We start from the raw sequence: 72,089 nt of genomic DNA on the forward strand, positions 1-72,089 counted from the left end.
TAGTACCTTTGTAGATTTTCTCTTTCTGCAAATGGCCTGGTTAAGAGAAGGAGCAAGGATTACAATATAATGTGCAGTTGGCACTCACTGCTAATGTACACAGCGATGGAGGCTGTGCCTCTTTATTTCCATGGGTGATGCTTAAAAAGGCCTCTGTTTTCATGTCTGGTAGCATTCGCCAAAGCTAGGCCAAGAGAAGTCAAAGTAATTTAGATTCAATCTTCTCTCAAAAATGAACTGAAAAGAAGTTTTATTAAAAGGAAATGAAGAGGAAATTGAACTTTCATATTTCATTGTATAATTGCAACAACAAAAAACAATATTCGTGAATAGAATTTTGAAAGATTGTTATTTATATGTCTTTTCTACCCCCCTTTGTGTTCACCTACACTCTACTTGCTCTTGTTAAAATAGGGGGCAAGGGATTTTTTTTTCCCTTAAGAGCTGAATCATGATAGTAGCATGGCAAACCTAAGCTAATGTGTTCTGTATTGTTTTAAAATTTTTTTACATTTTCTATATAGAAAAAATTTACTTAAAGTATTTAATAGTGGAAGATGGAATAAAACCATAATTTATTTTTTATATCATTATTAACTACAACACAGATAAAATATATTTTTGGTTTTTTCTATCTTTTTGGGGGAAGGGTATATTAGAATATGGCTGTAGTAAGTAAAATCATAAGGGAATTAGAAATCGCTTTAGCAAATTTTCCTACTGAGAAATCAGAACATGTATTTTAGGATTCCATTTCTACTTGTGTCAGTCTATTGAAAGATAAAATGCCTGCAATAAGGCTTCCTGTGACTGAATTATTTAAGAGAGGGGGGGTGTTGCTTCCCTCATTTGAGCCAACCTAGGTAGTAAAGTGTTGACTTTAATGGTCAGGAGGGGCCTTTAAGGTGAGGAATCTTTAATACAATCTTGAGGATTCCTTAATATAGGACTTTATGAATGTGTAATGTGTCTGTTGAGAATAGATGAAGGCACATTTTAGAAATGAGCACTGGAAACTACTTTTTCCCTATACCTAAAAATCAGTCCCCCATAGCAGCAAAGAAGGAGAGATACTGCAGATTTGTGCATGAGGTGTTGCCACCCTGGTTCCCAAATGGCATGCATCAGTTTTAATCACATGGATGGGCCAGAATTAGTCATTGCAACTAATAAACTACAAGAAACTTAGAAACCTTGGGACTATTTACTGAGTAGTGACATGGGTCCAAGTTTCCTTATTGTACATCAGGGCCCACCTCACACTGCCCTCCATCTCTATAACCTGAGCTTTATGAACTATGGTGCTGCTGGTGGGTGACTTTTTCTTAGTGCTTGACAATGCTGGGAGGGGTAAATGGAAGCTCAGTAAAGCTGGACCACCACATGGGTGAGGTCAGAGGTTGAGGAAGAAAAAATGAAGAAGAACCTATAGTCTGAAACAGTTACGATTTGGGAAGGTTATTTAGTACTCAGATCATTTCTTTGATTTCTAAAAATCACAAATTTATTACATGTTCAACTCTCAGTCCTTTTATTATAATATTCAAATCCATAGGCTCTTTATCTATAACAAGACAATTAGTATACCATGGTGGGACAATCAAAGAACTAATATTTAGAGAACTCTGACAAGTGACATTAGTGGTCTTCTAACTAATTAAAGGGTTATTTCCGGTAAGGGTGCTGCCTCAGGAGTGGCTCAGAAAGAGGAGCTAGAAAAGAGGAATGGCTTTGCATTAAAGCAGAAGGGATCGAGGTCTTAAGCAGAGGAGCTTCTGCCCTTGGATGATAAACTGGTTAGCAGTGGAAGGGGGTGGAGGAACATACATTTGCAGAGAGTGGAGGTCCTGAAATTTTGAGCTGGGTGTGTCCTTACATGCCATCCAGTCCATCTCCTTAATTTTATTGCTGGAATGCAAGCACCAGAATACATTTTATAGAATTAATAGGTTTTCCTGGAAAATAGTGTTCAGTGGATAGTTAAGTTTAGGAAATGCCTCTTAAAGTTAAGGAGACAGGTGTGACAACGAGCTTCTTTCAGTATTTAATGTGATAATGCACATAGCTACTCTCCAAGAGAGGGACAATATTAAGGAATAGTTCCTCAAGATTTGACCATGGTACATGATTTTTGTCAAAATAATCCCTGTGGAAAAACTTGTGTGTGGAAATATTGAAAAAGAAAAAGCAGTCATTTCTTCCTGAGGATTTAAACACTAAAATACTAACACTTTTGTTAGAAAGACGATGCAACGCATAATCTTTTCTCTCCCTGGACTTCATCAGTGTCAGCAGTTCAAATATCAGGCCCAGAAACAGTTTTCTTAGAGGCAATCGTACCTTTATTACTTATCAGCTGTCTGCTTTCTTAGTCTTGGGGCTCACAGTGGGAATTTAAACTTTGCTGTGAATGAAACGTTAGACCTAGCCTTTCAGGATTCTCTGCCTTGAGATCCATCCAGTCTGCGCATGTGCTTGGGAGGCGGTCTGAATATTCTCACCGGCACCTGCATCATTCACTTGCTGGCAGATTCCATTTATACAAGGATGGCCTGGTATTTCGGCAAAACTAAGCAGAGGATAAGCATGCAAACACCCCTCAGAAAGTCCTCTGCTGTATCACTTACCCTGGAAGCCTTTTTTTCCTTCTGGAGCAGTGGTGGAGTAGAAACCCAGGAAAAAAAAAAAATGGTGCATTTGCCCTGGATGGAGCCTCCAGCTTTTATACATTTATATGATGTTTGAAAACAACCATGATTACAAAATGTAAATAAATAAATAAACAAATACACAGGGCTTTGTATATGTAAGATAATATCCTTCTCAGAAAAAAAAAACCACTTTTCAGCATCACAATACCTCATTGGCACATGCTGACCACTCAGGGCCCTGACAGAAGACACTAAATGGACAGAAAGGGATCTGACATTTTCAAGTTAGAATACACAGATTCAGAATGAGCATTATATAGCTCCCAGATGGTGGCTTATTTTCTTTGATGGATTTGAAAAGTAGAAAACTGCAATAAAAACTGCTGTTCTGACTTGCTCACTTACTGAATTCGTTTCTTGAGCCATGAAAAGCATTAAAAGTTTTAGCTAAAATTAAAATTCAATAAAGGTCAGTTCTCTAGGCCATGAAAGAGAAAGCAGAGCATAAGAATAGCTGAGTGGATCCCGCCAAGCTGACCTATAGCAGTTAATAATAATGATTTCCAAGGCAGGGCGAGAGGAAACGAACAACTTTTGTGAACAAAATGGTGACGCTGTCTAAAAAAAGGGGGAACAGGAAAAATGAATACCCTTTGTTAATATAATTAAATATCTTTCTTGCTAGGATTATTGCTAGAGTAACTGTCCATAGTACTTACATTTTTATTAAAGGAGCCTAGCTCTTATTTGTGGTACATTAGATTATATTAATGGCATTAGGAAGTTTCAAATATATTTCAATAACACTTTTTACAGGAATAATTTTTTAATCCATCTGGAGAATTGAAATAGACCATAGAAACTTTTGCATTTATTGAAAAGTTGTAAATCTGGCTGGAATGTGAATCTCAACACATCTTACTGGAGTCTACTTGGATCTGTTAACAAAAATCACTAAATCACTTTACATATCATTGAAGTAACGGGCTGCAGAAGGTGGATTTTTGGTCTTCGGTTTTGGTTTTGAATCAGGGATGTGACACAAAAGATATGTAAGGATAAGTACATGGGAGACACACTTGTGGTATGATAGAAAATGAGTTTAAGTCTTCTGTATAGTTCCTTGTGAAAGTCATTCTGACCTAAATTATACACACTATATTGAGATATAGTGAAGAGTTAACATGGTAGTTATATTTTAAGGGCATATATATTTTTAAGAAATTGGAATATCCTTAGGGATATTGAAAATTATGATAATACTAATAAAACCTACATTTTCTCATTCTAATCCTTATCATGTTTCTATGAAGTGAGCATTATTATATCCATTTCCAAATTTAAAAAAATGAGGCATTATTTAAACTTTCTTTGCAAATTCATAAGAATCTATTAAGTTTTAAATCTGCATTAGGGATACAATTTTTCATTGCATGGGTAGTAAAGGAATAAATACCACATATAGTGAAGCTTACTACAGCTTCCTGTTTGGGTGCAAAATGGATGCTCTAATATATGTGGCATTTTGTGATGATGTGGGTTAGTTCCTACACCCAGCAGAGTAGTGCTTGTTTAATGTTTTCTTGTATGTAATGTGCACATATTCATTTTAATATTGGGCTAAATTTCAGTTTATTTTGCTACACGGAGCAGGAGCCCACACACCAGAGCTACGTGTGTCTTCCCCTGGCTGGCAGAGTGCTTAATTCCATCATTCAGCTGCTGGCAACTTTGTCTAATTGTGGTGGGTCTTAAGGAATCAGAGAAACAGAAATTATTGCTGCACCAGAGCTTTTTGTTTTACTCAGTATTCCTAGTATTTATGGGGAGCTAGGCCACCGCATTCCAGAGCCAAATTTAGGGTCAGAGTCACCAGGAAGGTGCATGTCCTAGAGCATCATCTACCTCTTGCTTTGTGGCACCCCAAAATCCCATTGCACTGCATGTGGAGTCCTCCACTTGCTCCCATGGACATTCCCCTAATCCCACTGGAAGCTAAATTCCATGACACAGGGCTTCCTTTGCCTGCTTGTTTGCTTTTTGCTCCTAAACCGATAATACTTAGAAGGTTGCTTCACACAGAATGGAGAGTCAATGAATTACAACCAAATGAAGAAATCATCTCCTCAGTAGATATAACTCTAGCCATACCCAAACTCACTCCATGTGAAACAGCTCAGAATTTACTGAGGCCTTCTGACCTGTTCCATCATTCCCCTCATCTGGATTTTAGCTGCTTCCTACATAACGTCAGAAACCGCAGAAACAGAGTCCTTTTACCTTTCCTAAATCTGAATTTTAATAGTACTCCCACCAAGGTATATAGTTTAACGTTTTCTTTATTCTCACACCGTATCTTCCTTTTCTAATTTGTACCAGTAAGAAAAACCTGAACAAATTAAATGTCTTCTTTCAAAAACACTGTTGCAATATTAGCTTGAAATAGTGAGCAAAAACAAAAGACAGAAATATTCCTGTATTTTTCATGTTTATTTTTTCTCTTCATAAAAGTGATATATGTATCATAGAAATTATAGAGAGTAGAAAGATATGCATGCCACACAATTATATCTTCTAGGGACTTTTGTATGATTGTGTTTTATATCCTCTCCTGCCTTGCCAAAACACACACACACACACACACACACACACACACACACACACACACACACACGCCACTGCATATGCCTTTTTGTAAATTGCCTTTTTTCACCCCCACAAAATATTTTGTTGCACAAATTTTCTTCTGGAAGTTCCATATCATGTTATAATAAGAGGATGTAATATGAATTTGCCTATTCCAAACACAATACATTGGATACGATTTTACAAAACTAGATCAATGCCAACCAGAGTGGTAAATATGTAAGCAGACAGGTACAAGAGGTTGAGGGAGGAGAAAGGTCCAGATTAAAGCCATGGAAACTAGAGTCTGGAAATTCAGTGTCCTCTGCAGGGACAGGAGAGTAGCCTTGGGCTTTCATGAGTTAGGGCCATGGAGGGAAGACCCCTGAAGAGGAGGTACATGTGAAAAGGACACAGCCTCTATGAAGAGAGGACTACAAATGTCACGCACTGGTCAAGATAAGTGATAAGAAAACTGTTTCTGCCGAAGTCTGTTGGAAGATATATATGTTAAAAAAAATTCCCCATAAGGATTTGAAAGTCCTAAGCTTACACCATATACTGGTATGAGGCCTAATCTTTCCAAACTCATGAGGTGTCAATACTCCCTGACAATATATTTACATAAGGAATGGTGCCAGAGCTTAGCAAACACAAGCTGTAATCTTAGGAGACATACCTCTAACACAGGGCACCAGTGGCTTCTGCAGAAGACACCACACTGTCTTTGAGGAAGCTTAAAGTCCCCAATTACAGACCCAAAGAGGAAACAATACTTCTTGAAACAGAGCCAGCATACACAACCAACAGGAACACGAGTACCAGTGTTGCATCTAGCACATTTGACACACAGTGAATCTTTCTTCCTTCCTTCCTTCTTTCCTTCCTTGTTTCCTTTCTTTCTTTCTTTCTCTTCCTTCCTTCCTTCCTTGTTTTCTCCCTTCCTTCCTTCCTTTCCTTCCTTCCTTCCTTTCTTCCTTTCTTTCTTTCTTTCTTTCTTTTCTTTCTCAACAGACTCCTCTTCTATATTACAAATATTCCCAATGATAGTCATGAAATGTCATGATAATGATACTGGCTAAGGAAGAAATGAAAGTTTATTTCACTGAACTTTCTATATGAAATCAACCCCATAAAAATAAACAATAATGCATAAAATAAAAAAGTAATGGATTCATAATATTTAAATCCTTTAAAGTCTTATTTGAATAAGAGGGGAAAGCACTCAAAGAAATACTTCCCAGAGAAAGCTCTACAAGGCTCCCAGAGAGAGCTCTACATAGAATGTAGAATTGAATTAAGTTCTGTTTCTGAATCTGTATAACCACTATACTATCCTCATTTAAACATAGTTTACACTCAGACATATAAAGTTCCACAAGGCTAGAGAACCAATTATACTGAAAGAGAGAAGAAAATTATTCCAAACCTTTGACCTCACTTTCTAAACAAATGCATGTAGCCGAGGTCATGTAAGTGGAGGTCCACTATATAATTTGGAGTTCTCCAAATTAACTTCCATGTGGAATATACTGTTCAGTAATAAAAATATCTTAAATTAAGCATAGATGTGTGTGTGTGTGTGTGTGCGTGTGTGTGTGTAATAATGAAAACTCAACGTTAACTGCAACAGGTATTTAGAACTTATACCACCATATGATTTTTTTCATGGAGGAATATTTTTATTAGTAGTATTGATTAGAATTTCAAGTTCAATGATACTTGCAAATGATAACTCGTGGTGAAAAAAGTAGACTGATTTACCTTTGTTTTTATATTATTTCAAATTCTCTATAGACAACACCCCTTCACTGATTGGACCCAATCTATCATTCTTGGTACACCACAGACTTGCACCCTAAAATCTTGAATTAATAGAACAAACTGAAAGAAAACACAATAATCATAGTAATAAAATAATAATAACCCTTAGTTACTATTATTGTAGCTATTAAATGTAGTTATTGTAATTTTTTCTTATTTTTAAACTAGAAGTAACTAAAATATTGGAAATAATTAATTAGAAATTATAAGGAGATAGTAAGGGTTAAAATATTTTAAGGACCTTGAGGTTTTGAAAGGAAAGTTGAGATACTGATTAATTACAGGCTTTATGTCAAGCATACAGGTTAATATCAAGAATACCCATTTAACACATGAAAATACAATAAAAGGAGAGATGAGAATTAAAGATTATTGAAAAAATCTAAAGGATTGTAGCAAAGAGAACAAAAAGAGTAAAATAGAGATTTTAATAGAAAAGACAAGAGGATGGCAGAATTAAGTCCAAATAAGTCAGTAAATTATCAAAAGAAAACCTAGCGCAGCAAATGCCAAATATTAATAAGTAGTTTAATTACAGTACTTGATACTTATAAATATTTATAGAAATAATTATTTTAAGGATGTGGTTTGTCATAAAGGGAAGAATTTGCAAAAAACAAAAATCACTTAGAGTCAACTTATACGTTCTTATATCATTGGATCAAAATAAATAAAAAATAAATTCCAGAATTACAAAGAGAACTTGACAATTTTCACAGCAGACAAATTCATTATCAAATAGACATGAGCTAAATGACCAATAGAGAATCTCAATTTAGTAGAATGTTGAAATAAATAAGGTACGAATATATATTTTTAATGCACACAAAAATTGTATTTTATTATTATTTTTAACACCTTTATTGGAGTATAATTGCTTTACAATGGTGTGTTCGTTTCTGCTTTATAACAAAGTGAATCAGCTATACATATACCTATAACCCCATATCTCCTCCCTCTTGTGTCTCCCTCCCACCCTCCCTATCCCACCCTTCTAGGTGGTCACAAGGCACCGAGCTGATCTCCCTGTGCTATTCAGCTGCTTCCCACTAGCTATTTTACATTTAGTAGTGTATATATGTCCATGCCACTCTCTCACTTCGTCCCAGCTTACCCTTCCCCCTCCCCATGTCCTCAAGTCCATGCTCTATGTCTGTGTTTTTATTCCTGTCCTGCCCCTAGGTTCTTCAGAACTTTTTTTTTTTAGATTTCATATATATGTGTTAGCATATGGTATTTGTTTTTCTCTTTCTGACTTACTTCACTCTGTATGACAGACTCTAGGTCCATCCACCTCACTACAAATAATTCAATTTCGTTTCTTTATGTGGCTGAGTAATATACCATTGTATATATATATATGCCACATCTTCTTTATCCATTCATCTGTCCATAGACACAGGTTGCTTCCATGTCCTGGATATTGTAAATAGACTGCAGTGAACATTGTGGTACATGACTCTTTTTGAATTATGGTTTTCTCTGGGTATATGCCCAGTAGTGGGATTGCTGGGTCATATGGTAGTTCTATTTTTAGTTTTTTAAAGAACCTCCATACTGTTCTCCATAGTGGCTGTATCAATTTACATTCCCACCAACAGTGCAAGAGGGTTCCCTTTTCTTCACACCCTCTCCAGCATTTATTGTTTGTAGAGTTTTGGATGATGGCCATTCTAACTGGTGTGAGGTGATACCTCATTGTAGTTTTGATTTGCATTTCTCTAATGATTAGTGATGTTCAGCATTCTTTCATGTGTTTGTTGGCAATCTGTATATCTTCTTTGGAGAAATGTCTGTTTAGGTCTTCTGCCCATTTTTGGATTGGGTTCTTTGTTTTTTTTTTTTTTTTGCGGTACGCGGGCCTCTCACTGTTGTGGCCTCTCCCGTTGTGGGGCACAGGCTCCAGACACACAAGCCCAGCGGCCATGGCTCACGGACCCAGCCGCTCCGCGGCATGTGGGATCCTCCCGGACTGGGGCACGAACCCGTGTCCCCTGCATCGGCAGGCGGACTCTCAACCACTGCGCCACCAGGGAAGCCCAAGGATTCTGATTCTTATTGTTTGATTAATATCCATTAAAACCTTCTAATTTGTGCTCCTGTCAGCAATGTATGACTTATCCATCTCACTGCAGCCACATGAGCTTGAGAACTCAAATATTCTTTTTCTTATCTAATTGGATAAGTAAATATAGTATCTAATTATTGTTTTCAAATTATTTGGCTACTAATACGATTTTCCTTTTTAATGACATGCATTTTCATCTTTTTATATTTCTTTGTGAATTTACTTTCTACCCATCTCATTTGCCCACTTATTTAGTAAGGGCTTAACATTTTATTACATTGATGGAAGCAATTATTTGTATATTGAAGGTTTTAATCTGTTGTCTTATTTGTTACTAATATTACAATTCAGTGCTTTGCAGTTTATTTTTTTTTATATTTTAATGTTTACACTTGTTTTATTCATTTTGTGATAATTTTCATTACTTTCGTGCTTTACCAAAACTTTTCTATCTTGAGATCAGTTAAGTACTGACCTTTATTTCCATTTCCTTTTTTTTATATTTTGGCTGTGTATGTTTAATTATTTAATCAATAAAATTCACATTTAAGTACAAGTGAAGTGATAGAAATGGATTAATTTTTAACAATGGGCTTTATTTTTATTGCATTCAAAATGATAATCACTGCATCTATTATATATACGATGCATCTATCAAATGATTCTTATGCATAATTTATCTTGACGGCCTTTTTTCATTTCCTCAAGAAGTCATGTAGGGGTTTCCCTGGTGGCGCAGTGCTTAAGAATCTGCCTGCCAATGCAGGGGACGTGGGTTCGAGCCCTGGTATGGGAAGATCCCACATACTGTGGAGCAACTAAACCTGTATGCCATGACTACTGAGCCTGCGCTCTAGAGTCCGTGAGCCACAACTACTGAACCCATGTCCCACAACTACTGAAGCCTGCGTGCCTAGAGCCCGTGCTCCGCAACAAGAGAAGCCACTGCAATAAGAAGGCTGTGCACCTCAACAAAGAGTAGCCCCTGCTCGCCGCAATTAGAGAAAGCCCGTATGCAGCAACGAAGACCCAACGCAGCCAAAAATAAATAATTTTTTAAAAAGTCATGTAATTTTAAAATTTCATCTAATTACATGAAGAATTCTTAAATCTGGCATGGTTGTAGCCATTCTGCATTACTTGGTGGCCACAAATCTCTTAGACAGAACTCTATGTGCCACAGAAATATATTATAAATTCAAAATGTATTTTCTTGTATGGAAAGGTGAACTCACAGCTATTATGAATTGGTTGGTGCAGATGGAATGTTCTTGATTACTTTAAATATCTTTCAGGGTCATTCTACATAATTTCATCTAAATAACATCCACTTTCAGTCCATTTTACATTGATAAATCTTTCATGATAAACAGACATTTTCCTCTTCAGTCTACCTGAGAACAACTTATATTCTGAGGGCTTTGATTTGTTTAGGTAAGCTCATATGTGCAAGACCATAATGGATGGTAATGATTATGGAATTAAGGGCAAACTTTACTGGTGGAACACTGGTTGGAAAAGAAAAGTTACTAGCAATTTAAAGCCTTAGTTAACACATGAAAACAGCATTCAGGTGCTGCTACTGGAGACAACTTGAGAATGTGGGGATCAGACTTTCCTTAAGAATCTGTTTCTTTTAGGGAAGCAGAGGCAATATTATAAGGTCATTATTAGCAAGGCACTGGGACCCTCAAAACTGTCTAGATCTTGCCTCTGTCACCTAATAGCTGTATAAGTGCTTAGAACAGAGATTGCACATATCAAGGACACAGTAGGCATTAGGAAATAATAAGAATTTCTATCTGCCACATCAGTATTTTCTCATCTCATAGTATCTTCTGTGGTCAGGGCCTTCAACTGATTGGAAAACCCACATTAGGAAGGGTAATCTGCATTACATTAGATCAACTGATTATAAATATTAATGCATCTAAAAAATACCTTCACTACAACATCTAGACAAGTGTTTGACCAAAAAGCTGGGTGCTGTACCCTAGCCAAGTGGACACATAAAATTAACTATCACAGACATCAAAAGAGCATCACAGTCTGTGGTCCTGAAAGAGGTCCAGGGTCACTGGAGAAGAAAGAGTCAGGCCAGCTATGACTATAGAGACTCAGAATACAGACAGCCTCCTGAAATAGTTAAGACTTTACCTGCAATCTTAGCTGTTTGGGTTTTAATATTCACTCTACACAAGGGAAAGTGGCTGATAGTTTCAAGGAAGAGAGTTTTATTTTAGAGTGTACAGCAAAGGCCCTCTGGCTCCATTTTATTCCTTGCATCAGCCATACTCTCTATATGTTCTCCCTTAAAGGACATAATCTGAGTGTTCTCACATACAATGACATTGTACTTAAATGCAGCTAGATTTCAGTGGTACTAACATAAATAAATTCAGTATTTTTATATGTCTATATTTTCAAAGGTGTAAGATTACTTTTAACTCTGAAGTCATGGTGGGGGCAGAACGAATTCTGCCCCCTACCCCCGGCCTCTGCTCCACTTAGGTTAGTTGCCAGACTGTGTTGATCTTTCCTTCCGTTACAGTACCAAGTTTCTAATTGATTTTAGCTCTCTGGACCCAATGTGATTCTGACCACCTGATACCTTCCTTGTGCATTATTTAAGCTCAGCTGCTTCATTGGCTGTTTCATGTCCATCTGCTAAATGATGATTCCAGAGGATATAACAGAGAATCTAAATTTTTCTATAAAGGCCAAGTTCCAACATCTTGATATACTGTAAAATTCCTCCTTTATCCTAACATGCTTTTGCCACCTTTTTTTCTCAGTTCTCTTTGGTGTGAGAATTTGTTCTAAACCAATAATCTGTGGATATGGGATTCTAACTTATTGAGAGAAAATATTTCAGTAGCATCCCTATCAAACCAGAATTGCAGGAGATTTGCCTGCTTTAGTACTGTCTAATCGGACTTTCTGCAGTATGGTAGCCATTGGCCACTTGCAGCTATTGAGCACTTGAAATATGGCTAGTGATACTGAGGAACTGAATTTTAAATTTTATTTAGTTTTTTTTTTTTTTTTTCTTGCGATACGCGGGCCTCTCACTGTTGTGGTCTCTCCCGTTGCGGAGCACAGGCTCCGGACGCGCAGGCTCAGCGGCCATGGCTCACGGGCCCAGCCACTCTGCGGCATGTGGGATCTTCCCGGACCGGGGCACGAACCCATGTCCCCTGCATCGGCAGGCGGACTCTCAACCACTGCGCCACCAGGGAAGCCCAATTTTATTTAGTTTTAAACAATTTGAATTTAGATTTAAATTTAAATAGCTATGTGTTGCTAGTGGCTCCTATATTTGACTGCACAATCTTAGATCCCGCACAGGGCTCTGGCATCAGAGAATCTCATTATGTCAGTGCTTCTCCTTATAAGGGCAAGAGTTTGAAGGCTCAGGGGACATCTCCACCTGGAAACCATCCTCTTCCCCTTGTAGACCACTCCCCAGGACGACCCCAGAATCCCATGCCCAGATGGGCCCAAGTGTACTTCTGGGACCTGTGCTGTGTATTCCCTCAAGTCTGCCCTCTGAAGGGAAATTCTTGCACTATGAGTAGGGGGTTGTGACTGGCACTTCTGAGTATGGTCTTGGTTGTACATAGATGTGAAGGAGACCAGTAGAGAGGTAGGGTGCAGCTAGAGATGGAAAGAGAAGGGGGTGAGCCAAGGATCTGCTCTCCTTGTGCCACTAATGAGAATTTAAAATCTGAACCTGTTTCATGCATCAGGTTCCTAAAAGGCATGCAGGAGTAAGGCCCTTATGGTCAGATATATCTTGGCTTAGACTTGGTCAAGGAGATGAAACCCAGCAAGAATAGGGGAGATGGCATTGTTAGGTGTCCAGTAGCTAACCTTGAACAGGGTTCAATGAGCCTCCCCTCCCCCTCCACAGGAAAAAGAGGAAAAGTGGAATTTTGTCCTATGAATTTCCCGACTGATTAGAAGAGAAGATTGAAAGAGCAAAAAATGAGCAAGTCGGCAAGTATTTATTCTATTTTTGTTATGATTATATACTTGTCAAGTTTCAATATCTTATTAAATGGTTGTTAGCCAGATTTACTAAAAATATAAACATTTAGATTTAGATCTTAAATATTTAAATAATAAGGTATATGGGCCTCCACGTGTACTCTTGCTTCAGGCCCCACAAACTTTAGGGGTGAACCTGGTGCCTACACTGGAACTTCCTCATTACAGTGCCCATTAGGATGTCTCATTATTAATTTATGATTTTTAAAATTTCTTTCTCTTACTAGATTGTGAAATAATTTATTCTCCAATGACTAGTCAATACCTGGCGTATACTAGATCCTTAACTGATGAAAGTTGAAGGAAAGAATGAATAAAATGCCACATAAAAAGGACTCTTTCTTGGACTACCCTGGTGGTGCAGTGGTTAAGAATCTGCCTGCCAATGCAGGGGACACGGGTTCGAGCCCTGGTCTGGAAAGATCCCACATGCCGCGGAGCAACTAAGTCCGTGGGCCACAACTACTGAGCCTACGCTCTAGAGCCCATGAGCCACAACTATTGAGTCCACGTGCCTAGAGCTTGTGCTCCACACAAGGAGAAGCCACCGCAATGAGAAGCCCGCACACCACAACAAAGAGTAGCCCCCACTCGCCGCAACTAGAGAAAGCCCCTGCACAGCAATGAAGATCCAATGCAGCCAATAAATAAATTAATTAATTAAAAAAAAAGGACTCTTTCTTCCCTCAGCATCTGCAGATATGAAGTACCTAGGATGATTATATAACCAAAGATATATTTTTTAATCTTAAAGCCCAGATATTCTCACAGTGATATTCTCACATCCTCCTCTATTGACCTAATTAGTATATGGAAGCACATCTTTGCATTTTCTGCAAATACCTTTATGTGAAAGAAATAAGAAACAAGGGAAGAAAGGAAGGGAAGATGCCAATTGCCAGAAGCCCATATTCTCCAAGAATCCATCTATGTCTTTTCTGTGACACAAATTTTAAGATCAGATTGTGCTTTGACACTTTTTGAGAAATATTTTTCCTAATTTGATAAGACAGTTTGTCAGTATAGAAATATGTTGCTACCTGTTTGATAAATCCTATTCTATTTTATAAAGTTGTTGGCTTGGTCTTGATCTAGAAGATACGTACATTAAAATAAACACATGCCATTTATTAAAAACTCAGGATTCGGAACAACATTTGCTTCATTTGACACCACAGATTTCTCAATCACACATTCTGCCATTCGGTATTGCCTATTGACTGAACCTGGAGTGAGACTGAGGGATAGATTAGTAGGACAAATAAAACACTGTTGGAATAAATATGAAATATGGCATCAATTGATTCAGGCTTCTATACACAACTCCAATATAACTGATGAAAAATAAATTGGCTCTATCTCTTTCAGTGTATAAAATAAGTCCCTTAAAATAGTCTGAAGATTAGTCAAGAAAAAAAGGTATTTGTCATTTTTAATTCTCATTCTCTTTTAAGAAACGCAGATTTTGGAAGCTAAAGACTCTTTGCTTTGCAAAGTCATTATCTTCTGGGTAATGGTTTATGTCACACTTGAAGACTTTTAAAATTGTGGCTGGAAGCAGGCAAGTTTGGCAATAGAAATGGGGACAGTGTTAACTCCTGCATGAGAGAAGGATGGGAGGAGGTGGGGAATTTCCCAACGAGGAACAGAAGCAAGGAATACTAAGTCCTGGAAGACAATATACAGGGGGAGGGACATAGTGGCTTGGAAGAAGGGACATACAGAGAAGATAGATGTGGCTAAGAGGGATTTTTGCTGTTGTTGTTGTTTCGGTTTTTTTTAAGTGAAATGCTATACATTGTGGAATATGAACTCTGCCTTCATCTTCTTTTTTTGTAATCCTATTTTGTAATGATGTCTTCCTCCTAAGTATTCTTGGGCAAAGGACATCTGGGGAGAGGTGACTGAAGAAGAAGGTGACTGAATTACAAGCATACTGAAAGAGGTAAAGTTCTATAAATAGAAAATAAGTATTTATGTGTGTATGTGCTTATGTGTATGTGTGTTTTCCAACTCAGCTATGAAATTATTAACCTGTCAGGGCACTTACTTGTCTTGTTCTGGCCCTAGGTGAGCCTAAGACTGAGTTTGGTGGGAGAATAAATTTAACAATAAGCACTTCCTAAACGTCAACTGTATGTTAGACTTTGAGTTACATGATGTGTTACCTGTCTCTCCTCTATATCTCTGGTCTTTTGTTCATTCAAATGTTTGTAGAGAGCCTTCTAGAAATATCCTCGTTCCAAAGGCATATGTATACCGCCTATAGAATAGGAATTAGGGCTCTTTATCATTTCAGAGATGAATAACATTGTTACAGTGAGGGAAATTTTGGATTTGACAAATCATATTTCAGCAAAAATAAATGTAAATGAAATGTATATAGTTCTGAGTTTCAGAAATCTAGTATATAATTCTGAATTTCTATATACCCTGTAAAAAGGTGCAAGGTTTATATTATCTTGGAAAAGAATGGAGTGATTAATGGCTCTAATTTATTCAATATTAGAATTTTAGTTATCGTTCTATATTTCAATAGCCTCTTATCAAACATCATTTATGGGTTCCTGCTGCCTAATAGTCACCTTCACTCTGACATCTGAAACTCAACATGTCTAAAACAGATCTTACAAATTACATGCATTTCTTCAAAAAATGCATTTGCTTTGACTTTTGAGATTTTCTTTATGGACTGTCATCTTGTCCATAACACCCTGAAATTCTCTACAAATGTACACTCTCCCTTTCTCTCCACCTCTGTCACCAAATTTCTCTGATTGCTTCTTCCAAAGATATTCATTTATCTAATTTCTTGTTGCTAGCTCAGAGCCTGAGCAGGTTATAACGGAACTATTCAAAGGGCATCTTAACTATTTTTGGCACATTTACTCTCTGTTCATGTTACCATTTTGGATGTAGATTCCAGAATAATCCTAAAATACAGCTCTGACTCCATCACTCTCAAGTCCTTAAACCATACTTGTTTTCCCTTTCCCCTTGAACATAACCCCAAAAGACATTCTTATATCCCATCACGTTTTCATTTGAATCTTATCCTCCATTTTAACAGCCTCTTTCCACCACAGCCTAAGTCTTTCTTCTCCTTTCTGATGGGATTTCTTTTACCTGAAATACTCTTCTTACTATTCCTATTTTTAAAAATTGTACTCGTTATCTCCTTTAAAACTCAGAAGATGTAGTTTCAGCATGTTAATACTTTACTTGTTTTTATTTACTCTTTCAATCTTTTTCAAATACTAAATGAATATATACTTTCTGTCAGTATATACTAATTAGTCCTCTTTGGGGTTCAGATAAGAGAAACTCAACATAACTCCTTTAAGCGAAGTATTTATTTAGACCATGTAATTAAATTGCAATGAGGAAGAGAGTAAATTATATATTTTGATGCTTTTGAATTGTTCACCACCATGGTGGACTTGAATTTCAAAAGAAAATGCAGAATATTTGTGAAATAAATTTAAATGTTTTCTGTAAAGGTACTTAATTGTCTCAGATAGCCTAATAATAAGATCACAGTTTAATTTCAGGAAAACCTGGATCATCAGACAAAAACACCATCATGTCTCTTCTCCTCACTATTTTACACATACACCTTCTGTGTGATTTTTCACTCATCTACTGATGAGTGAAGCCTTTATTTCCCCCTTACTCATCAATCCACATGTTAGGACATGGCAAACAAAGTTCCCAAGATTACAGTTCCCCAGTTCAGAGTAGTGTGGGCAAACTGAGTTGGTATTTTTATCCATTCCAAATACCCAGGAAGGTATCTGATTAGTTCAACTTGGTTTATTTATTGATCTTTGAGCCAGGGGTTGGGGCTACTTGGACCAGCATGGTAGGGGAAGTGGCTGCTCCTAGGAAATGAAGATCTCTGGGCACATAATATCATAGGTGCCCACTCCAGAGGGTTAAAAAGATGTGGAAAACCAAATCCTGATTCTAGGAGGTCAGGATAGGATGAACAGATGCGATGCTTCTCTCTGGATACATTTAAAGGCATTTTCATATTCAGTAAGATATTTGATCTAATCTTAACTTTTTTATGGCTTTTTTGCATTAATTTGTGATTTTACATTTTGACTATTAATCCCAATTTTAGCATTTTTTGGTAGTTACACTTAATGCAAATTTCTTAACAGCCATACTTGTGGGGAAATGTAAAATCAAATTAGTCTTTAACATATTTTTTTAAGTAATTGAGTTGCATCAGCATGCTTTCACTCCTCCCATCTAAATTTATTACTTTTTGTGACTTTTCTGAACCATTCTCAGTTTAATGGGATTGTTCCAATTAAATTCTCCAAAGCACTTTGAGTGTCACTGTCCAGGTATAGGAAAAGGTTTGGAACAGATTTGAAATTTTACTGGGGAGACAAGCCAGCAGTGTTTCTTACAGTATCTACTTCCCTTTTTCCTTTTACACCTGGGCTGCTTTATTTATCTGGCAGAGTCCTTTGCTGCCAAAAATATATTTAGCACATTTACTTTTCTAATTACCATAGCACAGAGAATCTCCTTGGAGAAACTTGGAGAGGGGTTCCCACACTAAGAGCCAAATGAAGAGAAGACTAAGTTTATTACCCAGAAATTAGTGGAGAAGAAATCTGTAAGCTATTGCAGGTAGGCAGAAGACTGAGAAATTTCTGAGGCAGCCATGGTGAGAGCACTGGGCATAGTGTCAAAAGATCAGAGAATCTGGGAAAATCATAATAATAACAACTGAGTGATGTTTTTAGACTCATTTTAACATTTTCTGTTTCAGAGAAAAATGAGGTGCGATGGAAAGCATAATGACTATCAGATTTTCCACATGCTTCCCAATCTCCCTTTCCAAGTCATTAAATAATTCAGTGATATTCTTTTATTAAATCCATTTACCATTGGTCTTTTATAGACAAGTTCACTTGGGAGTAACTCATCTTTATTTAGGAACTTTCACTATATTACCTTTTCCCTTGGTCTTATTGACCATCACTTCCAGATAACATTATAAATGGTTGTCTCCCGATTAATTCCAAATTTCTTAATCTCTTAGTATGTTCAGGGTATAGATGAACATTCTTTTTAAAGGAAATGAAATGCAAGAATTTAAATACTATAGAAGTGCATCATATTTAACAACAAAAAATAAGTTCAGATTCTTGAAAAGTTAAAAGAATTTATATTTGAAGGAATTATATGTGGTTATAATTCCTGAGGAGACAGAATCATGTATTTCTCTTAAGTAAAAGTTTTCTGAAAAAACAGAAAGAATACTGTTTTGATCATGAACTTTCGTTGTTGTTACTGACCACAAATGGATTAATTCATAAATTGCCCATGACTTTTAAGTATCATATTTAAACCTCCTTTAGTTCAGTCATTTATTTGCAAATTTTTCTCTTTCACTTTTGGTTATATTATAAACTAATGTGTATGCTGATACACTTTTTGTGATAACTGCATTTTTGTTTCCTATATCTTCAAAAACTCTTACACTGATAGTATCATTTTAAGAAATATGGAAGAATCCAGGGTTTTTGTCTGTTTTTCACTTGTGACTAAATCTATGATTTTATTATCTTCTTTGGTTGAATTATATGCCATTTAAAATTACATAAATTTTTCTCTAAGGTCAGCTGGATGCTTTTAAAGCAGTATGAGTGTTAGATCTTGATGGTACAAAGGTTTCTCAAGCTAACTTCTCTTAGCTTTAAAGTCTGTGACCTATTATACTAAGGGTTTTGACAGTCTCTATTTTCTCACATCACATGCCCAACATGTGACTGGAAATGATCTATTCCCACAATGATTGTCACTTCCATCTTGCATCATGATATAATCTGGTAAAATACATTTTAAATGACAATTTAAAAATTAAAATTCATCCCCATGGGGAACCACTACTCAAATGCCTCATTTTGCCTCAGTCATGCAGATGATTATATAATATAATAATCTCATATACAACACTAAGCTTGTTTGTGTGCTGTCAACATCAACTCCTTACTCCTCAGTGTTGGCTTTTGACATCTGTGGAAAGCTTACCATCATTTCAAAGGTATTAAACAGAAAAAAATGTATCAGAATCCAAACAATCAGCAAATGTAGATTTCCAAAGCAGAAAAAAAAGACATTAAAACCATATAGACTCACCATCTAATTTTTTAGATGAACTGAGATCCAGGTACATTCAAACAGGTTACCAAATATGACACAGCAATGCAGGAAAACCTACAACAGAAATAGCTTATTTAATTCTCAGTTGGGTCTTTCTACCATGACTATCTGCTGAGCAAGTATAAGTGAATGTGCCGAATGAAGAAATGAGAAAACCAATCCAGAGACAAATATACCAGGAATTCATCCTCACTGGATATCTTTCCATTTATTTGGAGTGGGAGGGGGTTGATCTCTGAGGTAAAATAATGACAGCTGAAACAAACTCAGAGATAAAATAATGAGAGTTGAAATGCTAGACAGTCTACCATGGGAAAAAAGTTACATTTTGTCAGATCAGTAATTCTAGGAAAAGGAGAGATTGGGATTTCTCTGAGATACATCAGGTTCCAAAAGTTTAAGAGGATGATGGATTATATTTCATAAGCCACTAGTTAATCCATACAATAAAAGTTTTAACAATAATCAAATTCCATTTAACATCTATTCCATTGTTAAACTTTAAACAAGTAACATCTAACTGGTGAAGATGCTATATTTAAAATAACTTACCTTATTGGCAAGCAATTTGGTTTACAAAATAAAAAATACCTTGACCTCATGAATTAAGTTCTTGGAAAGGATACTAAAAACAATTGCAAAAGCAGTAATACAATATGCACATTAAATTTTTACTTTGCATGACTAATTAGCATCATGAAAAATAGAAATGGCTAAAATGCCTAAGAGTAGAGGACTCAAATAAATTACTATTTGTCTTCAAAAGAGAAAATAATATAGCTATTCACTATGGTAACTGTGAAGGCAGGAAAACCATGAACAATTCTTTTTGTATAATGGTAAACCCAAAAGGCAGAATGCAAAATTATCATGCTAAACATGTTTTTATGCTGAAAAACATTAGAAGAAATATTTATAAATGCAAAGACTAAAGATCTGGGGATTACAAGTGAATGTCTTTTTTCTCTCTCTCACTGTCTCTTCAAATTTCTAACAATGTCAATAAATGCAGTGCAAATCCTCTAAGTCATTCCCACTTCAGTAGTTTGGCCCACCTCTCAAAGACCTCCCCTGGCATTCTGGGAAATATCCAGAGTGCCACACAAATTCTCTGCAAAGTAGAGGCATTTTTTTCCTCTTTCTGGATGACCTTGGCTGCCTACCAAAAGAATCAAAGAATCATCCTTGACATTGCTGCTGCTGTCTGTACCTTTCCAAGAGAGAACTGCCTCTCTTAGGAACTAACTCCTTGTTGGCTACAAAGCTGCAAGACTCTTAGGTAGCAAACTAGGCCCTCTGTCTTCTGGAGTACAAAGGTCCTCTGAGTTCTGTGCAAACACTGAAAGACTTTTAGGAAGAGGGTTTTAGCCAAGAGAATTCTCTCTTCTGGAGTTCTCCATTCTCCCCTCCCACCCCCCGGTCCCAGTCAATATAATGTCCTTCTTCAAAGTCTCCAACCTTATGTGCTCTTCCATTCTCCACTACAATTTGCACAAGGGGAAGATATCAGCACATTTTATTCACTGGTTATCTCTGAAGTCTATGGCAGAATCAGGAATTTGATAGATACTCAACAAATATTTGTTGAATGAGTGAATGAATATACGAAAGCATGAATGCACACAGACTAGCTGCCAGCTCACCAGGATGTGTCACAATCAGGAATAATCAGAGTATCTAGTCAATACTCTACTAGATCCAAGGGTGTGCATTTAAGCCTTGTATGGATGACCATCACCATGCAAAGCACAAGTAGGTTGCCCATTTAGGTCAATTTGTAATCACATAGGGCAACTCAGTGCACAAAGCTCTGAAACACCCCCAGCCCCCTTTATTCCCCTTCATGTTCTTAAGAGGCTTGTGGTTCACTGACCGATTGTTAGAGAGTCTTGTACTCTATTCTCCTGCTACAGGGAAACTCTCTTGGGTCCAAATCCTGCATAGCCCTCTCTATCACATCTGCACTTTGTCACATGCTGTTTACTATTCTTTCGGAAGACCCTCGTTTAGCACCTAGAACATAGCAGATACTCAATAAACAATTTTAATAAGTCAACTATATACTATTGTTTGGGGAAGGAGAAATAAAATTCCATGAACCCTTTCTTACATTTAGGACACTCTCATGAAAATAAGGCTTCTATTTCTTCTTATGAAAAAACATTTCAACATCTTAATTCATGAGAAAAATTTGAAACTGTGCTCTCTAGTTATCTTCACTCTATCTTTAGAAAGATGCAAACACTTTTAGAAAATAAAATGAATTTAAAAAGTCTTATGTGGAGCACAACCTGTTTTATCTTATAATTATTTCTCACATAATTATAGTTCTTCCCTATATTTCCACATTTTCTTTTACATTAGAAAGTCTTTACAAATTTACTATTACATTTGCTCTTTCATTTTAATTCATTCATTTAGACAAAAATTAATTATTGAACACAATAAATTCTGGGGATTCTATTAGTGACTGGCGGATTCAAAATGTACCGGTTAAATGTATCCGTAAAGACAGGGGTAAGGGCTGTGTCAGGGAGTAAACATGTAAGATTACATAAATAAATGTCACCATGGTTGTATGAGTGCTATAGAAGGGAAGTTCAGGGTGCAATGAAACACTAAGGAAGGCCTCTGTACATTCACACTCTTTCAGTTGAAACTCAAATGATGGTAAGGAGTAATCTAGATGAAGGATATGATTAAAGCTCCCCATGCAGAAGGAATGGAAAATTAATGCCCCAGAAGTATAAATAATTCTTTCCACTTTGAGAAACAAAAGGAAGGCCAGCACAGGTGGCATACGGTGCGGGACAGTCAGGTAATTACAAGAGATGGTGGTGGGAAAAGTAGGACCCAGATTATTTACAGCCATATAACCCAAATTAATGATTTTAAACTTTGTTCTCAAAGCAATGAGAAGACATTAATGGCTTGTAAGCCAGAAAATTATGTCATCACGTTTGCACTTTTTAAATGGTTCCTCTGACCACTGTATGAAGGATAGATTAAAGGGAGTTGTCAAGAGCAGACATGGATGCCCAGTTAGAAAGCCAGTGTAGAAACTCCCCCAGCAGATAACTGTGATATGAGGACAGAGATTAAAACAAACCTGATATTTACTTTGAAAGCAGAACCTACAAAAGTGGCTTCTGATACTACCAAACTAAGAATTATTAATCTTATCTCAAAGAAAAGGAAATTGGTCCTTAGAAAAATATGTTCTAAGGGTTCATAAATCTGAGTGTCCTCCACTTGGCAGTCCTTTTAGTTAAAATTAAATTTATATTTAAGAAAAAAAAAACTTTTAAGAGAGATAGTTGCTTACACAGTGTTGTTCACCTAATACTTATCATTCTCCCAAGCATAATTGGGACACTTTCTTCTTAATGCTACATTTAGTTCTGTGCTTTGCTTTGGCCAAGGAAACAGAAGCATAAAAGCCACCTGCCATTTTGGGGTTGAAGCTTTAAGAGCAAGCATATTATTTGTCTTGTTCTATTTCCCTCTAATAAATCTAGATGGAGGCTGTTCCACCAGCCTGACTTTCAGAATGAAGACAACATGGAACAGATTCCCAGGCAAACTATGATGGGCATGAAGTAGGAACAAGTGATTAAGTTTTGTTATCTTAAGCCACTGAGGATTTTGGAATTGTTTGTTACTGCAACAAAACTGATCCTATTTTTACTGTTTAATATATATCATTATTCTCATCTCATATTTTGGAAATTTAGGGTTCAGCAAAGTTCACTATGTCACAGAGAGGGAGGTAAAAGCCAAGTCTATCTGACACCAGATAAAATGATTTTCCTACCGTGATTATAAGAGCCACCTGCAAGTATTGCAGATATAAGAATCCAGAGATGAACACAGTGAATAAACGAAGACCTAGATGTCAATGGAAAAAAATGAAAACCATGTGAGCTGAAAGCAAAGAGTAGAGCTATTTTAACACTCTGAGGAGCCACTGCATGGACCATGTGTAACTGAGAAGGGAGAAAGAAAATGAAAGTACTTAACAGGAATAAGGGATTATAATATCTATGCTAAAACTGATTATATTGAAAAATTATTAAAGCTTGAGATGTATTTTAAGATTGGAGTTAATAAAAGTGTGTCAGAATGTAAGTCTATAAAGTTTGAGATAGAGACAGATAAAAAGTGTGTTTTTTTTTGTATTTTGGGTTTTTTTCTTTTATTTTGTCAAAAGAGATATAGATAGGTGCACATAATGGGTTATGGGAATAATATCCAGTGGAGTTGTAAAAATTACACTAAATTGAAGACTTGTCAAAACGATTCATTCATTTCAGAAAGGAATTCTACAACATTTATCAGTGTCAGCTGTGTAGCAATAAAGAATCCAGTTTCAGTGTAAGTGGGCTCACTTCTGTTGCCCTCCTTTCCTTAAGAGTGGCTGTTCAACATATGGCAAATCTGGCAGTAAAACATCATTAGTGGAAAAACCCCACAACTGCAGAAAGTTGAAAGAATTTTGAAAATTACAAAGAAACTTGAGGTCTCTGATGGTATATGCCATTTGGAAATGGTGCTATTTTTTCTATGCCTATGGGGAAATTATTCTCGTTTCCTCATCAGCATTCATTCTCCTATTGGTGTAACTATAGCTCCTCACAGTGATTGGTTCAGGGTGAAACCGTGACATAAAATCATCAACTGCCAGGTTTACTGGCACTCCCAGAAAAGTCTTTCTTCTCTAGATTTCCAGTTTCCAGAATAAAAGATTGAAACTTCTCTAGCGATCTTTTCACAATGAAAGGAGAATAGAGCCAACTTGAAAAATAGTAAATGGGAGATGAAAAGAAACTGGATTTGATGATGTTATAGAAAGCCCTGCACCTAGTCACCTCCTCAACCTGGGCTTATCTGCTATGTGAGCCAACAGTCCTACGTGAGGGTTTTTGTTTTTTTTTTTTGTCACTTGTGAATAAAAGAGTCATAACTGATGTAGTAGTCTCAAAGTTGACCGTCTCTAAGAATATTTTATGTTCAACTATTCAAAATACAAACTATCAGTGAAAATATATTTATTTTTAGAATTCCTTCTTGCTTAGGGATTGTAATTGGTGACAGTTATGCAGAGACCTCGCTCTCAAAAAAGGCTTCATTGGTCTGGAGAAGGAAATTAGATAATTGCAATCTAAGGCAATGAGAGCAGAGGTAGTGGATGCCATAAGAGCAGAGAGGCGGGACAATTCAGCAAGCCTGTGGATGTTGAAGATATACTGGGGGAATTATGACTTAGCTTTGTTTCTGGGGGCAGAAATCCACTTTTGCGTGGGGGTACAACCCGAGGACCTGCTTCACCGTTTCAGCATGCAGGACACCAGCTGCCTGAAAGCTTCCAGGGGGAAATGTTCTTCTTGAGAATCTCAGGGTCCCAGGATTTTTCCAAACCCATCCTGTGTGTTTATAGCCCAGTTCAAAACTCCACCATGAAGCTCAAGTATCTGGAGACTGGTTTCCCACATCATCACAGACAATTCTTTCTCCTTGCACTGTACTTTGTCCCAGATCTTCTCCTTTCCATTTTTACAGCTTTCCTCAAAGACTCTGTTATTCCTCTGTTCTAGATTGCATGACCCATCTCCCCTTTCCCTGGGGTATGGGTATTATAGCCCTATAAAATGTTATAGAGTTGTGGAGGCCATGATAGGGCATCCTGGGGGTCTCCTTGGAGGATTTCAAGATCTCTTCAAATAAAGGTGGTATTTTCAACATTAAGTGTAAAATCCAGTGTTTTTAGAAAGAAATTCAGGCTAAGGAAAGGGAATTAAAGCCAAATGTTTAAAAGTGCTCTTACAGTTACCAGATTTTGATCCTCTAAACAGTATGCGTTATCTGCTAAAAGCTTATATAGGTACATGTTACAAAAAAGAGGTAGGAAAAAAAAAAGGAATGAACCTAGGAAATAGAATTTTATTTTAATAAATATTTCCAAAGCTCATTGTTTTAAATCAACTATTGATTGATTTTGCTTGATAAATAAAGCATATCTTAATAGTAATTAAACATATAGAAACACTTTTGTTCTCACCAAAAATGTTACTGTGGAAGTGGTATTACATAATTACCTATATAGATATATTTATCATATTATGTTAATATTTTACTGAGACCAAAACTTTTACAGTGTTAATTAAATAATATTTTAAAGACTATTTAATCTTATCACTTATCTGCATTTTGGATTATGTTTTATACTGTATTTTATATTATAGCATGTAAGTATATACATATATTCTTCATAAATCAATAAATATACATGGGTTTGTGTTAGCATTTAACCAATCTTGCTTTTCAGTGCATGATTAAAAGTAAAAGATTAGAACCACTGTGTTAGATTATAAGCTTCATGATGGCAAAAATCCTTAATGTCTTAATCATTGGTTCATCTCAAGAGTTTAGCAGCATTCCTGGCACATTTTAAATGCCTAATAAATATTGATAAGTAAATGAATAAATGGAAGAAACAATTATTTCCAGAGAACATTATTTTCTAATGCTACCTACAAATATTACCTGAAAATATCATTATTAGAAAATCATTATTTTCTGGGTAATATTTTGACGCTTAGCATTTGTGTTATATTTTTGTTTGTTTGCATGTCTATATCACCATGCAGATGCTTATCTTCTGTTACTTTTTTTTTTTTTTTTTTTTTTGCGGTACGCGGGCCTCTCACTACTGTGACCTCTCCCATTGCGGAGCACAGGCTCTGGACGCACAGGCTCAGCGGCCATGGCTCACGGGCCCAGCCGCTCTGCGGCATGTGGGATCTTCCCAGACTGGGGCACGAACCCATGTCCCCTGCATTGGCAAGCGGACTCTCGACCACTGCGCCACCAGGGAAGTCCTTTTTTTTTTTTTTTTTTTTGTTACCGGGGGGAAAGAGGGGGAGGGATACATTGGGAGACTGGGATTGACATATACACACTACTATATATAAGATAGATAACTAATAAGGCCCTACTGTATAGCACAGGGAACTCTACTCAATATTCTGTAATGACCTATGTGGGAAAATAATCTAAAAAAGAGTGGGTATAGGTATATGTATAACTGATTCACTTTGCTGTAGAGTAGAAACTAACACAACATTGTAAATCAACTATACTCCAATAAAAATTAAAAAAAATAAAACCAGCAGGAGGCCCAAGGGGCCGGCCCCATGGAGCAAGGTGGGCGAATCCGTAGAAACACATATGCTCCAGAGCTCCCCAAGGGATCAAGCTGAGGCGGCGACTTCAGCTGCAATCAGACCCCGTCCACTTTTTCGCCCTGTCCATCCCGCTTCCCTCATTTCCTGGGAAGTTTCTCCTTAGAGACGTCCATCAGTAAATGACTTGGCCCATGACTCCGTAACTCAGGCTATGCTTCTAGGGAATCTGACCTAAAGCAGACTCTGGGATGGAAACTCTATTAAAAAATCAAAAGATCCGTGGAACTTTAGATTTCTGCGGGGCTACTGGAATTTTGTTTTGAAATAGGAAGTCTTTTCATCACCTCTTTTGAGTAAGCCCTGAAGGATGCCAGCTAGTCACAGGACCTGTGCTAATCACTTTGCTGTATTCCTCTAAAAGCCACATCGGCCACTCTTCCTTTTGACCGGCTGCTCTGAGAACTTGGCAACTCAGGGACACAGCTGGTGAACCCCAGAAGGAAGCACTGTTGGACGTTCAGGTGTCCGCTCAGAGTGACCAACTGTCCTTGTTTGCTCAGGACTAAGAGGTTTCCCCAGATACGAGCTTTGCAACAGCAATCCCAGGAAATTTCCACACAAACCAGGCTGCATTAGGTGACCGAGGGCCAGCTTGCACTCAGCCCTCAGGATGTCTAGGATTCTGTAACCCTCACGTTAACATGGCTCTGCATGCATGGACTCGTTCCCTACGGCTGCCTTAACAAAGAGCCACAAACTGGGTGCCTTAAAACAACCTAAATTTATGGTCTCTGTTCTGCAGGCTACAAGTGTGAAATCAAAGTATCGGCAGGATTGATTTCTTCTGGGGTCTTCCTCCTCTGTTTTCACATAGTCTTCCTTCTGTGTCCAAGTTTCCCGTTTTTATTTATTTAAAGATTTTTTTTGATGTGGACCACTTTTTTAAAAGTCTTTATTGAATTTGTTACAATGTCGCTTCTGTTTTATGTTTTTTGGTTTCTTGGCCACAAGGCATGTGGGATCTTAGCTCCCCGACCAGGGATGGAACCCGCACTCCGTGCACTGGAAGGCAAAGTCTTAACCACTGGACCACCCTGTTACTTTTTAAACACCAAAAAATTGTTTGATGAAATGAATAAATGGACAAGTATATGTACAGGCACTAGTATACTTATGCTCACACTTTCTGTGCAACAGAACATCACTTTACAATAAACACCTTTGTTGCCTACTGCAAATGCCAGATACATGATTTCTCTAATGTATTTTTGCCATGGAGAGCTGTTAGATTTTCTGATTATTTTGTACCAGGTAACATGAAGGCATGGATTTGGAAAGCTTAGCAGTTTGAAGGAGCCTCATTAACAGAATTTGTTAAAGGACAGAAGGAAATTTTAATCTAGTAAAGAAAAATCATTTATGACGTATACTTAACTGCAGTGCTCCAGAGCTTCCCTGGTGGCGCAGTGGTCGAGAGTCCGTCTGCCAATGCAGGGAACATGGGTTCGTGCCCCGGTCCGGGAAGATCCCACATGCCGCGGAGCGGCTGGGCCCGTGAGCCATGGCCGCTGAGCCTGCGCGTCCGGAGCCTGTGCTCCGCAACGGGAGAGGCCACAACAGTGAGAGGCCCGCATACCGAAAAAAAAAAAAAAAACTGTAGTGCTCCAGAATTTAAATCACATACTGGTGGGAGTAGATGTAACAAATGCTTCTGGAGTCCAGGGGACAAGCAACAAGGCTGAGGTATTAGGTCCATTTGGTAATGGAGAATATCTGACTAAGATGTATGGCACACTTTTTTATTTATTTGCAGGGACGCAGAGGTAAATGAACAACTCAAGGCTAGTTTTTAATGTGAAGCATTAAATTAAAAGCTTCCCTGGGGTACTTTAACTGGATGTCTAAGAGAATAGTAACTCTCAGATCTTTTATGATGATTTTGCTTGCTTTTAAATCATTTTAGATGGGGTGGAATTTTTGCATGGAACTTTTTAATTATCACACAGTTTGAATAGATATTTAGTAACATGGATTGCATTAGTAGATTTAAAACAAAGTCATGATATCCTTGCTATGAGAATTCAGAAATATAAATCATTTTAACATAACTGATCTTAAACTCAGGATAATTTTTATGTTGAACATAGCAAGGAATGATTTCTCCAATACACTTGAGGGATTTTATATGTGGAATCTGTATGCTGTTGGGGGTGAGGAATGCTTATTTTCTCTCCTATAGTGTGAAAGAAAGATTTTCCCTAAACATCCTTATACTTTTGCTCTATCTGTTATTCCTCCCTAAGGAGACAAGGGATCACCCTGTTGGTAGGTGCAGTCACTGGTTCACCTTTCTCTGTTGGGTGCAGATAATCAATCCCAAATCACCAAGTCAGGGAATTTGGCTTACAGCTATGCTCTTCTCCTGACAAGTGGGAGGCAAGAGATTCAGAGTTTTCTGCTATGTATTCCAAACACTGCGGAAACCTGGATTAATGTGTGTGTGTGTCTGTGTCTGTGTGTGTGTGTGTGTGTGCATGTGTGGTGTGAGGTGGGGTGTCTGGGTGATGATAAAGGTGGAAGAAATATTAAAATGCCCAATGTTGAATTTATAAGTTAAGTCTGCCAATCTAGAATTTATTGGATATATAAAGCTGATATGTAGGGATTCATCTAAATGTATTCTTTGCCCACCTTAATTGTTGTTGTTGTCTAGCCGGATGTGTTATAATATCTTAGTTGTTGTCTATTTCAGGTGGGAAGGAAGGGTGTCATCTATTGGTTGCATCAAATCCCATCTGACTTTAACTTTACCCCACACAATTTCTCTTCTGCAACTAAACCAAAATACTTGCAACTTGTCCATATATTCTAATATTTCATAACCTTGTTCCTTTGCATAGATTGACATCCCATTCTCCTTTCTGTGGACTTGAAAACAATTATTTATCTTTCAGAAATATATGCATGTCTGCTCTAGGACAAGTCCAGATAGAGTGGCCCAGTTTTCCTTGAAATATCATGCAAACTTGAACCCAAATGTCTGTAAAGACAAGGTTCTTGAAGAACATCTCACAGGCCAAATCTGACCCACCACATGTTCTGTCAATAAAGTATTATTGGAACATAGCCACAACCATTCATTTATGTATTATCTATGGCTACTTTTATGGTATAATAGCAGAGTTGAGTGGTTCTAATAGATGCCACACGGCCCACAAAGCCTGTAATATTTACTATCTTGCCCTTTATAGAAAGTGTTTATCAATCTCTACTTAAGGCAAAAATTGGTTGAAATAAAATAGCAAGTATTCAGTTGAGACAGTGTTTGGAGACAGTGTTTTCTAGTTCAACACAAGCCCAATCAGTACCTAGCAGGGTGCACCCTGAGTGTGTCATTCATTTATATTCCCAGCCTGGTTCCTATTGGCATTTGAGCATATGGGAGTCTTCTTAAAGAAGATTTACTTGATAATCAAAATCTAGGATGGGCTTAGTACTGGAATATTTGTTCAGTTCTTCTTTTTTATCATTTATATTTTCGGCAAAGATTTCCTATCTTTTCACTCACTATAGACAAGTTTTCCTTTATTTTCTTGAGCCTAGTTATAATAGTTACTAAAAATCCTCGTCTGCTAATTCTAACATCTAGATCATCTCAGGTTCAGTCTACATTATTTTCTCTTGAAAAGGTTTTTTGGGATTTTTTGTTTGTTTTTTGTTTTTTATTTCTTTGTGTGTTGAGTGACTTGGAACTGCATTCTGGACATTGTGAATGGTATTTTGTAGAAGCCTCTGAAGAGTATCGCTTTATATTTTTTAGTAGATAATTAATTTGAATTAACTCAAACCGACAAACATCTTTTCTGCAACAGGGGGACAGTTAAAATTTTAGTTTAGTTCTTTTAAGCATACCTTTGGGGTCATCTAGACATTTATCTTCAGCATTTCTGGTAAACTTTTGCTCACCCAGCAGGTTGCAGACTTAGGTATGCTGTCAGTAGTAAAAGTCATAAAAATGAAAAACTAATTAAGTGCTATTCTCTTTTTTGAAGTATCGACTCTCCTTCATTATCTTCCTGCTTCTGTTTGTGCTTCAGTGCCTTCACTGAATTGGCATTGTTTATTTTGCCCAGAGGTTACTGTTATTTGAAGGAAGGTTGGTATGATTGGAGCTGTTTGGATATTAACAGAAGTAGAAACACTGAATAATAGTTCTTTGGTGTTTCATTTCATTCTGTTTTGTTTTCTCTTTGAGGGGCCCTGTGCTAGACTCTTCTACAAACATCAAAATCTTCTACAAAAATCATCTTTCTTAATTCTTACAATCTCTAGTTCAGTTTTACTGTATTCAATTTAGAGATTAAAAAACTGAGGATCAGAAAGAAAAAAAAAATACCAGCCAAAGTTTCATAGAACATAAGATGCAGAAACAATTCATATCCAAGTCTGGCTGACAGTTGTCTTGTAATCATGGAGCCTCCAACACATAACCAGTCTACTGATTAGGCTTCTGCCATTTCAGGGTTAAGCTAAGCTCCATAGATAAGGTGCTCTGCTCTGATGTTAGGGCCAATTATTGAGAAACAACAACAAAAACAAAAGTAAATCCTTGAATTAATCTTGTGTTTTTATGACTTTGTTGTATTGCATTCATGTTTTCCCCTTCTTAATTGTCAGATGATCTTTACTAGATAAGGGTGGTATAAAAGATTTGTATTTCCACTGAATGGTTTCCCCACTGTTTATCCAAGTCTAACTGCTAAGGGTATGAAATGCTTATGTTTATTCTTTTGCATTAAATGTTAAACCTTCCAAAATATACTGAGAATGAGACAACAGTTAGGATGTTGTCATTAATTTTCATTTTCCATTAGCAATGAGTTTAGATGAGCTTCTAGTAGCTCCCTTCAGATGAGAAGAATGGATTTCCCCTTACATTTAATCTATGTCATGGTATCTTCTGTACTTATTTGCCCACCATACTTCCCTGACTTTCTTCTCTGTCAGACAGATTTGCTGCACTGTCCACAGGGACAGAAATATGACCCCAAGTGGGCCAATTATGTACTCTCAGGAACTTGGAACTGGAAAAACAACTCACAACTCACAGAGTTTGAATACAGTTAGGGCTTAGCAACTGAAGAAGTAATTGTAGAACTTGGAGATTCTCAGTGCTGTCCTAGAAACTTTTCTTTCTAAAAGTTGCTTTTATAGCCATACTTTTGACTTTGTAAGTAAATTCAGTTTCTTTATATTAAATTTCTCTTTATTTTCACAAGAAATTCCTTGTTGGCTTGTTTGTTACTAATAGCCAAAGAACCATATATAATGACCTATTGACACTAATGTCACATACACACACACATTCAAAAAAGGAGGCCATTGTGAATTATTTAGATATAAAATAATGGGAGTTGGAAATTATTTTCTACATTGTCTCAATTGCCTCAGTTTCCCCAGTTTGTATTCTGAAGATAAAAAGATTAGAACAAGTGAAGGTATTATGAGTTGCCAGATTTAGCAAATAAAAATACAGAATTCCCAATTAAGTTTGAATTTCAGATAAATGACAAGTGACATTTTAGTATATCCCATGCAAATATGGGTAGCATATATTTATACTGAAAATATTAATTTTTGTTACCTGAAACTCAAATTTGATGAGGTGTCCTGAATTTTATTGGGTAACTATATATTGGCCAGTATAGCCCATTATATTTTCAAACCAAAGTTGGTTATTCAGGTAATAGGAAGTGATCAAATAATATTTTATCAACACACTCTTGCCTCCCATGGAAACTTCACTGATATATAAAAAACTGTATTTATGAATAGTTTGTGGCATAAGATGAAAGAATATTAAAGAACACTCTGACTAGATGTCATCAAACCACTTTACCCTGTGCTTTTTCCTCCCAAAGAGCTGGGAGTAAAGTTTTCTCTAACTCTCTGTATAATATGATACTGAAAATAACCCTTCTTGTAATACTCCACATCTTCAATTATGGTTGTGTCCATGGAGATAGGGTTATCAATAAAAGTTTGTTATAAAGAAAAAATAGAGGAAAATCTCTGGAAAGAAATTTTATATAATTTTTATACCTCACCTACTTGCCACTGGTGTTCCTCACCATTCTAGGAACACACACACACACACACACACACACACACACACACACACACACACAGGCATGAACACTCAAACAAAGTTTTAGGGAAGCTTTCCCAATAAGTAAATAGTAAAAAAGAGCTCAATCAATACATCAGGAGGTTATCATGCTAAAAATAAGGATAAAGAAAGAGCCAACATACAAGTGAAGGGCAGAAACAGAATAACAATGAAAGTTGATGCTGGGATACCACGAGTATGATGGAATATGATTTAAGATTGGATTCAACTGTTGATTCAAAGAGTAGGTTCAATAAAGTATTTCTGCCTATCATAGGAGAGAATCAGTAGTTTAGGGACTGATGGAAGACAATGCAACTCACACCATTCTTTAGCCCCTTCTTTATAGACAACTCTATGATACATTATATGTGGTAAAATTCATGAGATACCTCAAGGGTCTAGGACGATTAGTCTCAACCAAAAATAAGTAGGTCTAATATTTATTGACAATATTTTTCTTTGTTAAGCTTCCTTTTTCTAACATTATGTGAAGACGGATTATAAGTGGGGTGTATCCAATTGTCTCAGGAAAAGGATATTGCTGTTCTCTCTTAGGGAGGGAACTCAGTGAAGCTTTGTATTTCCAATAAAGTTATCTGTATCCTTCCCTCCAGAAGAGATTCCAACATACGGGCAATATATCACTGTTACAAGTTTTCTTCAAGCATAGACATACAAAGGGGGAGAGGGGATGAACATTCTTCGAGACTAAATTTAACATTATGGTTCCTGCAAAACTGACCATAAGTAAGACACATGGAAAGTACTCCAGGCTGTAAAATTGAGGAAGAATTTGCTGAGCAATGTCTGTAGATACTGCTTATGCAACTGGCATCTGCTTGAAAAACTGCATAAAGATAAAACCTACAGATTTAGAATGTTGGTCCAAGTGGATTTCAGTTTAAAGAATTCTGACAATCAGAAAATACGTTGCTTAAACAAATTACAATGAAAAGTAAACATGCATTTTCGTATAAAATTTAATCATTTATAAAGCAGAGAATTCAGTTTAGTGACTCATTTATACGAAATTTTAGTTCAAAAATAGAGTTCATAGTATTTTTATTTTTTTTAAAAAAATCTATCTCATGAGGCAGGTGGGACATACATTATCATCTCCATGGAAGAGGAATCTGGGATTCAGATAAACTGAGTAGTTCATCTAAAGCTGCACAGTGAAAGGCTGTGGGAGGGTTAGGGTGAGGAGAATGTCAGAGATCAAACCCATCACCTTTCTTGGTTTAGTAGGCTTTTCCATTTTACTATTCTTTCTTACTTCTTTGACACTGGAATACAATGGGAAAAAAGGGAGAAAGTCTTCATTTACAGTAGCAAGGACATAGTGACTCAAGCAGCAATTACAGTACCCCTCTGATACATAAGTCAAAAGGAAATTTGTTGTGGAAGTTCTGAAAAAGGGTAATTGATTTTTCTGAGATATCTTTTACGTCAAAGCAGAGGGACGATGTAATGATGGAAGTTTGGATACTAAAGCTCTGATGGTATGGGCATTTTCAACAAAGAGAAGAATTAAATAAAAGCAGAACTAGGCTTGCTTTTGAATAGAAACGTGAGAAAACTGAAGATGTGACAAATTGCTTCATGGGAATATGAAATCCACAAGTTGCTTAGAGAGTGGAAAACCATACTGATGCTATGACTCTTTAACAGAGCTGACAGGAGATAAAAGTGTGACTGCAGGGATGAGAAATTGTTTGTAACTTGACACAGAAAATTGGGAATCAAAGTAGCATTTTGGTTAAAAAAAAAAAAGAAGTCCACAGAAGGAGGTTAGTCATACAAGGGGGAACGCCCCTCAGTAGACAGTGTGAGAAACTGGACAAACATAATCTCTGCATCAGACAGATACAGGTTTCCATCCTAGCTCCATTAATTGCTAGATGGATGAGACTGGACATGTCTCAAGACTCCATTTCCATTGGAAATTCTAACACTAGCTTCACAAGGGTTGAGATGACTATTACATGAGACAAATCCCTATCAAAGTTCCTGAAACACTGCCACTGTTAGAAGCCCATAAATGGCTGTGGTAATTGTTTATCATTATCACCAGCAGCAGCAGCACCACCACCACCAGCAGCAGTATCATCTGGTAAAGATGGACTCAATGAGGCTGTCTCTCATTCCTCCTGAGATGGAAAGCAAAGCCATACAGAAAAAATTCACCTGTTCATTAATAGGACGGAATATCTATTTCTTAATGAATCATGTTTCTTAAAAGTCTTTAAGCAAAGGACTATACTATTCTCATAAGACATAACTGAAAAGCAAGGTCTTTTTTTCTCAATTAAAAGAATTTTAATCAGCCATCTTAATTTCACAATCCTTGTCATTTGATGCACTGTTTTTAAAAAAAATATTTAATATTCTGTATGTAAGATTTCCAAAGAGTTTATTAAATTTGTTTCATATATATATACATATATATATATTCACTTATTTATTTGATTCCTTTCTTTTTTTGACAGCCATGGCTTCTTCCTCCAGCCTACCTGCAGCACACCTGTTAAACCCTAAGATATTCAAGACCCTTTCTCAGTGTGGGTGCACAGCAATGACCAAGCCATGATCCCTTCCTCAAACAAATCGAAGTCTAATGGGAGAAACATCTTTGTAAAAATAATTCCAATAAATGAGAAAGTGTTTCATCGCAGAGGAATGTTTTGTCAGTGCCTCAGGGTGTCTTGCCTGGGAGTCATTTAAGAAAAGCTTAAAAAATGAAGTGGCCTTGAGTGTTAAGGAATAACTGGAATTTTTCACTAGTGGTTGATTATCTTTTCCTTCCCTTCCTGTATTCCTTCTTTTCCTTTCTTTGTTTTAAAATAAATTATATATTTTTAGAATAGTAAAGGTAATAGGTGCAGAGAATTACAAAATAGAGCAAAGCAGACAAAAGAAAAACAAATAGTAACCATGACTTTTTTCCCTTCCTTCTCTTCCTCTACCCTGCTTTTCTTTCTTTCCTTTCCTTTCCCTTTCCCTTTAATTTTTCCCTTTTTTTCTCATCATTTTTGTTTTCTTTTACGTCTCCTCCTTCCACCCTTTTTTCCCTCTCTATCTCACTCTCTTTTTCTTTCCTTTCTGTTAGATAGTTCTAGGTTTCTCTGTATCCTTGGAATCCTCAAGAGGAGGAGTGAAGTACTGGTCATTCACTCTTTGGCCTTCAGGAGATACTTTCATTCTGAAGATTAATGTCTTTCTTTAGCTCAGTAAAATTTTCTTCTATAGTATTATTCTTTTTTTTTTCTTATGATGAGGAAACATTTACTTGAAATTCAGCAATTGTTCCAGTTTGTTCTCCTTATAGCTTCAGTGACCTTGTATTTAATATATTTTATTACCTTTTTGATAGACTTTCTTGACCACAGCACTACTTTAGAAATTTTATGGGGATACAGCTTTCCTTCACTTCATTTAAATATATCCTAATTTACTTAGTTTATAAAGACAGTTCAAAGAGCATTGCTATTGCCAACAAACACATGAAAGAAAGCTCAACAACACTAATCATTAGAGAAATTCAAATCAAAACTACAATGAGATATCATCTCACACCAGTCAGAATGGCCATCATCAAAGAATCTACAAACAATAAATGCTGGAGAGGGTGTGGAGAAAAGGGAACCCTCTTGCACTGTTGGTGGGAATGTAAATTGATACAGCCACTACGGAGAACAGTATGGAGGTTCCTCAGAAGACTAAAACTAGAGTTGCCATATGATCCAGCAATCCCACTCCTGGGCATATACCCTGAGAAAACAATAATTGAAAAAGAGTCATGTACCACAATATTCATTGCAGCTCTATTTACAACAGCCAGGACATGGAAGCAACCTAAGTGTCCATCAGTAGATGAATGGATAAAGAAGATGTGGCACATATATACAATGGAATATTACTCAGCCATAAAAAGAAATGAAATTGAGTTATTTGTAGTGAGGTGGATGGACCTAGAGTCTGTCATACAGAGTGAAGTCAAAAAGAGAAAAACAAATACCATATGCTAACACATATATATGGAACCTAAAAAAAAAAAATTGTTCTGAAGAACCTAGGGGCAGGGCAGGAGTAAAGACACAGATGTAGAGAACGGACTTGAGGACACAGGGAGGGGGAAGTGTAAGCTGGGACGAAGTGAGAGAGTGGCATGGACATATATACACTACCAAATGTAAAATAGATAGCTAGTAGGAAGCAGCTGCATAGCACAGGGAGATCGGCTCGGTGCTTTGTGACCACCTAGAAGGGTGGGATAGGGAGGGTGGGAGGGAGATGCAAGAGAGAGGAGAAATGGGGATATATGCATTTGTATAGCTGATTCACTTTGTTATAAAACAGAAACTAGCACACCATTGTAAAGTAATTATACTCCAATAAAGATGTTAAAAAAAAAAGAGCATTGTTTATGACTGGTAGCTTTTTCCCTAGGATATAAACATTGTCTATTTTCCCTACAAACTGTTGATCAACATGCATTGCCTTTACTAGATAAAACTTCAGTTATGAATAATTGAAAAGTAAATATATCCTTGAATTAGGTATTCAAATATTTATCTTATGACAGGGAGATAAAAGCATAGCACAATTAGGGATCTTATTTCCAGGAAAGTCTATAGAATGATGAGCATGTCAATTCAATTACCTAAAACAAACCATGAATAGGAGCTTTAAATCATGATGGCTGGTTCTCACTGTCAGAGTTTCTCAACCAGTTCTTCAAGATACCGTGTGGGTGTCAGAATTTTGAAAAAAAAAATCCCCAAATGAGGTAAGGATAACAGCCACTGCCAAGGACCAAAGGCTACAGGAAATCAGAATGAGATGAGACTGGTTTGGGCTGAAGAGTCGAGGAAAGCTTTAGTGGAGAAGGATAACTAGAACAGGAGTTAGAAGGATGACTTTGATAAGAGTACAGATAGAAAAATAATTTTCTTTGGTTGAGTGAGTCCAGCAAAGTTAAAATCATCTAGTTTTTAGATTACTGTAATATAGATTACTCTATTAATCTGCTCAGCCTGCAGGTTAGCAAAATACCACATTCTGAGTGTCTTAAGCAATGGAATTTTGTTTCTTCAAGTTCTGGAGGCTGGAAGTCCATGATCAAGGGTGCAGCCTGTTTGGTTCTTAGTGAGGATTCTCCACCTGGGTTGCAGACTGCCTCTTGCTGTATGCTCTCCTGGTTTTTTCCTTGGTATGTGTCCAGAGATAGAGGGGGAGGGGGGACTCTCTGGTATCTCTTAAAAGGATAGTAATCCTATCAGATCAAGTCCCCACTCTCATGACCTCATTTAACTTTAATTACTTCCTTAGTGGCCTCATCTCCAAATACAGTCACACTGGGGTACAGAACTTAAGTGTGTGAAATTTGGAGGGACATAAGCATTCAGTCCATAACAATTACCAAAAAAGAATGTGTGATGCCTTATTCTGACTCCTACCCTTTTCTTCTTTTCTCACCCTTTCTATTACCTTCTTTTTTCTTCCTTTCTCTGTTTCCTTCTCTTTTCTCCAAATATTCATCGAACACTTACTATGGTACAGGTGTTGTTCTAGGCACTAGGAACACTGAGATGGATAAGGTATGATTTCACTGTGCTCAAGGTGTTTACCCTGTAGTAGTGAACTACACCCAGGCATATATAGTGAAATATACCCAGGCATATATAGTGAAATATACCCAGTCTCTACAGCACCTGCGTCTCCTGGAGCCTCTCTGAACATCACATCCAAAGAGTATATGACAACCTTTTCAGCTCTTCCTTAATAGCAAAATCCAATGGCTATATCACATTTTAATTATAAAGCTTGCTCACCCATGGTGGCTTCATATTCCTGTGTGTTGTTGGCTCTAAGATGGCAATTTCAGGGGTGGTGCCAGGGAGAATATTGTTAGGGTGCTTACAGGACCATCATGTGATTCCACTGAGGCATCCATTCAGAATCAATGTCCCCCATTCAAAGGACCCTCAGTAATGGGAAGGGTGATTCAAAGCAATCCTTGACTAAATTCATCAGTCAAGGGCAAGGAAACTCCCAGGCATCCTGAGAATCAGAGTCCAGGAGAGCAAACAGCACCAATGAGATCACTGAATACAAACTACTAATTACAGAGTAAAGATTCTAGTACTAGACATGGGAAGGGACCCATATTAGGATCACCATGCTCACTAGTAATGAAGGAGAGACATGAATCTGGGTATTCCAGTACCCAATCTAATGCTGTTTGACTACATTAAGAGAATTTGTGATTCAAATTAAAACAAAACTGTTGGACTCAAAGGAAAGAGGAAAAAAGAGGCACAAAACAGTATATTTTGCAGTTATGCACATATTAAGCTTATGAGTGACCTGGAACAAAGTACAGTATTAATTTGAGAAAAAACATTTCCATCACTCTTTTAATACTGTGCTTTCTTTTTATAAGTCATTTCACGGTGGTGGTTAAAAACAAACTAACAGAAAAGGCTTTTTTTTTTTCTGTTTCTTCCTATTATGTTCCTGATTACTAATTCCTGATCATACCGGTTGTGGGGGGATTTCCTCCCTACACTATTAAGCAATTCTTGGGACACTAGCTGGGTGTCCTACAATTCAACTAAATTCTGACACTATCTACCTGGAGATAGCATCAGATTGCAGAGGTTCTGGGTTCAGTCCCACAAGACTCCCCCTTCTCCCCCACCAATTTCAGACATCAGTCGCAAGTTCAGGTTGTTACTTTTGCTTCTGACTGGTTGGATACAGAGTGGAGGTTCCCACAACACCCTTCTTGGGTTCCATTAGCTTGCTAGAGTGGCCACAGAACCCAGATAAACATTTGAGTTTCTATATTGCTGGTTTATTATTAAAAGCTGTAAGTGAGGAACAGTCAGGTGGAAGACATGCAAGGTATAAGGAAAGGGCACAGAACTTCCATGTTTTCTCTAGGGCACCATTTTCTCAGCACCTCCACACACTCACCAACCCAGAAGCTCTTTGAACCTTGTCCTTTTGGATTTTTATGGAGGCTTCACTGCATAGGCACAATTGATTAAATCACTGGCCACTGGAGAATGAGTCAACCTCCAGCCCCTCTCCCCTCCCTAGAGGTCAGGGGAGTGGGACTGAAAGTTCCAAACCTCTAATCACAATGGTTGGCTCCTGTGGTGACCAGCTCCATCCTTAGGTGATGGAGGAGCATTCCAAAAGCCACCTCACTAATATAACAAACAACACCTTTATCACTCTCATCACTTAAGAAATTTCAAGCATTTTAGAAGCTCTATGCCAGAAATGGGAATGAAGACCCATACTTATTATAAATCACAATATCATACTTCCAAATTACCTGAAGGAAAATTGAAGGTATGCAGTGGAAAAGAGAGAAGCAGAATCATTTTCAGTGGTGTTTTTATTTTGTTACCTAAGTCATTGAGAAGGTTCTCGTTAGCTCTATGTGCTCAGGTAATTTGGGACAGCTCAAAGTTCTAGTTGTCGACAGCCAGGCTCCCCTGTTTCTTTAATTAATGAGGTGACTCCCCTTATAAGTAACTGGGACAACAAACTTCTCTATGACCATCTGAGTATAACCTTGACACCAAGTGATACATATAGTCATTCCTAGAATAAATCCAATGAGTCTCCCAAACCCAGCATTTCCTCTCTTACCTAAGTATTTCAAAAAAACTATGGCAGCCTGGCTCTTTTTTGGCTGAATTATCCACATAATTGCCTCAATTCTTCACATGATGACTGTGAAATATTACCTTGTAATTCTTACATTAACTTGTCTCATTGATGAACTAACATTCAAATAGCTCTTAAAGCGTACGGTAGACAGTGTGGCATTAGCAGGTTAAATTAAAATGCAATTAAAAAAGTAATAATTCTCATTCTGACAGGAGCAGTGTAATAGAGATGGTACCATGTGAGAGCATTAATTTTTAAGGGAATTTTAAAAAAGAAAGACTCCTACTTCTCTAGCAATCCTACTGCATTAGTCTTTACCACTTTGCTAAACATTGCTTTAGCTTTCCACTTTAATAGTGGCGAACTCTTGAGGTCTGACATGAATTAGGTTATTTCATCTGAGATGGTTTAAGCTGGCCTAAGGAGTGACAGGAGAAGATAGTAAGGAGTCAGTGCTAATGACAGCATACCATTTTTATAGACTAAATGTCGAGCAATGAATTTCAATTATAGGGTGTCAGGATGCCCAAATTCAGGTACCTGATAACGAGTCAGAAGCTCACCGTTTCTGTAAGGCTTCTGTTGAATTTCAATAAAGCTCTTAGCCCTTAGCACAGCCTTTTTTATGCTTTTTTTTTCTTTGCCAGAAGCCAAGAGATGTAATCTTTTCTGAGCAACTCCATCTATAGCACCCTTCAGCCATCATGTTGCAGTAGCTAAATGAAGCATGCTTTTCTAACATATGGGCTTCCCCTGTGGCTCATCTTCCAATGTGTTTGGAAGTGACATCGAGAGTAGGCATAGATTTTCATCTGCAACATTGAAATGGAGTTTTCCAAAAATGCATTATTAGCTCAGCAATAGCAGAGTCTCTACGATGACCTGATAAGGCCATTTTCCTGCCAAATATTTGAACAGGTTGGAGGAAAAAAGTAATTGTAAGGTACCACACTACTCACTTGAAGTAGTGAAGATTTATGCTCAAAAAGTAGTACATATCACTGATTCTATTAAATTCACTTCCCATATGGCTCGAGGGAATGGTTAGGAAAGGCAAAATGAGAGCAATCAATGTATTCCATCTTTTTATGTTGAAATAAATGATAAATGGTTGAGTTTACCATCCATCTCCTTTAAATGATATCCATTTAAATAAATGTTAAATGGGTTGAGTTTACCATTCATTTCATTTAATATTTTTTTATTATAACATGTCTAAAGGACAACTTTTGATTTTTCTCCTCTAACTTGTTTTACCTGCAGTGGTTTTTAATGTAGATGTAGGCAGCTCCTTTCAGCTGCTAATGCCAAAAGAATTGGATTCCTTCTTTTTTTTTTTTTTTTTTTTTTTTTTTTTTTTGCGGTACGCGGGCCTCTCACTGTCGTGGCCTCTCCCGTTGTGGAGCACAGGCTCCGGACGCTCAGGCTCAGCGGCCATGGCTCACGGGCCCAGCCCCTCCGCGGCACATGGGATCCTCCTGGACCAGGGCACGAACCTGCGTCCCCTGCATCGGCAGGCGGACTCTCAACCACTGTGCCACCGGGGAAGCCCTAGATTCCTTCTTGACTCACCTTTTTTCTCTCATACTCCATAGACAACCCAGCAGGAAATCCTTTTCGCTCTGGTTTCAAAGAATAACCAGAACCAAACAATTTTCCTCAACTTTACTGTCACCATTATGGTACCAACCACATTATTTAGATGCATGGATTCTATAGTAACCATCATACAGGACTCTGCTGCTCTTGTTTCATTCTACCTCTGCCTTTTTTTTTCAACTTAGGAAACCAAATTATCCTTTGAACATCATGTGTGTGTGTGTGTGTGTGTGTGTGTGTAAATATATATATATATATAAAATAACATTATGTATATAATGGAGAGAGAGAGGGATGACTCTGGAGTGCATATTTCTCTCTAATACCTTGAACTTATTAATTATATTTATTTTAGAATCACTCTCTATATCAGTATATGAATTATCTATATTCAGTCATTTGATCCCATTTTTTAACATGCCTTGTGATTTTTTTAATGAAATGCTATATGTTTTGAATTAAAAATTCTAGAGACTCTGGATGGTTTTATCTACTCCAGGAACACTAAATTTCATTTCTTAATGGTGGTGTATCTTGATGCTTCCATGGGCTGGTTCCAGCTTTATTCAGGCTGGTCTATTTCAGCTTCCTCCTTACTCCTCAGGTTGGTTGTATCACGTTTGAGGGCTTGAATCCCAGCCTTCCTCTTCTCAGCAACATGACTGATGAAATCTCTGCCCAGTTCCTCAAGCGCCCAGATGCTGTTTTATTCTTTTTTTTTTTTTTTTTTTTGTCTTTCCTTGTGCTTGAGCACCTCTGGAATTGGCCAATTCCTTGGGAAAATATTATACACATACTCACATACTGTTGAGGTCACTTCTTTCCATTTCTCTCCTGTTAAGGATTTTGCCACTTTAACCTCAGTTTATCTGGCAACTCAGGACCCTGTTCTGTTGGTTCAGTCAGCAAGGCTGAGCTTTCTCCTTGAGTTCTATTTCACCTTGCTGCAAATTGGCATACCTCAGGGAAGAGATGGGGTAAATGTGGAGCTTATGTTCTTGTATTGTCTTTTTCTCCAAGATTTCAGCCCCACAAATCCTGCCTGCAGTGGTTGTTCTTTAACATGTCAGGAAGGTTTGTTTTAAAATTGAACTGTATCCAGCATATGTAGTTAATTCCAAAGGTAAGGTTAGTCCAATTCAAGTTACTCCTGCATGGCCAGCCCTGGGCACTCAGTTCTTTCTGATTTTATTCTCTAGATGTTAGTATTTTCTGCCTCTCTATTTCAATGGCTTTTACTGTTCATGCCCTCCCTATTCTTCCCCCACCCCAATTTAGAAACCATGCTTATCCAAGACGTTAGGGATCAAATTGGTTTTATAGACTCTCAGTGTTTTTGTTAGTTATACTTTTCCACCTTAATAACTTTAAGTTCATTGTCTTAACAACTTTCCATTGTCTTAACAACTCACAGCCTATAACAATTAATAACTTATGATGACTTTAAGGGTATTGACAATGAAACTGTGAGTTTTTCTCTAAATTCATAAAAACAAAATACTATCCTCACTGTATCTCACTTAATAATCTTTCCTTCTTATTTGAGGCCCTTGGCATGCCAGGAAGAAAATGGAAAGTGTTAGAGAACTATAATATATAGGCCACAGAGGTTTAAAATATCCACAGGCTGAAATTTTCTGACCTAGTATTTCCAAATCTAACTGTGTGACTATCTTCCTTGTTAAAACTTTTTTCAACAATGTTAGCTGATTTTCAGATAAGTTACAACGCAATAAAACAAAACAAAGCAAAACTACTCTCTTCATCTCAATGTTGTCCTCCCTTTTTTTGTTTTTTGGAAAATATCTTCTTAAGGAATTCTGCTTGCTGCCTCATCTTTTTAGTATTATTCTTCAGATTTTAACATCTAACCCCTACTGGATACCCAATAGCAAATTTCAACAATGAGTCTCCCATTGTCTAATCAATTTGTATGCATTTCTAATTTCATCAGAATATCAATATTTTGAATTTCACTATTATTCATATTTCTTCAGGGTCCCAAGTTCTTAAAAGCAAATTATAAATATGATTACTAATATTTTCAGAGGATTGCTCACTATTATTCATATTTCTCCAGGGGCCCAAGTTCTTAAAACAAAATTATAAATATGATTACTAATATTTTCAGAGGATTTATATCTACCATGTTTCCTATATTACTTTTTTAAAAGGTCAAAGCCCTAGTCTGGGTTCAAGTGAAACATCTATTCTCAGTCTAAATATCTGGTATAAATATTTTCCCCTTCTCCAAATTATTACATAACTTTCCTTCTTTGACAATTATTTAGAATTTGCATTGATAATGAGTTTTAATGAGAATTTAATTCATGATAGCTTTTGTGAACTAAAGTATATGTAACAATAAGTAAGTACAAAAATTAATAATTTAAAACCTTGAAATTCCAAAGCACCTGAAAATGTTGTTATGAAACTTGTTACTTAATTTTGTGGATGGCCAAATACAAACGGTGCTCATTATATGCTGCTCTGACCTTGTGCAGAAATGAAATAATCATCTGGGGATATTGTACCCAACATAATTATTAACTAGTAGCTCTTGCCTTTCCCCCAGTTTCTGCCTGACTTGGTTATTCATATATTTCATTGCAATTTGTCTTGCTTCATATCCCCTGGAAACTGGCATTTTGTTCTCTCATTTCCATAATTTCAATCTAGCATGCACATTCCCCAAAATGCATGCTTGTAAATTGTGTGTGCATATCTGTTTTGGACCTTTCAGTGTTTTCACTCTTAAACAATTTCAAAGGCACCATAGGTAACTTTGTTTTTGTTTTTCTACTTTGTTTATTTTAAATGTTCTCAGGTAAAGTGGTCCTTAGGCTTAAGTATTTTCAATGAATAATCTTAGGTATATAGAACATCTGAATACTGGTTTTTAATGTCAAGTAATTAAAGTTTGTCAGTTTAGGTGGCTATACATATATTTAGAGAACCATAGTAAGCTTGGATAAAAAGCTGTACTCTAAATAGCCTAATATTTACCTCAGAATTTTGACAAATAAATGGACAGATACAGTTGGCAAGGCTGGTATTGCTTACATCTTGGACTTGGGAATTTGATTCATTTTTTTTGTCCAAGGACTGGCAAAAATATTGTAGATGTGGTCTCCTAGATATTCTAAACACAGTTCTATGTATATGAGCCAATATATAAGCCTCCTTATGAATGGGGAATTTTTGTGAACATGTTTATATGAAAAAGGCTGGAGTTTAACTGGAAGAATCCCTGCTATCAGCTACCAAAAAAAAAAATTGGAAGATTTGCTGAAAACTAATATTTCATTCAAATGAAGATTTTCTGGTCTGTGATGACTGATTGAAAACTAAAGTGTACTAAGTAGAACCCTCTGAATAAAATCCTATAATTAAAATTAGGGAAATTATTCAACGTGTTCCAGTCAGGATGTACCACTCACGATCATGTCAAGGGGAACTGTATTGCTTTTTTTCTTTTTTCGTTTTTCATCGTTTCCAGACTTAGAACCAGGCAATCTGGTTTCAAATCCCTACTACACACACACATCTTGTAGATACTTGGACATGAGACATGTTCACTGAAAGACTATTTTTAAAAGTAAAGCTTGAAAAGTTGAAATAAACTAACCTTCAACAATGGGTAAATAGATGAATACACCATGTTTCCTTGGCATGATAAACTATTATGAAATAATACATAATAAATAAATAATAAATATAAATTACAAATGATAAAGTCTGTGTTAACAGAAAACTCATATGAAATTTCAGGATTAAAAATATGTCTCTGTGTATATTTTAGTAATGTCCTCTTTGGACTCAGATGACCTGGAGCAGAGGAGGGACATGGCCTCATTACCACTGGACAGTGATGAATACCCTGACTCTCCACTAGACCTCCTCTGATGCCACCCCAGCTGGAAGACAGGGGCTACTTATTACTGCCACGTGGAATTGGAAGTCTAGCCCCCCAAAGAGTCTCCAATGACACCACAGAGGTGAAGGTATCATTACTGCTAGATGGGGGTGGAAATACAGGCAACATTCTCAGCTTTTTCTGTCATTACCAGCAGAAGGGTTGGGGCACCTTCTTTCAGTCTGGCAAGAGTGGAAGTCTAGGCTTTCCACTTTGGTGGGGGGTGGAGGTAGAACCACAGTGGTGTATGTGTGTTTGTGTGTGTGTGTGTGTGTGTGTGTGTGTGTGTGTGTGTGTGTGTGTGTGTGTGTGTGTGTGTGTGGTGTTGGACTGTAGTAGTAAAGCAGTTATCTAAAAGTTTCCTGTCTTGCTAGGTTGTCCCTTTCCTGGTCCATTGGCTAGAAGGAATAGACTTTTGTTAGGTCTTTTTTCTGTTTTGGGGGGGTAGGGGGTGGGGTCTGTGCATTGTCATTTCCAGGGTACTCACATCTTCAGTTCCATGTCAAGGATTATGAAGCAAAAATAAAACCCGGGGAACTCACCACCATTTCAAACCTTAAGATTTAAAATCCCTTGCCTGTTTGCATTCTTCTTTCCACATTCCAGAATCTTTTAATACTTGTTTTACATATAATACAGAGGGTTTTGGTTATACTCAGTGGGAGAAATAGAGGAAAATGTATCTCCTCTGTCTTACTATATAATCAGGAGGTCGGGTATTCTGTTTTTACGTTTGGAATACCCAGATACCAAGCTATCCTACTAGCCCACACTACCTGGTAACTCTCATCTGATTACTTTTGTCCTTGTAACGTCTTTCTGTCTATGGCAGGCATTCCTCCTTCTGCCAGTACCTAGAATAGGTGCTCACTCTCAGGTATGGAAAATGGCATGGCTCTCTTCTTACCTCTGATGGGTTTAGTCTCTCTAGAGTTTATTCCTTCTGTGTTTTTTATTTTCTTTTTCTCTACCACAATTCAATGTCCTGTATAAGTACAGAGTTTTTGTTTTGTCTGGGTTTTGTTATTTTTTTAAGTACATGAATACAACAGATCTTTTATATCCTTCCACATCTTAACCGAAAGAGGAAGTATTTTTTTAATTAATTTGAAACATAGAGATATTTAACAGTCTATGCTTGAATGAGGTTGTGGTTGTATGCCTATCTGTCTGTCTGTTGGTTTTTGGTTTGTTTCTTTGTGAAAGGTATTCAAGGCATATTTCCTCATGTCTGAGCTCTCAGAATTGTAAACCTGAATCCATTTGTTACTTTCTAAATTACAAAAGTTTGGTATTCTCTAAAACATTTTTGATTAAAATAATGCCAAGTATTAACATGATTTCTAAGTTTTATAACTTACAGAAGCGTATTTTATGCCTAAATTTAAAGACCTGATTTAATAAAATTACTTTACTGATTTCCAAAATCAGCCAGCTAAAGAATTTGAATGGGAGATATCAGATAGTATATATAAGCCTTGTTTGTCAAACCAACACAATTCAATAACTTCACAATTTCTTTTTTATCATCAGTTATCTCTTAATTTCTGGGTGAGATGATTAGATGGCATGAAATGTTGGTCAGAAGAAAGATAATGAGAGTGACTGAGAGACCAAATATTCTTCTGAATTACATTATCAAAGTATCAGATAGTTCAAAAGAGACATTAGGAAATTTATGTTTTTTTCTCTATTAGGCAATAGGATATTTTATGAACTTAAAACTATTTCTGGAGACTAGCAGTTTAATGTTGAATTTTGCTAGAAGATCCTGAAAACCTCTTCAACCTTTTCAAAACAATACTTGAGAAAATTCTGGGAAAAAAAGCCAATAAACTCTAGAACATAACATTATATGCAAAAGCCAAGAGCATCCTATTCCTAAATCTGAGATGGTTTTCTACTCACTATAAAGACAACATAGATTAAGCAAAAAGAAAATTATCAACAGCAAAGACTTCCTCTCTACATTTTGTCAGATTCTTTAATACTCACCCAACATTAGAAAAGAAATAAATGGACTTTGGTGAGAAAAGCAGTTACTTATTGCCTAAAGAGTATGCAGTCCTCACAAATAAACTATTACAATGTGAAGTAGATATGAAAAGTACTTGACATCTTTATCTTTTTGTTTCTCTAATAATTTGTACTATACAAGTTCAGTGTGTCAGCCAGAGTATGGGCTGAAGTTTTCTCCCCAGTTCCCAAGAGCAAGCAGAAAAAAGGGAATCTGGATCCTGTGTCTATTGGTAAAAATTAGTCATCTAGCTATATGACTTTTCATTCAACAGGAGTACACCAAAGGACAAAACCCAACAAAGCAAACCTAAATGAAAATAAGGGAAAAGGAAATTGATACTCTGAAGACCAACATACCTTTATAATTGATATACTGGGTACCAAAGAATATTTTAGGGATGTGTTCTTCACTTTTGGTAGAATTCAAGAAGAGAATTTCATGAAACTATTATACAACATCATAAAGAAAGAATGGTGAAGAAGAAGAGTCTAGGTCATCTAGATTAGAACAAAGAAAAATAATGATGCCTGAGAGATGTTTGCTCACCTTCCACTAAAATACTCATGTAATACTGATGGACAAATGTGCATGCGCCCATACTGGAAGTTAGGAACATTACCAGTCATTAGAACGATTTTCTAATCAACAAATTACTAAATAGAGTCCTAAGACAGAGTAATGGACTCAAGAAGAAAAATAGTTAAAGATTTGCATCAACTCCACTGTGTACCTAAACCTAGAGACTTAAAAAGTTTTAATTTGAAGGAAGGAAACCATCACCCAACGTACAGTATTTGCCCTCCAGGACAAGCACCCCATATTATACACATGTCCCTGTTGATTTGTGAAATGTGAAGGGAAAAGTAGGACGAGTCTGAGACATGAATTCACTGAGAATGGTGCACTCTGGGAGTTGTAGTTCTTTGAGCACTGTCTGAGCAGGAAAAATATTCCAGATGGATTCACACTATCCCTGGTACACAGTCAATGGATTACACAAAGGTGAGAGAAAAAAAAGCTATATTTTAAACATTACAACTAGATACTCAGAAAATGGACTAGATTTTGTGCTTATAAAGATTTTACCAGACACCTAATGTGACCTGAGAGAAAGCTGGGTCACTCCACCCATTCTGCTCACAGGGCTCAATAGGATCGTCATCCACTTAATTAGAGATGAGTAACAAGGTATGGAAGGGTTGGGGGGATGCGGGATACCATGAGACTTAGAACAGGTTTCTGAAATAGAAATCAAAGGGGTCCTTGGATTCACAAAAGGCACATTTTTGAGGAAAATTTAATATACAATCAGGAATAAATGTGGAAATACGTTATTACCATAGAGCATGAAAATAGTTTTTCAATACTGAAATATTAGTGTGTACTCGAGACTACTGGAGCACAAATGCCTTGACTTTATCTGGAAAGAGCACTGAAACCAATTAAATATAAGTTACCTCTAAATAATTTACTTTCAGTGGAAATCCATATTTAAGCAATTCACAAGCAAACCATTTTATTAACATTCAGTCACATGAAACTGGACCTATGGAAAATCAAAATTCACATAATATTCATTCAACACATATGTAAACACAAATGTATTGATTATTTTACTCTAGGTCAGACAGTGGTAGATGCTGATGAATCAACAATAAACAGGATGAGAGGCAGAAGCTTGAGTTTATATTCTGGCTCAGCCATTTGCTCTACCATTGTGACTAAGCAGAAATTATTTACCATCTTTGTTAAATAATTCAGTTATTAGTTCCTCATTTAAATATGTTAAATAATTTAGCCTTAGTTCTTCATTTATAAAATAGAGGTTAATTTTACTTATATTATTTAATTTACATTATATTTATTTATATATCTATATTTGTATATGTTTATGTGTGGTTATCCATATATATTATTATTTATATTCCATGAATTTCATGACTATGCTTAACTAGTCATATATATGTGTGTGATTATATAATCATCTGTAAAATAGAGACATATATATACACATATATATATAAATTTTCCATATGCATGTGTATGGATGATGTGTATGTATATGCATATATATGTGTTTGTGTGTATATATACAGGAGAAAGAGAAAGAAAGAGAAAATTTAGAATGTATTCATGTTTTAAGTATCATGGGGTTTGTAAGAATCATTATCATTATTAAAGATATCACTAGCTTATAGGATGGATAGGATGTACAACTGTCAATATAAATTTGAAATTTAATGGGTAGAAATTATTGTGGGGGATCAGAGGGTCTCACTTTGCTGGGAAAATATGAGATGGTATCCTAGGATTGGAAATGTTTTGGCTTAGTATGAGTTATTTACATTTTTCTAAATGGGAAAGAGGAATAAGAATATTTTAAAATAAATAATGGATATGGAATATTCAAGGAAGGGTGCTAACCTCAGTAGGACTCATAATAAGACATCCAGGAGAGAAGAACTGGACTTGAGTCTATGGTGGGATATTAATGGCAAACTGTAAGTAGAATGTTACTTTTGAAGTAATTCGAGGTTTCTTATTCATTTCTGCAATGTGATTAAAGGATTTTATCAGTCAAGTATCAGTTCTCAATGATTAATCTTACTGCCAAATTGATTTGACACTGATTTTCTTACCTGGAAACAAATTCATTGCAAGCTCTAAAAGATATGCTTAACATTTTTCCATACTCTTAAAACTACATAGAACCATAAAAATTTGTATCTGGAAAGATGTTTGGAATTCAAGTAGAGCCAGAGTCTCTTCCTCAATGCTAGAGAACTTACTGCAATTGTCTTTTTATTTTCAGCATCCCAAACAATGTAATATTCTTTTATTGAATATATGTTGAATGAACTGAAAGTATTAAGAACTTGTTTAAAAGCCCTGGTCTAATATTTTACATGGATCGTTTCAATAATTCATGAGAGAGAGAGAAAGAGATGTTAAAACAAATAATCGATTTAGTAATCTTCACCGAGTGCATGTTTTATATACAAGCATAATGAATGAATGATAAATGGGAAATCTAGGACTCCCAAGGAAGAAATAGCTGAATCACAAATATCTAGAGCACAAAGGGCTGGGCTGGGCCAAATTCTGAATTGGTCGTTTTCCAAAAGAAGACCCTTTAACATCTCTAGTACCAATCCTGTATATGGATTTTGGCTTTTTTTTTCTGTTTGAGATATATTTTCAATTCAATGGTAGATTTTCAAATTCAATAAAACAATTTCTTTTCTTATCACTTCATGTTCCCTAAGAAGCGGATTATCCACTTTTATCACTACTTAAAGTTAGTGCCAGATCTTCCACACTCCAGTGCTGTTGTAGGTGTGCTCCTTTCTTTGGGGGAATCATTGGGCAGCAAGAAATGCCCCCTACTGTTTCCAGCAGCTGGGACAGACAGCATGATAAATGTTAGATGCTGAAGGAGTGTACTCAGATCACCAAGAAAACACTTTGGTGGGTATTTGAGGACTTTCTAGTCTCCATTCATCTCCCAAGCCAACAAAACATTATTTGAATCATCGTTTTTCTTCCCTTCATCCATTCTCCCTCATTTGTTCTTCTTCTTGCTTGAATTCATCAGACATTTGTACATCCCTGACAAAAAGCCAGGGCTGTGTTAGATATGGGGTAGGGGGTGATAAGTATACAATCTATAATGGACTAAGTGGACACAGAAATAAGAATCAATTTCTCTGAAACCATGTAATAAATTCAGTAACAGAGAGGCTTTCACTTTCTCACCTTCTTCCCCCAACATCACATATCCTAAACGCTTTGAGGCACTGCTACTACATCATCTACTGAATTCATACTTTGAAATCTTTGTATTTTGCCTAATTACCACTATGATTCTTCTTCATTGTCCTAAAAAAATAGAGGTTGTTTTCTGTGACCATCAAGTAAAGAAGGAGAGTTTTATAATAGAATAGTACTCCATTCCTCCTGAATTCTAATGTCCCATTTTGTGTTTTTACTCTTCTGTGATGAGCAAGGTTATACAGTGCTAATGGATTGTAATACATTAAATCAATATGTGGTTAAGATGTGAGATGGAGGAGAGCAGGGGTCCTCAACCCTTGGGCTATGGACCGATACCGGAACTGGGCCGCACAGCAGGAGGTGAGCAGAGGGTGAGCGAGTGAAGCTTCATCTGCTTCATCTGCCGCTCCCCATCACTCGCATTACTGCCTGAACCATCCCGCCCCCTGCCCCGGTCCATGGAAAAATTGTCTTCCATGGAACTGGTCCCTGGTGCCAAAAAGGTTGGGGACCACTGGAAGAAAGGACATAGAACATGAAGAATCAGGAGACCTTTGTTTTTGCTTTTTATTATTTTATTTTTTAAATTAATTTTTATTGGAATATAGTTGCTTTATGATGTTGTGTTAGTTTCTGCTACAGCAAAGTGAATCAGTTATATGTATACATACAGTCCCTCTTTTTTAGATTTCCTTCCCATTTAGGTCACCACAGAGCAATGAGTAGAGTTCCTAGTGCTATACAGTAGGTTTTCATTAGTTATCTATTTTATACATAGTAGTGTATATATGTCAATCACAACCTCCCAATTCATCCCACCCCCCCTTCCATCTTTGGTCTCCATTAAGTTTGTTCTCTACATCTGTGTCTCTATTTCTGCTTTGCACATAAGTTAATCTGTACCATTTTTCTAGATTCCACATATAAGCAATGTTATATGATATTTCTTTTCCTCTTTCTGACTTACTTCACTCTGCACAACAGTCTTTAGGTCCATCCACATCTCTGCAAATGGCACTACGTCATTCCTTTTTATGGCTGAGTAATATTCCATTGTATATATGGACCACAACTTCTTTATCCATTCTTCTGTCAATGGGCATTTAGGTTGCTTCCATGTCTTGGCTATTGTAAATAGTGCTGCAATGAACATTAGGGTGCATGTATCTTTTTGAATTATGGTTTTCTCTGGGTATATGCCCAGGAGTGGGATTGCTGAGTCATATGGTAGTTCTATTTTTAGTTTTTTAAGGAACCTCCATACTGTACTCCATAGAGGCTGTACCAATTTACATTCCCACCAACAGTGTAGGAGGGTTCCCTTTTCTTCACATCCTCTCCAGTATTTATTGTTTGTAGATTTTTTGATGATGGCCATTCTGACCGGTGTGAGGTGATACCTCATTGTAGTTTTGATTTGCATTTCTCTAATAATTAATGATGTTGAACATCTTTTCATGTGTTTGTTAGTCATCTGTATGTCTTTTTTGGAGAAATGTCTATTTAGGTCTTCTACCCATTTTTTGATTGGGTTGTTTGTTTGTTTTTTTTTTTTGATATTGAGCTGCATGAGCTGTTTGTATATTTTGGAGATTAACCCCTTGTCAGTTGCTTCATTTGTAAATATTTTCTACCATTCTGAGGGTTGTCTTTTTGTTTTGTTTATGGTTTCCTTTGCTGTACAAAAGCTTTTAAGTTTAATTAGTCCCCATTTGTTTATTTTTGTTTTTATTTTCATTACTCTAGGAGGTGGGTCAGAAAAGATCTTGCTGCAATTTATGTAAAGGATAACTTATTTTTATGTGTGTCCTTGGGCAGGTCAGAAAAGTCCTCTAGATCTCTGCTTCTTCATCTGTAAAATCAGGGTAAATAATGATTTTCCCCTCTCTCCCACTGACATCAATTGAGAAACGCTTTAGAAAGCATGATTCCACATTGCATCCCCAGTGTTAAACATGGTGATTTTTACAGCATGTATGCTTTAAAAATTAGGTTTAATTAGTGAGTGAAGAAATACTTTGAAAAGTATAAAAAACTGTACAGTACATGCATAAAAAATTATTGTTACTTTACTTATGTAGAGCTTATGTATTTAGGGGTGTTCGGAATAGCCGGAAAAGTGGCTTCTTATACCTTCCTTTTCAGCCTGGTAAAATGGATATTAAATAAGTTCAAGGGTAAGAATGCTATTATGCAATGAGAATTGAAGCTCTGGGATCTGATATTCATGCATGGAGGTTCCCACACTAGCCAGGGGCATGGCACCTTCATGCATCAAAATAATGGAACGATGCTGACAATAATGAAGATGAATGGCATGATTTTAGGCATTGATAGACTTGTATTTTCAACCGCAAAAATGTAGGTGATCCAAAGCATAAGCTAATGCTGCCTGAAAATTGTCCAATAATTATATATCTAATTTTATAGGAAACAACTGTATATCCTCATTCAGTTACATTTAGTGTTTTAAAATGTCTTCCAAATAAGTTGTAGGTACCACTATCACCTAGTGTCGTATCAATAATTAACTGAGCAAGAAAAACTTTGATGTTCAGATTTCATTTCAGATTTACTTTTTTGGGCTCTGTGAAAAATGTATCTATTCATGAGCACCCTGAAATAACCAACTGATTTTTATGATCAAATATTTGATGCTTAGAAAAAATAATCTAATCAACTCCTAGCTGCCTAAAGAGGGATGGGATATTAGTCTGTATTATTTAAAGATACCTGTTGGGCCAACATGATATATATAGTGAGAGTCCAAATGTTCTTTATTCTTGTCTTAGCTGTACAGGCTTCTGAACAATTAACACATAACTCATTATATTATATATTTACTCACTTTTGAAAGGTAATATATATTCAATGTCTAAAATGTGGAAAATATGGACAAGGGAAAAATCACAATGCAAAAATCTATATCCCACCACTCACCAGTAAACTACCAATATATTGTTGGTATATGCTTCTAGTTTTCTTTTCCTTCAGTATACGTGTGTGTGTGTTGAGAGGTGGGCTAAAATGTGGGGGAGTGGTTTTCTTTTTTTTATAAGTTGTTTAAAGCAGCTTTCTTTTTTAAAAAAAAATGTTTATGCACTTAAGAGTATAACTTGCACATTTTTCTATGTCATTTTATTGTTCTGAAAAATATTTCAGTGTTCCCATGATATATCATTATGTACATACACCTACATTTATTCATATTTAAGTCATTTGCACATTTTTTCTAATATACATAACCAAAACAATCCAATGATCCTAAGACTGGGTTTATTAAGGTACCTAAGTCAAGTGAGCAATTTACCATGATTTCCAACAGGAGATATAATTAGAAGTTAATTAGATAAAGAAGGTAACCAAAATACATTGCTCTTTTGATTTTCCTTAGAACATCTTAGAAAGCTCTCAGATCTGTTCACTCCTTTTCATGAGCAAAAACTTTCACCACCTATTCCAGCTACCAACTTTTAGTGCCTCACCCATTTTACCAAGTTCCAAACTGGCTTTCTTACATCCAACTTCTGAACTCTTCTATACACAATTAGCCAGAACATAAAAAACCAAAAATTAAAAATCTGGTTAAGTCACCACCTTGGTTAAAAATCCTTCTCTTTTGCTTATTAAATAATTTTAGGATAAAGACTAAACTACTTGTCAGGGTCTGCAAGGCTCCGTGAGATCTGGTCCTGCTCATCCCTCTAGCCCCATACTCATCACACATCTATCCACTCTTGCTTTCAACTCCAACCATGACAGCCTTCTTTCCGTTCCGTTTTTATTTTTTTTCCCCAATAAACCACACTTCACCCTGCCTCCAGATCTCCAAAACTGCTTGACTTCTGCCTCATTTCCCCCCTGCTACCCAACTCATTTTGTCTATGTGATTCTTACTTGTCTTTCAAAGCCACTTTAAAATTTTCTTCCAGAAGAAGTCTTTCCTGATCCCCAGTCCAGATCAGTCCCTAATATATATGTATTCAATAATATATTCATAGCTCACTATATTTCTACTTATGAAACTTATCCTGTACACCTTTGGATTATCATTTTTGTCTGTGTTATTATTTGATTAAACATTATCATCCCAATGAGAATGTAACTCTATGATGAAAGAATCTCATCAATTTGAAGACATTACTATATCAATAGTGTGAAACATGGTGTACTATTAATGAGTGGGATTAGTTTATTTCAACACTATTTTCTACTGATAGAATAGACAAATAGGTGGGTAGACGGAAACTTCCTTTATTTTCTAAGAAGTGCATTTCTACTGAAAGTTATAAATTCTTTGGCATTGTCATCATCTCAGTAAAGGATAGAGGGATACAGGGTATTTAAATTTAAAATGTTGAAATAAAAGACCAAATAATCTTAAATTAAGCAGGCAGCTGATTTCACTGAACAAAGCACTGAGCTTGGAATAAAAAGTTGTAGCTGTAGGTCTATCACTCATGTGCTGTGTGATTTGGGGCAAGTCACAATCTGATTTAGAATCTCTGCCCTGGGTAGGGAGAAGCAGGAGAAGAAACTAGCATTTCTGGATAACCTCCTACATGTGACAAACCTCCTACATGCTCTACATTTGTTAGGCCATTTTATTTAGAATTACCCAACTAACATCCTGAACAGTAACATTCTCATTCTTTTACACATAAGAATCTGCAGGTAAAGTCAATGAGGTTGACTACCGTTTCCAAAGTTATGTGGAAAATAAGTGACAAAACTGGGTTAAAATTACATGTATATGACCTCAAAGCAGATGCTCCTTTTAATCACAAACTGTATGGCCCTAGTTGTAAATAAGGACATCTTTCTCACAGGGTAGTTTTGAGATTTGAATGTGATTATATATGTGACCACAACAGTGCGTGGCTATTAGTAGATAACTAGTCCATATTCGATGAGTAAAATTAAATACTGAATATAAAATCTATGGAATAATTTGTGTGTAATAAACACAAATTACCATAGCACACTATCCCCACGCAGAGGCTTTATTCATGGCAGAGAACTTCTGCAAAGGTAGATCAGTTTCTGCCTCTGTAATGCTCATAAAAACTAATTTACATCTTTCTATAAGAACACTTGGCTAGAAGTCTGAATTGCTGAATACATATAGGGTAATTTTGAAAAAAAAAAAAACTTGCCTATCAAAGACATTGTTTCACACAACTAGTAATTAAGATCTACTAGCTGTAGAGAGGCAGTAACCCTGAAATACATTTTTGGCTCTGTGTATCACAAAAGCTACATTTTATGATTGTTCATAAAAACATGCATTGGTTTAGAAGTTCCAGTTATTAAATGAATAAATAATGTGGCAAGTGCACAGAAAAATAACAATTTGAATAATAAACAAGAATTGTGTGGTTATTTCAATGATTTATTTATAATGACAACAGTTTAAATTAAATACTGGGATATTCATAATCATTGTACAAACTCTAGTTGAGTATTTTAGCTCTGTGCACTTAATATATCATACATTTTCAATGTAAGCCGATCTGTCTAATAAAATAATGAAAAAAATCAATGAAGCAGTTTTATAAAGACTGTAATTTAAAGACATTAGCGTATTAAGCAATAATTTCATGCTGTTTCCTGCCGGCATATTAAGCAGTGTACACACAAACCTAGCAATTCTGATGCTTCAGAACAGTTCTAAAAAATTAAAATCAAGCTGAAGATTCTTTCACCCAAACAGAATACTCCCTAGGTACAAAAGTCAGAATGATACAAAAGACTAATTTGCATGTCTCATAATCAGACATGCGTTCAAAAGTGCAATTAACTTGACGTTGAATTCAACCTGAAGAGTTAAGAGTTTGTTAATATGTTGAGTTGGAGTTTTTTTAATTTTTTAAAATGACTTTTGTTACTATATTAAAAAACTTTAGTTATATTGCTTCATATTTTTTTCAAATTCTGACTTGGACCTGAGCTCAAGTACTTTAATGTCTGGTTTCTGAAAGCAGGCCACCCTTGTGAGCATGTTAGACAATGGGAGGAAATCAATTTGGCTCAGAAAGATTATTTGCAAAAACAGATGACTTTTCCCTGAGTAATATTTATTATAAAGAACTTGTATAATCTCAAGAAAGGGTTATAAGGGTATCAAGGGGATAAAAATCAGCAAAACAAAGCCTTTGTTCTCCAAGCCTGAAATGACTTACATCTGCAATGGGTCTTAGAATAATTTTAATTCTAAACCCAAAAAATTAAGTTTTGGTTGTCTTTATTTTCATGATGTCTCAAAAACATTGACGAAAGAGCATAGGCAAGGCAAATAAAATGGGAAGGAATAAAATACTGAAAACTCAAGCATGAATAGGATGCAATTGTGTTTATTAAATTTCCTACACATAATTATATGTTATGCATTAGCTTGGGAAGCAAATGAATGACCATTTATAATTATTTTCAGAATCACTTTAACTTAAGGTCTGAGTTTAGGAGACTAGCAGCACATTTGGGCAGGAAGGTAATGAAATAATATATCTCTGGTCATCAAGGACAGCCCTCTGATTTTATAACAATGAGTGAGATGCACCCAGTGAAATTCATAGCAGTGTTCTTCAATATAATTTAATTCAGCAAATGTTTATGAGCACCATACGTGTTCTGCGGATATATATCTTTTAATAAGGCAGTTTCCCTTCCCTCAGGATGCTTGCAAACCAATGGAGGACTCCTAAATGGCTGAAAATCAAATTATCACTCAGCCCAATGTTCTGTTCACTATATCAAGTTGCCTCTACCAAATAAATCTAAGGAAGCCGCACTTGCAACGTCAAACACAGTTTCAAGAAACTAAAAACAGATGTCTTTCACAAATACTCTCTGTGTGAATATGTCTTGAATTGTAGTTTTCAGTAATGGTGAGTGATAATTTGAAAGCAACTGTCTTCATATGCAAATGCCTAGTATAAATGTTCAAAGAAATTTTAAAACATTCCAAGTTCACAGCAATTAAAAATGAATTGTGGAGGACTTCCGGGAAGATGGCGGAAGAGTAAGACGCGGAGATCACCTTCCTCCCCACAGATACACCAGAAATACATCTACGCGTTGAACAACTCCTACGGAGCACCTACTGAACGCTGGCAGAAGACCTCAGACCTCCCAAAAGGCAAGGAACCCCCCACGTACCTGGTTAGGGCAAAAGAAAAAACTAAACAGAGACAAAAGGATAGGGACGGGTCCTGCACCAGCGGGAGAGAGCTGTGAGGGAGGAGAGGTGTCCACACACTGGGAAGCCCCTTCGCGGGTGGAGACTGCGGGAGGCGGAGTGGGGGAGCTTGGGAGCCGCGGAGGAGAGCACAGCAACAGGGGTGCGGAGGGCAGGGCGGACAGATTCCAGCGCAGAGGATCGGGCCGACCGGAACTCGCCAGCCGAGGGGCTTTTCTGCTCGCCCGCTGGGGCGGGCGGGACTGGGAGCTGAGGCTCCGGCTTTTGTCGGAGCGCCGGGAGAGGACTGAGGTTGGCGGCGTGAACACAGCCTGCAGGGCGTTAGTGCACCGCGGCTAGCCGGGAGAGAGTTCGGGGAAAAGTCTGGACCTGCCGAAGAGGCAAGAGACTTTTTCTTCCCTCTTTGTTTCCTGGTGCGCGAGGAGAGGGGATTAAGAACGCTGCTTGAGAGAGCTCCAGGGACGGGCGCGAGCCGCGGCTAAAAGTGCGGAGCCCAGAGACAGACATGAGACGCTAAGGCCGCTGCTGCCGCCACCAGGAGGCCTGTGTGCGAACACAGGTCACTAGCCACACGCCCTTCCGGGGAGCCTGTGCAGCCCGCCACTGCCAGGGTCCCGGGATCCAGGGACAACTCGCCCGGGAGATCGCACGGCGCGCCTCAGGCTGCAACGTCACGCCGGCCTCTGCCGCTGCAGGCCCGCCCCACACTCCGTGACCCTCCCTACCCCCCGGCCTGAGTGAGCCAGAGCCTCCGAATCAGCGGCTCCTTTAACCCCGTCCTGTCTGAGCAAAGAACAGACGCCCTCCGGCGACCTACACGCACAGGCGGGGCCAAATCCAAAGCTGAGCCCCTGGGAGCTGTGAGAACAAAGAAGAGAAAGGGAAATCTCTCCCAGCAGCCTCAGAAGCAGCGGATTAAAGCTCCACAATCAACTTGATATACCCTGCATCTGTGGAATACCTGAATAGTCAACGAATCATCCCAAATTAAGGAGCCCTGTGGATGAAAGGCTCTTGGTGCTGCAGCCAGGAGTCAGTGCTGTGCCTCTGAGGTGGGAGAGCCAACTTCAGGACACTGGTCCACAAGAGGCCTCCCAGCTGCACATAATATCAAACAGCAAAAATCTCCGAGAGATCTCCATCTCAACGCCAGCACCCAGCTTCACTCAACGACCAGCAAGCTACAGTGCTGGACATCCTATGCCAAACAACTAGCAAGACAGGAACACAACCCCACCCATTAGCAGAGAGGCTGCCCAAAATCATAAGTCTACAGACACCCCAAAACACACCACCAGACATGGACCTGCCCACCAGAAAGACAAGATCCAGCCTCATCCACCAGAACACAGGCACTAGTACCCTCCACCAGGAAGCCGACACAACCCACTGAACCAACCTTAGCCACTGGGGACAGACACAAAAAACAACAGGAACTACGAACCTTAAGCCTGCAAAAAAGGAGACCACAAACACAGTAAGATAAGCAAAATGAAAAGACAGAAAAACACACAGCAGATGAAGGAGCAAGATAAAAACCCACCAGACCTAACAAATGAAGAGGAAATAGGCAGTCTACCGGAAAAAGAATTCAGAATAATGATAGTAAGGTTGATCCGAAATCTTGGAGATAGAATGGACAATAGAATGGACAAAATGCAAGAATCAGTTAACAAGGACCTAGAAGAACTAAAGATGAAACAAGCAACGATGAACAACACAATAAATGAAATTAAAAGTACTCTAGATGGGATCAATAGCAGAATAACTGAGGCAGAAGAACGGATAAGTGATCTGGAAGATAAAATAGTGGAAATAACTACTGCAGAGCAGAATAAAGAAAAAAGAATGAAAAGAACTGAGGACAGTCTCAGAGACCTCTGGGACAACATTAAACGCACCAACATTCGAATTATAGGGGTTCCAGAAGAAGAAGAGAAAAAGAAAGGGACTGAGAAAATATTTGAAGAGATTATAGTTGAAAACTTCCCTAATATGGGAAAGGAAATAGTTAATCAAGTCCAGGAAGCACAGAGAGTCCCATACAGGATAAATCCAAGGAGAAATACGCCAAGACACATATTAATCAAACTGTCAAAAATTAAATACAAAGAAAACATATTAAAAGCAGCAAGGGAAAAACAACAAATAACACACAAGGGAATCCCCATAAGGTTAACAGCTGATCTTTCAGCAGAAACTCTGCAAGCCAGAAGGGAGTGGCAGGACATATTGAAAGTGTTGAAGGAGAAAAACCTGCAACCAAGATTACTCTACCCAGCAAGGATCTCATTCAGATTTGATGGAGAAATTAAAACCTTTACAGACAAGCAAAAGCTGAGAGAGTTCAGCACCACCAAACCAGCTCTACAACAACTGCTAAAGGAACTACTCTAGGCAAGAAACACAAAAGAAGGAAAAGACCTACAATAACAAACCCCAAACAATTAAGAAAATGGGAATGGGAACACACATATCGATAATTACCTTAAATGTAAATGGACTAAATGCTCCCACCAAAAGACACAGATTGGCTGAATGGATACAAAAACAAGACCCATATATTTGCTGTCTACAAGAGACCCACTTCAGACCTAGAGACACATACAGACTGAAAGTAAGGGGATGGAAAAAGGTATTTCATGCAAATGGAAACCAAAAGAAAGCTGGAGTAGCAATTCTCATATAAGTTATATATATATAAATATATATGTAGTTTGCTTGAGTGCAGTGTTTTTTGTTTTCTGTACTGAATTCATTAGCATGGGTCGGTATAAAATTTAGCATAGGTCAATATGTAATTTGTAAACTAATAAGGTCTTAAAAGTGAGGAATTAAGTCTTTTAAATTTAATTATTTATTGTAAAGAGCAGAATAGCATACATAAACAGGTGCCTAAGGAAAACTTGTATTCTAATATGGAACTCTCATGAACACCTTTTTTTTTTCTTCTAACGGTATGATAGTAGGCCATTTGATTATTTTTATGGCTTTAACTTTACAACAATGAAATATTCGTAAATTTTAAAAAGTATTTTTCTTTATTTGATGCGGGTGGGATACTGGAGAAATGAAAGGTCAAACATCAAAAAAAAAAAAAAAAAAGGTTACATAAACTCACCATTACCTGATTCAAAGTGCATGGCATTGAACATATTATTTCTTTCCTTACTTTTCATATGTCTCATTTTAAATTAAACACCGATAATAATAACCTCATAGGGTTATTGAGGGGATTTATGAGTTAATACATGAAAAACTTTTAGACCTTTGCCTAGCATGTTATACGTGCTCAGTAATACCATCTATTAGTCTCTCCATTTTATAGATAAGGAAATTGAGGTTAGAGAAGTTAAAAACAATCACTCAAGGCCATGCATTTACTGTACAGTGAGACTAGGGATTGAACGCAGGCAGCCTGACTTCAGAGCCTATGATTTTTATCATTATATCTGACAGCTCTAACTTCATTCAATCTTTTGCCAAAATACGTTGCAAATAATGATCTCTTCAAATGAAATACAGGATATAGTCTCAGGGAGGAGGTGATTGGTAATCTTCCACCACACAAAGAGCAATGTTATCAACACAGGCATTTCTAAAAAGGAAAAATGATATAAAATTCTATGTGTTTGAATGAGGATCTGTGTCTTAATTGGCATTTGAAGCAAATTATGCAAGTAGGATAATCATGATGAGGCATATTTTAGTGAAAGAACAAATATAAACTAAGGGAATTTTAAATTAAATGTCAGAAATTATTTTATAGCAAGTATATTAAATATTATAACTACTTAATAATTGAATGCAGTATTAACTTCTTAGAAAAATTGTGGAAGTATTCTTAATAACCCTAGGATTGTAAATATGTCAAGAAGCTGACAAGAGATATTTGTCAAATGGAGCATAGTTTCCTGATACAAGAGGACAGTCTGTATGGTTGGTGTGTCTTTTCCATTAGCCATCCTCTGGCTCTGTAATTAATAAATGCCTCCTGTTACGTTGCTTACTGATAATATCTGCCACTTCAATAGGCTTGATTTTAATTTAATGCTATAATAAACATTTATTTTATTTTCTTAAAAAAAAAAAAATGAATTGTGGAAGAGTACAATTTGTGAATAAGTGTGTAGAGTAGAGAGATATCATTTGAGTAACAGGTACATAAAGGTATACATACAAACTTGGATTGTTCCCTTCAATAATCCTGAAAAACAAATTAATAATAATCAATTTCATAGGCATATTTCAACTATTAACACAATGCCCAGTGCATGGTAGGTATTCAAGTGTTTGTTTAAAGGAAGAATACATTAATAAGCAGAAGGCTATTTAGATGATGGATGATGCTAGTGCATATAATTATTTTGGAGAAGCTAGTTTTAGGACAGGTGAACTATTCCATTAATATTCTCATCACCCACAAAAATTTATTATCAGACTGATGGTTTAGTATTTCTGAAACCCATGTGTAGTAGACAAGAAGAAATTAGAAATATCACAACGAAGCCGCTGTCACAAGAGGGCACCTCTTGACGATAATTCCTACAACTGGATAGGAATGTTTGAGAGCAGGTCCTAGGAAACCACACATGAGGGAAAGACATGGACTAATGAAGTCATGGTTTCCAAGCAACCTTTATTTTTGTTCTTTTTTTAATTTATTTTTTATACAGCAGGTTCTCTTTCGTTATCCATTCTATACATATAGAATGACATATACATGTCATTGACATATACATTTCAATCCCAACCTCCCAATTCATTGCACACACACACACCCTGCCCGCCACTTTCCCCCCTTGGTGTCCATATGTTTGTTCTCTACATCTGTGTCTCTATTTCTGCCCTGCAAACTAGTACATCTGTACAATTATTCTAAGTTCCACATATATGCATTAATATACAATATTTGTTTTTCTCTTTCTGACTTACTTCACTCTGTATGACAGTCTCTAGATCAATCCACATCTCAACAAATGACCCATTTTTGTTCCTTTTTATGGCTAAGTAATATTCCATTGTATATATGTACCACACCATCTTTATCCATTCGTCTGTCAATGGACACTTAGGTTGCTTCCATGTCCTGGCTACTGTAAATAGTGCTGCGATGAACATTGGGGTGCATGTGTCTCTTTGAATTATGGTTTTCTCTGGGTATATGCCCAGTAATGGGATTGCTGAGTCATATGGTAATTCTATTTTTAGTTTTTTAAGGAACCTCCATACTGTTTTCCATAGTGGCTGTATCAATTTACATTCCTACCAACAGTGGGAGAGGGTTCCCTTTTCTCCACACCCTGTCCAGCATTTGTTGTTTGTAGATTTTCTGATGATGCCCATTCTAACTGGGGTGAGGTGATACCTCATTGCAGTTTTGATTTGCATTTCTCTAATAATTAGTGATATTGAGCAGCTTTTCATGTGCTTCTTGGCTATCTGTATGTCTTATTCAGAGAAATGTCTATTTAGGTCTTCTGCCCATTTTTGATTGGGTTGTTTGTTTTTTTTAATATTGAGCTGCATGAGCTGTTTATATATTTTGGACATTAATCTTTTGTCTGCTGATTAGTTTGCAAATATTTTCTCCCATCCTGAGGGTTGTCTTTTCATCTTGTTTATAGTTCCCTTTGCTGCACAAAAGCTTTTAAGTTTCACTAGGTCCCATTTGTTTCTTTGTGTTTTTATTTCCATTTCTCTAGGAGGTGGGTCAAAAAAGATATTGCTGTGATTTATGTCAAAGAGTGTTCTTCCTATATTTTCCTCTAAGAGTTTTATAGTGTCTGGTCTTACATTTAGGTCTCTAATCCATTCTGAGTTTATTTTTGTGTATGGTGTTAGGGAGTGTTCTAATTTCATTCTTTTACATGTAGCTGTCCAGTTTTCCCAGCACCACTTATTGAAGAGACTGTCTTCTCTCCATTGTATATCCTTGCCTCCTATATCATAGATTAGTTGACCATAGGTGTGTGGGTTTATCTCTGAGTTTTCTATCCTGTTCCATTGACCTATATTTTTGTTTTTGTGCCAGTACCATATTGTCTTGATTACTGTAGCTTTGTAGTATAGTCTGAAGTCAGGGAGTCTGATTCCTCCAGCTCTGTTTTTTCCCTCCAGACCGCTTTGGCTATTCAGGGTCTTTTGCGTCTCCATATAAATTTTAAGATTTTTTGTTATAGTTCTGTAAAAAATTCCATTGGTAATTTGATGGGGATTGCACAGGATATGTAGATTGCTTTGGGTGGTATAGTCATTATCACAATATTGATTCTTCCAATCCAAGAACATGATATACCTCTCCCTCTGTTTGTATCATCTTTAATTTCTTTCATCACTGTCTTATAGTTTTCTGCATATAGGTCTTTTGTCTCCCTAGATAGGCTTATTCCTAGGTATTTTATTCTTTTTGTTGCAATAGTAAATGGGAGCGTTTCCTTAATTTCTCTTTCAGATTTTGCATCATTAGTGTATAGGAATGCAAGAGATTTCTGTGCATTAATTTTGTACCCGGCAACTTTACCAAATTCATTGATTAGCTCTAGTAGTTTTCTGGTGACATCTTTAGGATTCTCTATGTATAGTATCATCTCATCGGCAAACAGCGAAAGTTTTACTTCTTCTTTTCCAATTTGTATTCCTTTCATTTCTTTTTCTTCTCTGATTGCCATGGCTAGGACTTTCAAAACTATGTTGAATAATAGTGGTGAGAGTGGACAACCTTGTCTTGTTCCAGATCTTAGAGGAAATGTTTTCAGTTTCCACCATTGAGAATAATGTTTGCTGTGGTTTTGTTGTATATGGCCTTTATTATTTTGAGGTAGGTTCCCTCTTTGCCCACTTTCTGGAGAGTTTTTATCATAAATGGGTGTTGAATTTTGTCAAAAGCTTTTTCTGCATCTATTGAGATGATCACATGGCTTTTCTCTTCAATTTGTTAATATGGTGTATCACATTGATTGATTTATGTATATTGAAGAATCCTTGCATCCCTGGGATAAACCCCACTTGATCATGGTATATGATCCTTTTAATGTGTTGTTGGATTCTGTTTGCTAGTATTCTGTTGAGGATTTCTGCATCTATATTCATCAGTGATATTGGTCCGTAATTTTCTTTTTTTGTAGTATCTTTGTCTGGTTTTGGTATCAGGGTCATGGTGGCCTCCTAGAATGAGTTTTGGAGTGTTCTTTCCTCTGCAATTTTTTTGGAAGAGTTTGAGGAGGATGGCTGTTAGCTCTTCTCCAAATGTTTGATAGAATTCACCTGTGAAGCCATCTGGTCCTGGATATTTGTTTATTGGAAGATTTTTAATCACAATTTCAATTTCAGTGCTTGTGATTGGTCTGTTCCTATTTTCTATTTCTTCCTGGTTCCGTCTTAGAAGGTTATACCTTTCTAAGAATTTGTCCATTTCTTCCAGGTTGTCCATTTTATTGGCATAGTGTTGCTTGTAGTAGTCTCTTAGGATGCTTTGTATTTCTGCAGTGTCTGTTGTAACTTCTCCGTTTTCATTTCTAATTTTATTGATTTGAGTCCTCTCCCTCTTTTTCTTGATGAGTCTGGCTAATGGTTTATCAATTTTGTTTATCTTCTCAAAGAACCAGTTTTTAGTTTTATTGATCTTTGCTAATGTTTTCTTTTTTTCTATTTCATTTGTTTCTGCTCTCATCTTTATGATTTCTTTCCTTCTACTAACTTTGGGTTTTGTTTGTTCTTCTTTCTCTAGTTCCTTTAGGTGTAAGGTTAGATTGTTTATTTGAGATGTTTGTTGTTTCTTGAGGTAGGATTGTATTGCTATAAACTTCCCTCTTAGAACTGCTTTTGCTGCATACCATAGGTTTTGGATCATCGTGTTTTCATTGTCATTTGTCTCTAGGTATTTTTTGATTTCCTCTTTGATTTCTTCAGTGATCTCTTGGTTATTTAATAACGTATTGTTTAGCCTCCATGTGTTTGTGTTTTTTACGTTTTTTTCTCTGTAACTGATTTCTAATCTCATAGCGTTGTGGTCAGAAAATATGCTTGGTATGATTTCAATTTTCTTAAATTTACTGAGGCTTGATTTGTGACCTAAGATTTGATCTATCCTGGAGAATATTCCATGCCCACTGAAGAAGAAAGTGTAATCTGCTGTTTTTACATGGAATAACCTATAAATATCAATTAAATCTATCTGGTCTATTGTGTCATTTAAAGCTTGTGTTTCCTTATTAATATTCTGTTTGGACGATCTGTCCATTGGTGTAAGTGAGGTGTTAAAGTCCCCCACTATTATTGTGTTACTGTTGATTTCTATTTTATAGCTGTTAACAGTTGCCTTATGTATTGAGGTGCTCCTACGTTGGGTGCATATATATTTATAATCGTTTTATCTTCCGTTTGGATTGATCCCTTGATCATTATGCAGTGTCCTTCCTTGTCTGTTGTAACATTCTTTATTTTAATGTCTACTTTATCTGATATGAGTATGGAGTATCATATCTGATATGAGTATGGAGTATTGCTACTCCAGCTTTCTTTTGATTTCTTTTGATTTCCATTTGCATGGAATATCCTTATCCTTCCTTCTCCTCACGTTCAGTCTGTAAGTGTCTCTAGGTCTGAAGTGGGTCTCTTGTAGACAGTATATAGATGGTTCTTGTTTTTGTATCCATTCAGCGAGCCTGGGTCTTTTGGTTGGAGCATTTAATCTATTCGCATTTAAGGTAATTATCAATAAGTATGTTCCTATTACCATTTTCTTAATTGTTTTGGGTGTGGTTTTTGCAGGTCCTTCTCTTCTCTTATGTTTCCCACTAAGAGAAGTTCCTTTAGCATTTGTTGTAAAGCTGGTTTGGTGGTGCTGAATTCTCTTAGCTTTTGCTTGTCTGTAAAGCTTTTGATTTCTCCAACTAATCTGAATGAGATCCTTGCGGAGTAGAGTAATCTTGGTTGTAAGTACTTCCCTTTCATCACTTTAAATATGTCATGCCACTCCCTTCTGGCTTGTAGAGTTTCTGCTGAGAAATCAGCTGTTAACCTTATGGAAGATCCCTTGTATGTTATTTGTCATTTCTCCCTTGCGGCTTTCAATATTTTTTATGTGTCTTTAATTTTTGTCAATTTGATTACTATGTGTTTTGGTGTGTTTCTCCTTGGGTTTATCCTGTATGAGACTCTCTGTGCTTCCTGGATTTGGGTGGCTATTTCCTTTCCTGTGTTAGGGAAGTTTTCAACTATAATCCCTTCAAATATTTTCTCCGGTCCTTTCTTTCTCTCTTCTCCTTCTGGGACCCCTATAATGTGAATGTTGTTGTGTTTAATGTTGTCCCAGAAGTCTCTAAGACTGTTTTCATTTTTTTTCATTCCTTTTTCTTTATTCTGTTCCATGGCAGTGAATTCCACCATTCTGTTTTCCAGGTCACTTATCAGTTCTTCTGCCTCAGTTATTCTGCTATTGATTCCTTCTAGTGTATTTTTCATTTCAGTTATTGTATTGTTCATCTCTGTTTGTTTGTTCTTTAATTCTTCTAGGTGTTTGTTCTTTAATTCTTCCAGGTCTTTGTTAAACATTTCTTGCACCTTCTCGCTCTTTGCCTACATTCTTTTTCTGAGGTCCTGGATCATCTTCACTATCATTATTCTGAATTCTTTTTCTGGAAGGTTTTCTATCTCCTTTTCATTTTGTTGTTTTTCTGGGGTTTTATGTTGTTCCTGCATCTCGTACATAGCCTTCTGCCTTTTCATCTTGTCTATCTTTCTGTGAATGTGTTTTTTGTTCCACAGGCTCCAGGACTGTAGTTCTTCTTGCTTCTGCTGTCTGCCCTGTGGTGGATGAGGCTATCTAAGAGGCTTGTGCAAGTTTCCTGATGGGAGGGACTGCTGCTGGGTAGAGCTAGGTGTTGCTCTGCAGGGGCAGAGCTCAGTAAAACTTTAATCTGCTTGTCTGCTGACGGATGACGCTGGGTTCCTTCCCTGCTGGTTGTTTGGCCTGAGGCAACCCAACACTGGAGTCTACCTGTCTCTTTGGTGGGGCTAATGGCGGACTCTGGGAGGGCTTAAGCCAAGGAGTACTTCTCAAAACTTCTGCTGCCAGTGTCATTGTCCTCACGGTGAGCCACAGCCACCCCCTGCCTCTGTAGGAGACCCTCCAACACTAGCAGGTAAGTCTGGTTCAGTCTCCTATGGGGTCACTGCCCCGTTCCCTGTGTCCCGATGCACACACTGCTTTGTGTGTGCCCTCCAAGAGTGGAGTCTCTGTTTCCCCCAGTCCTGTCGAAGTCCTACAATCATATCCCAGTAGCCTTCAAAGTCTGATTCCCTAGGAATTCCTCCTCCCGTTGCCAGATCCACAGGTTGGGAAGCCTGACTTGGGGCTCAGAACCTTCACTCCAGTGGGTGGACTTCTGTGGTATAAGTGTTCTCCAGTTTGTGAGTCACCCACCCAGCACTTATGGGAGTTGATTTTATTGTGATTGTGCCCCTCATACTGTCTCATTGTGGTTTCTCCTTTGTCTTTGGATGTGGGGTGTCTTTTTTGGTGAGTTCCAGTATCTTCCTGTCAATAATTGTTCAGCAGTTAGTTGTGATTCTGGTGCTCTTGCAAGAGGGATTGAGGGCATGTCCTTCTACTCCGCCATCTTGAACCAATCTCTCCCATGCAACCTTTGTTCTTAAAATAATTGTCAGCTCTATTGTCCCTTTGCCCTCACCTTATTCAAGTAGGAAGTTTTTCAGAATCTCTCCCATCAGAACTTTTTGACAGATGGCATATGCAAAGGTCATTTCACTCTGAGGATTTGCATACACTGTCCATTTAATAGCATTTCCTGTATCCGCAGACCCTGCAGTAGCACAAATGAATGATAGTGGTTGGAGCAACAGGATAACTGTTGTAAATGCTGTTCTGTTGAAAATGTTTATGTTAAAGATTGAATTCTGAGCAGTAGCTGGCACAGAAAATGAGAACTATGCAATTATTTATGTATTTAGTTTGGTTCAGCTCAGATTCCTGGAAGTATTCCATCTATTTTTGAAAGTAGAAGTAATAACATCAGGCAGAGAAACAGAATGAGAGGGTGGAGGGAATAAGAAGTGGCTGTAGAGAATGAACAAGAGAAAAAATAGTAATGCCACCACAGTATAGAGAAGCTACTTGAGGGCAAGGGCTCTTTTCTAGTCATTGCTGTATCCATAAATCCTAGAACAGAGCCTGACAAATGTTCTTTAAATATTGGTTGACTCATTTCCAATCACCTTCTAGCAGAATAATGCATCACCATTATTCTAGTTACAATATACAAATAGTTAACAACCACAACTCCCTCTGTGTAGTCCTACCTCAGTTTATTTGTAATTTGAATAAATATTTATTCATTAGGTAACTGTGCAGTAAATTAAAAAATTCACTTTGCAGGGTGCAGAAGCTTTTTGACAATTTTTTTGGTTGTCATTAAACATTGAATTAAAAATATTCCATTCATTCAACACACATTAACTGAGGAACAAACAATATTCCAGGTATCTTGTAGGCACTAAGTGTTAAAACATGAATAAGAAAACACAGGCTCTTCTTGTGAAGAGCCTAAAATCTAGAATCATTGTTATTACTAATACTTTTTTTGAGAAGGGATTTCACTGGGGTATTCCTACAAGCTTAAGTAAGTCATTCTTTGGGTTCCTGCAGTGGGAAATGTAAAGAATATCCTGTTTTACACGATGGTGCCTGAACAATTATGTAAACTACTACTGCTCAGGCACAACACCACTTACTTTTGCAAACATCTAAAATTAGTCATTCAGAACCAATTTTGGTGAAATGGGTTTCCTGTCAAGCTAATGTGCGCTCCCAACCCAGCATGAATACAAAATAGTGAGACAGAATTTCTTGTTTCTCATAAACTGTGGGAGTAATATTCAGCATTAAGTCCCTAAATATATTGAGTCATAGCTGCATTCTTGAAATATGTGTAAACTTTTCCAAGGGGATCACTGAGAGATTCTGCTCTTTGCAATGGACAGGTTCTGGCATAAATACCAGAAACATTTGTTTCTTTGTGTCTTACATGTAAAAGTAGGTTTTTTCCCCCTTCTTTTTTCCTATATTTATCACCAAAGGAACTTAAAATTTACTGTGTATGCCAAAAGAATGTAAGGAGAGATAATTTTAAGTGTCCTCTTTGTCCTTTTTATATTTGTAAAAATACCGTTTGAGTAATTCAGTTTTGTGTCTTGTATATATTAGCTTAGATATCATCTCTGAGGGTCTCTCCTAAGCATAGATAGATGTGTCCTCTATTCTTAACCTCTGCTAATTTTACTAGCGTATCTACATTAATGGCTCTATATACATAAATACAATCACTTCATAATAATGATATTAGTTTACCTGTTTACTACCTTTGTCCCTGACTAGAATGTAAGCTTCATGAAAGCAGAAACTTTGCCGTCTGAAGAGACTACTTTATTTTATTCCCAGATCCTAGAACAGTGCTTAACACATGAAAAATACTTAATTTGTTGAATGAATAATTGAGCAAAGTTTTCCTGTTCATCAAATTCCTCTTTCCTCATATTCTACATTTTTGGGGAATTATTACATGAACCATTGTGAAATCAAATCAGTGGGTCGCAATTGCATATTTTGCATTCTAAATAAAGCCATTTTCAGAACTAAAAGCAATGCCTAAATAGAAAAGCAGAAATAATTTAAAAGGTATATTCTCTGAAACACCAACCCATACCAAAAATAACACAAAAGTAGAAAACCACAGGCCAATCTCATTTGTGAATATCAAACAAAAAATAACCGCTAGCATGCTGAATTTAGTTATATAGTAATAGAGTAATGCACAGCACCCAACTGAAGTTCAATTAAAAACTACAAGAATGATGTGATATTAGTATAATTTATAATATAGCCATCTCAATAGGCATTAAGAAGGCATTTAATAAATTTCAGAAGTCAGTAGTTGGCCTCACACTTAACTATGAAATATTAAAACATTTATATTACACTCAAAATAAAGATATGATTGTTCATAATAATTATCATAATTTTGTACCATTTTGAAAGTACAAGACAAAAAATTAGGAAAGAGAATTAAAGAAGAGTGATACATTTTGGAAAACAGCAGGCACATTTATAATCA

This window comes from Orcinus orca, chromosome 20 (genome assembly GCF_937001465.1).
Source record: "Orcinus orca chromosome 20, mOrcOrc1.1, whole genome shotgun sequence".
Lineage (NCBI taxonomy): Eukaryota > Metazoa > Chordata > Mammalia > Artiodactyla > Delphinidae > Orcinus > Orcinus orca.